The sequence below is a fragment of the Atractosteus spatula genome, chromosome 11, assembly GCF_055471065.1.
Source record: "Atractosteus spatula isolate fAtrSpa1 chromosome 11, fAtrSpa1.hap1, whole genome shotgun sequence".
Taxonomy (NCBI): Eukaryota; Metazoa; Chordata; class Actinopteri; order Semionotiformes; family Lepisosteidae; genus Atractosteus; species Atractosteus spatula.
The window spans coordinates 40,970,119-41,037,468 of record NC_142716.1 but is presented as its reverse complement, the minus strand read 5'-3'; the positions used below and the strand labels follow the sequence as shown (position 1 = coordinate 41,037,468).

Below are 67,350 nucleotides of genomic sequence, written 5' to 3'. Positions count from 1 at the left end.
TTAACGAAAAGGAGTAAAATGAAGTACAATTGCAAATAAAAAAGGACATTAGAAGAGTCAGGAGAGATAGATAGAAAACAATATTGAGAATAGAGGCTAAAAGAACTGCTCTTTTTATTTTATATGTATGATCTAGGTTTGGTATAGTCAGTAGATTAGTGGAATTAAAATTAGATACCAAAACAGGAAGAAGCAAAAGAAATTCAAAAAAATACCTGGCAGATGATACGCAATGTAGAGAAGTTGAAAGTGTACTTACCTGCAGATAGGATAACATAAACTGTAAGACTTCCATCACATATTAGATTAGGAAGAACGAGTTTAAAACACCTATAAAAAGAGTTTGGTGTTTCTTCTGACATTATTGTTCTATTCTAGAAAATGTGGGGAAACAATAAAAAAGTCATATAAAATAACGAAATGTCAAGATTTACAGTATAGTCTAAATTACAGGATTCAAATCAAGGGATGTCAAATTTGTTCAACACCTCATTTAGGATATTTTGTCAAAGACATTGCAGCTCCGAAATCAGTCCAAAAACAATCAATATTGTATATTCACAGAATAATAGCAATGTCCTACTCTGATAGGCTAAAATAAATACATCTTTTTTGACATTGATCACAGAAGATTACAAGGGGACCTGATTAAATAATTCATAACGCTCAAAAGCACTGAAAGGTTTCTGGGAGTCTGGAACAAGCTATCGTGCCCAGTTATTGAAGCTGAAACTCTGAATTCTTTAATGAAACGGATGAATGTGATCATTTGATCAGTTAGGTATAAACAACAACAAAAAAAGTGTTTAACTGGGCATTTTTAGGTGTATACCTTTTATATAATTACGTCTTCAGAAGACAAAAGAAACAATGCCAAATGTGAATGAATGCAAAATTATACACTGTTACAAGATAATGGGTCACAGAAACCACAAACAGTAATGTAATTGTGATGTTAAACTACTTTGGAACACAGAGACTGTAGCGGAAAATATTTGGACAAAATACTGGATTAATGAAAAAAAATCACTAACTAATTTGTGAGAAACATACAAAAAATAATGCAATGTTTCTGGGTTTTCATTTTATGCCTGTGGAAAGTGAATCCATACAGTTAATATTTTCTTAAATATTCATTATAGGTGTACTGTAGTAATTGCTATACATCTCTATAAATTACTATATACATTACAGTTAAATATTAACTATGGTATGTTTTATTTACACATAATTATCTCAGCACAGAATAGTTTTTGAGCCAGAAGTGAGCTCATCTTTATGGTGTTTTAGTGATGACTGTGTGTGTGTCCGATTCCTTTGTTGAGTTCTCCAGTATGTCTGATCCAACTTGGGACTTAAGAGGAAATAATGCAAAAAGGAAATGGAATTACACAATGCAACTAACATGAACTGATTATTCTTAATTTGATAGTACTGACTCTTCTTAATTTTGGGGTAAGATCATAGAGAAATAGGGGTGGATTCTTCTACTGTATAGTACTGGGTTTTCATAAACAACATTTTGATTTATTATATAAAACAATCATTTATTATATAAAATATTTTTTCTGGTTCCACATCTTAATCACTCCAGTGCTGGTTTTATATGTGCAAGTGTGAAGCTCCCTGCTGTTCCCTTGCCTGAAAAGAATACAGATTTGAAATGCAAAGTACAGTACAACACAACCAACATCAAACTTTAGAGCTGTTCCTTCCTCAGACCACACAGTTGAGAAACAATTACGGAGGCATTAAGGATATTTGAACAAAAGACAATTGCCTAAGTCCAGAAATAAGACTACGTAAATAAGATTCTAAAAGAAGCAAGTAGATTTGATCAGGGAAATACAGCATTCTATAGAGAGGTTTATCTTTGTTTCAGTGTTCAAAACCATTTCAGACCAAAACCATTTGAACAACATCATTATTCATCATAGAAATTAACATTCAGTTTACAAATCATTCCCCAGGAAAATGCAATTTAGGTGTGCTCACTTTTTATGCCATGAATTTGAAAATTGAAATAATGATATTTATTAATAAGAATAACAGAATTGTATTTTATACATTTAATTTTTTACTTTTAAAACTAGTTTGATTTATTATATATTATAATTTTACACATTTTATTACATAAAAGATTTATCAAAGAACTCTTAATATAAGTTCTTTTTATACTTAGAATAAAAGTATTGCACTTTCTAATTGTTTGGTGAAGAAGCATATTATATCTATTAAGATTAAGTCTCCGATCAAAGGTGATATGTGAAATTCTATTTAGAATAGGGGATTTTGAAATTTTTTTTTATAGAGTTGTGGGTATCTGGAAGGGGCTTCCCAGGTGGTTGAGGCCCAAACTCTGAGGTACTGCTAGAACCTGTTGGACAACATTTCAGATATACTTGCACGTAGCTTCTAAACTACCTAACAAGCAATATGGCCAGTGCCTGTTTGCAGTCTTCATTATGCGTTTAGAATAATAGAAGGATTCTTTTTAAAACAGGTTGTGGTTAAACCTTAAGGAAACTATCTGAGTAATTCTTACTTTACTTTATGTAGAAGCAGTTAAAGGCAGCCCAACATTGTTTTCAATGTTTAAGGCAAATGTATAGAGAGAATAATGATAGTTCATAGCGTTATGTTGTGCCCTTTGTCTTTCAGAGGGAAACTATAGCCAGATACTCCTTCAATGGCAGAAGAAAGCACAGAAAGAGAGTGACTGAGGGAGCTGCCAGACTTGTACTCTTCCAGAATGATAATTGCAAGCTGTGCAGTGCCCTTCATGTCTGCCAGCTGTACCACAGAAAAGGAAGAGTATTCTTTTACATCAGTTGATTAGTTTTGTGCTCCATTCTCTTTACAACACAGTCTTTAGTAACCATGTGAACTGGAAATAGCACAGCCTGTTGCTCTACAGAATGAAGGTGCATGTTTTTAACCCTTTATATATTTGCATCATATTTTAATAATGCAACATTTAGAACAATAGCCTTTATTACCCAACAATAAATACCACTGGATTTACAAAATGAACACCGGAAAGAAAATACCACACCTTTATTGTTACATATAAAATTTGTGGGGGCAATAAAATACAAAAAACTATCATAAGCTAATATACACTAATCTCAGAAACACCTTTTTTAGTCTCTAACTGTATTGAGAATTTGAAAAAATATGAATAGTGATAAAATGTTTTGTTTCCATTTGAATGCCAGCAATATGTTTATATTTCTATACAATATTATCAATTTCTGGGGGAAGTGTCACTCATTGGCGGCTTGGAATTTGTATAAAGGAGTGTTGTGAGTTTACCTGAGGTGATTTCCCACCGATTGCTGGGGCTAGCCCATGCGTGCTCATTGTAGTTCATGTCCCAAGAATGGTCAAACTATTGTCAGTCTTTCTGTCTGAGAGCTGCACAGTTTTCACAGAAAACTGAGGTACATCAACCTCAAAGTTAGACTGAGAATTGAGAACCTCAAATTGTTAGATGTTTTCTGTCTAACACACATTAACGTTTGCAGTAACCAGTTCCAGACAGGCTAAATATGTTAACCTGCTCTCCAAATTAAATAGCTCTTGAGAACCTCTCCGGTGTATGCAAAGCGCATTTGCATCCGATCAATCTAGCCGATCCGATCAATCTTATTCAGGGTGTGTCTTTTTACCGATTTCCTCTTCATACAGTACATAACTTCTCCCATATATATTTAAACATATACACGTGAATGTATAAAGCAAAATATCTTCTTTTCTGGATGAATGTATTTGCATGATTCTTAAAACCATAATAAAACATCGAGCAGGCTTATTAAGCGTTTGAAATCCAACTGGATAAATTGACGTACATGGTGATCAACACAACTGCAATAAAGGTTAGGTTTTCGGATCAGCTCAGTGAATGGTGATGAGGCAGCGCCATCTAGTGTTCTATTTGAAAAAGGCACCAAGGCAGATCAGTGAAGTTCCTCATTCAGACCGCTAGTACTTCTATCCATCCATTTTCTTAACACTAATACAGGGTTGCATGGGAGCCCAAGCACAGGCAAAATGCAGGATATACCTTGGACAGGACGCCATAGGTTCTTGAAACAGGACAAAATGGAAATACACACAATTTAACATGTATAATATTATTGTGTATTGATGTTAAAGAATTGCTTAATTGTTCTAAAATAGTAAATTTTACTAAAAGGGAACCTATTGGAACAATACATGTTTATATTGAATTTATGGTTAACTATCAGTTGGGCTGTGCTTTTTATTTTTTTCACAATAAAGTACTCAAAATATCTAGAAAGTTAAATTAGAGGTCTATAAAATTGTGTGACTAGATCTGATTCAGGATCTGTTAAAAACAAACCAAAAAATCACCACAATATATGTATGTAAAAGCATATACGTATGTAAAAGCAGGGTACATTCACTCGGGTCCAATAATATTCCTCTTGAACTCTACACTTCTAATCCTTATGGGTTTTTTTTAGACTAGGAAAGGCTACACACAGACTTCTTCATTAAATGAAACACTGCAGTTTGTCAAAAATGAGTAGGATGAATCATAGTCATTAAGCGAACATTTCTCATATTATCCTTTTTTGTGAGGATGTTGAGAAGGAAATAAAAATATTCCTGGGCAAAGAGGTTTTCAATTTGCTTCACAGATTGAAAGCTGATTTATACAGTCGGTGTACCCCACCTACAGTTCTGACTATGTAGGGTATGCTAAAAAAAGCAGGATATGTTCTTTTTTTTTGTTTAGACTTGCTCAAATCTATAAAATAAATAAAACAAAACAAATAAATTGTTGTACTTGTGAGATTTTGAAAGACACAAGGCTTAGGGAGAGTTGTCAGTACTTTCATTCTGCCCATTTGTGCTGCATTTAAAGAAACAATTAGTCCCAACTGATATCCCATACTATTATAATTATGTAAAGAAAAAAATAAAAGAATAACAAAAACAAACTGTATCGTAAATATTGTTATTTCGTAGATTAATGTTTACATAAGGGTGGTACAGTGGTGCAGTGGTTAGCATAGCTGCCTTGCAGGGTGTGTGCTGTGAGTTAATTTCTTGACTTGCATGGAGCATCTGTGTTCTCCTTGTGTTTGTATTGGGCTCCTCTAGAAGGTGTAGAAACTGCTTGAATTTACGTAGGACAAAAGACCATGATATAATTAATTTAGGATACCAGGGTAAAAGCCCCTATACCTCTACTCTACTCTTACAAACAATGCACTTGGATTTTTAATGACCAGGTAGTCAGGAACTTAATCCAGAGGACCTCCTAGAGCAGTGGTTCCCAATCCTAGTCCTGGTGACTGAAACCTGTTGGTTTTTCATTCCATCCCACCTTAATTAGATAATCGAAGCCTTCATTGATCTAAGAAGTTGCTTCAGAGGAATATCTGCATTTTGTTTCTAGTCACAGGACTGGGATTTTATCTCACTTACAAAATAGAAAGGTTAAAACTTCAACATGTTCAGGAATTAGGACCAATCAGTTCCAATTAATCTTATTATTAAGTCAACGGAGGGTTCGATTGTGTCACTGAGGGCTCGGCTGGAACAAAAACCAACAAGTGTGTGGGTCACCAGGACCAGGACTAGGAGCCACTGTACTAGAGTATGGATTCCCCGGTCACCTGGCCAGTATTGGGGCAGTGGAAATTGTGATCTAAAAGGAAGAGTGCCACCTTGTGGTCCTCCAGCACCACTTGCGTCACCCTCCTTTTTCTTGGGAGATCTCCCAGTACTTGTTAGACAGTCTTGTTAGACAACTCACATCTGAAGCAGGCTAAAAGATGGTAAAACAGCTGTGACTGCACACCTAAGACATTTCAGAGAATCAGAAAGGTTGACCACCATCACTTTGCAGGAAAAGATCACAATACAAATACTTAATACATATAAATGCCATTAAAGTAATTTAGTAAATAAAGTGTAAATGTCTGAATTAAATCCAGACCTAGAAGACACACTGAATCATAATATAAAAAACACAAGAACATATATTTGATAAGGAACAACTAATAGGTTTATTCCATGCTGAAAAGAGAAGAAAGAAAACACAATGTTTTGGCCATGGAGCGTTCTTCAGGTGTATATAATATATATAAATATATCAAATATATTTGATATATTTATATAAAATATAAGACAATATAAAAAGATACAAGCAGAAGCATTAATGTTTGCTTTTAGAAAATGAGAGGATCTTTCCCATTCTTTTACCTAATGGTGTGAAGTTGGGGTTAATAGCTCATAATATAAGATAATAAGATCATTTATGATAATACGTTAAATTAGTTATTTATTATGTTGTTATAAATCAGTTTATTTTAAAGTACACAGTAATATCTTTGTGAATTTCTCTGTCTGTACTGTTATTTTAAAAATCGTCTAGAGTTTGGAAAATTCAGTGGCAATTGAGAAGAATTAGGTGAGAATATTAAATTTACAATTGGCTTCTAACAGCAGGTGTCGCAATGAGCTACACGTTTTCAGCTGAAAGGCTCTGATTCATAAAGCAAGGTCTTTTTAATTAAATGGCAAATCAAAAAGTATGTGACAAATATGATTGATTAATACAGCCAATAGTCACAATTATTTAATTTTGTGAGAGATTTGCCATTTATTGAGTTTTCAAATGCATTTAATATATTTGTGAAAAGTAATTGTTAATCAACTTCAAAGCAAAACATTTTTAATATTTCTTGTGAGCATGTTTTCAATTTGAGATCGTGACTAATCATCCTTTATACAAATAAAAAAAACTCAATGAACAAAAATTCTAGAGCATGAAAACTGATGTCATGATACCTTCTGTATAAGATGACCATCAACAACTTTTAAGTTTTTTACTGTCTTTTAGTCTTCTTGTAGTTGCAGTGTTTGTAGTGATTGTAGTGCAAATCACAGAGGAAAAGGGAGTTTATAAAATATTACTGAATTTGCTCTACTGCTATTGTACCGTGTACTTTTTCAGCTTAAAAAAAAGAGTTACATTCACTCTAATTTCTTTATTCAGAATGCATGCAATAATATTTACTTTTCATTTTCAGATTTGAAAGCTAACAGCTGTTAATCACCAAATGTCTAAGTGTATCTGTAGCACTATTGGTGTATGGTTTCAATTGAGGAGTTTTGAAATGACCTCAAAGATGTGGAAAAAATGCCATTTTCCTCAAAACATTCAGTGGTGTAAACATCTGCCTGTGTGTCAAAAGAACCCAGCTCAAGATGAAGGTCTTATACATAGATTGAGGGAAATAAGTATTTTCCATACAAGAAGTCTAACACTGTAATTGCATTGGAAAGCTTTTACTGTCCATTTAGGAATTTTATTGTGCTTCTAGTGAACTGCTAATGCTATTGCAGAGAAATACCACATCATCCCAATGGGACTTTGAAACATTTGCAAATATTGTTTACTGAGAAATGCCTCATTTCACTTAACCCTTGCACAACACAAAAAAAAACATTGGGTACTGAAAGGAAAAAAAAACTTTAATTCTTAAATTGTAAATGATCACTCACTAATGATCCTCTATGTTCAGCAGCAAAGAGACTCCTTAGTGTTACTGGAAAGAGCTTAAATAAGAATACAAAGTCACCTTTTGGATCAAACAGTTGGTTTTGGAATACACTTTCCAAGTAATGGGGAAAAGGCCACATGGGATCAATCTTTATCATTCTGTTATCTGGCGTGCGAGTGAACCTCTTTTCTGGTCCCAGAGAAACGTTTAGAGTTCTGCCTTCCATTCTATCAGAACTCTAAATAACATCAATGTATCAATTATTTACTTGTATTAATAAGCACTATTTTCACATCTTTAGTCATTGAGAAAAGTGAGCTCCCAATAAAAGTATTATTAAAATTTTCTGTCAAGGACAAATGAACATGAAGCATGTCATTTTTAGTGGTGGTAGAATTTAGTTCTTTGTAACTTTATTTTTAATTGGTGATCATATTTCTAAAAGAAACAACAAATACAGTACGACACTTTTAAGCACTGTGAAAAGAAGATATTGTTTAAAATGTGGTAGTTCACACTTCTTTATACTAAAATAAGTTCCTGATACTCTCTAGGCAGTGCAGGTGTACTGTTTTAACCTTAACTTTAACTTGCAAAACTAAAGATAGATCAGATACATTTAGATGTGATTTGCATTTACCTGTTTTACAAAAGGGCTTTCACCCATTTCTCAGTGTTGGAATGTGAATTTAAAAACTATAGTTCAGTCTGTTTTGGGAGCTGGTTCTTTATTATTTTACACAGAGGAATTCAGATGTACTGTATACAATATTCTTGACTGTCATTCTCAATAGATGAAGATGAATCTAGTGGAGCTGCCATAGACTGACTACAGCACTATATATATGAAACTTCCAATTTGATGAAGCTGAAGGAAATATGTGGAAATAATTGAATAGAAATTCCACCTAAAAGATACAGTACCCAGAGCTGAAAAAATAACTATTGATTGCAATGAGTAAGAGGAGAACCCAAAGGCAGGGTATACAGAACTATATGTGATTGATTTTAACTTCAAATAATATAGTTTTGATTATATAACTGATTTACAAAAATGTTTTTTCTTTGTTTCTGTAAAACATAATATCAGTCATTACTAATGAACACATAACGGTATTCATTAATTAAAACAATGTTTTGTGGGGGTCAGTTCAAGTACTTTTGCAAAGGAAGTCTACATGAGTAAATACGACTGTTTACACAATTTTTGACGCTCAATAGCATCGCTGTGATCACGCCAATTAAAAAAACTTTTTGGAAAGATTCAAATCTTATGAACACTTTTGGGATAGTGGTTAGCACTGCTGTCTTTCCTCCAGGATCCAGAGTTTGATTCCAGCATTGCTTATTAGTCAGTGTAGTGGTATGAAAATGATTAGTTCCAGCAGTATTGGATGTTTCTAAATTGCTCTGCATGTTGCTGGCTTTTCCTTTGTGTGCGTTTCCTTTTACCTCACAAAGACATGCTAAACAGGTTTCATTTATGCTTGAATTTCTTTTGTTTCTGTGTGGTTCTGTGATTAGGAGAGAGTTGTGTGGCATTCTGGATGGATTACTTTCGACACATACAGTATGACATTTTTTTAGGAGGGCTGAATCTACATTCTGTGATATTTTGAGCATTTGAAAGCCCTAAGGCATTTGAAGAAGGGGTGTGCCTGAAAATCATTACACTAGTTTCCATTGCTCATTTCCCAGAATTCCTTTTCCTTTTATCAGAAACCATACAGCACTTTTCTGTTTCCTCTTTGCCTTACAAAATGACTCTAACATTTCCATTAGCGTACTGTATATAAAAAATGCACCTTCTGCAAAGTGCTTACTTGTGGTCTTGCAGAAGAAAACAAGATGGCAAAGGCCTTATCTGGGAATTGAGAGTAATTACATAAATAGTGCGGTAAAGTACACATACAGCTGGTGCATTTTTAATGCAATTGGATGACATTTCCTTTCAATATCCTGTCATATACAGAGTAAATTCAATAATACTGCAATATAGAGCAGTTTTGACTCAATGTCAGTTATTTCCATCTATCCATTTTCTATCTGCTTTATCCAATACAAGGTCTTGGGGGACCCAAGCCTATCCCAGCAAGCAACGGGTTCAAGTCTATTGCAGGGCTCACACAGAAGCAAACAGACACTTACACTAGGGCCAGTTTTCCCAGAAGCCAATTAACCTACAGTATGTCCTTCGATTGTGGGGAAACTGGAGCACCTGGAGGAAAACCATGTAAACATTGAGAGATCACAAATACTCCACACAGATAGTAGCCCAGGAATTGGGCCCAAGGCCAAAGTGCTGTAAGGCAGCAATGCTAACCATCAATAGCTTATGTATTTTTATGTATTATTTATTTTCTCAGCAGATACCCTTACCAAGGCAACTTACTATATATATATAAAATACTTATGTGTAAGTATGAGGGTCAATAGTGAATGTACAGTAAGGTAAAAATAAAAGCTAGCATGAGCTCAAATACCAGCACTAGTGCTGCAAAAAAAAATAAATTAGTAAGAACTAAAATATAATATAGATACTTTGGATACAGTGCAGTAATGTAAACACTCTGTTGGTATGTATTTATTTATACAGAGAATAAGTGTAATCAGCAAATTATATGAACAGTTTGAGAATGAAAAATATGAGTACAATATAGTGTAAGAGCCATTGAAGAATATAGTCGAGCTTTGAGGGATTAGTACTTTAAGATGACCTTTGGAAGACATGTTTTTAGATATAATAGAACAATGAACACACACGCAGAGCAAAAACACAATGGACCTTGTGAAACTCTTCCCCTCCTTTTCAGCTGGTTGACTGCAGCAGCATATTTAAGAGAAAGAAAACAGGTGTGGGTACTGGAAGCTCTAGAAAAACTTCTGCTGGAAATACAAGTAAAACAGGAAAATTATTACACAACCTAAAACACCCATACTTACAAAATCTCTTAATTACTTTTTAAATCCTGGGGGATAACATCACAGAGCAGGAAAACAGTGTCATAAAACCAGAACTAACAGTGTCTTGTTTGATGGCATTATGTTGTTTCATTAATAATGATTCAGTTACTGTATGTCCAATTAACGTTGCTTACAAAGTATCTACAGACATACAATGAAGACTTAATAAGTATCAGATCCAAACCAGATTTGACAGGATACTCTTCTGTAAAGATCTGGTTCTTTCTCTCACTGTTCCCTCAGAAGGACATTAAATCTGAAGCAAAAAGTGCAATGATAAAAATCTGATAAAGGCAAGACTGTAAAACTCCTTATAACCTTCAGAAACCATTACAGATTAGTAATTGATTTACCATCATAATCTTAGAATCTGGTTTACTGACAGACAACTCAACTTAATTGTACAATTAATGATAATTGTTAATTAATTAAAACACATCTTACAATCTTACATCAAGAATTTTTGTGCTAAAAATGATTTCTTCCTGCTCTCCTAAACATTCAAATGTAATAGCTCTTTGGTAGTAACAATTGAACTATTCTAGGTTTAATAATGATTAAAACTATTTTAGATAATAATTATGAAGTCTGATTCCACCATTCAGTCACACTATAAAAACATTTTGTGGGCTTTTGAAGTGTTTTCATGGGCTGTTTATATGCTGCATGTTTAGGTGTAACTAATTTACATATGACCTTCTGTGAAGTCAAGCAGTATTTCAATACCTGGTGCAGTTTGCCATTGTCTGCCATGTGACATAAAAAAGGATCATATTGTGTTGTTCTGACCAGGCTCTCTAGATTTTTTTAATTCATTGTAGCAGATGGTTGTACTGTGAGCAAGGAAATGAGCCTTTAAATTAATTTAAAAATAAAATTTGCTAGAATGTGAGCAAGCACCATCATTTCCTGATGATCTCATGCCAGTTCAAGTAGTCATTAATCTTTAACTGGCTTATTCTGTTTATATTGTCAAAAAGGCATACAAAGACTATTATTCTTTTAAAAATAGCTGTTTTTAAAACATCCAGGGATCAACAGATCTCAATTCACCTCCTTGTTAATATTAAAATTAGAGGGTTTATCACCAACTTCAAAAGCAACTTAAATTTTACAGAGCTAATACATGGGATCCACATTTTATTCATGTAGTGCAAATTATTTCTGTGTTTTACATTTATGGAGAAACCCATTCATGGAGAAGATTTGATTTGAAGATCAATAAACAGAAAAGAAGATAAATTAAATCCCGGTCTTTATGATCAGTATCAGTTAAATATCCATTTTATTTTATTGATAACATGATAAAATTCTGTCCGCTGTGCTGTATTACATTTATTTGTTTCTAACCAGCAAAATTATGTACATGAATAGTACTGCACTTTCATATTTCAAAATTCAAAGAAATCCATGAATGATTTATCTATTACGTGAAAATAATATATAGTGAAAATTATTTGTCTTGTAATTTTTGGCCTTTTGCATGTCATTTTGTGACTTTGTGCTATCCTGCTCAGGAAATAGCATTTCATTATTGTCTACATCAGCTATTGGTATCGGGATCAGTTTTTCCATTACGACTTTAATACTATTTTTTCTTGTCAATACGCCAAAGTTAATTTCAGCCTGAAGTGAGCACATTTCAGTGGCATTCCTCCTTCTCTCAACCTCTCCTTCCAAGGAAATGGAACATCAAGTAGCACTTGCTCTGATGGTGTATCTCTTGTCATTATTTTACTGTCACATTTAAAACCTAATGCAAAAGAAAGATGTTTAATTTTTTAAATATTCAGATGCAGACTAAATAATGCAGCAAGACTCCGAGATATTGAAATGGTCTGTTATTATAATGCCAGTGAAAGAAAAATTTGCACTTTTTTTTATTTTAAAAACTATGTACTGTTACAAACTATTCCAATTAAAATAGTTCTAAACTCCAAGGTGGATTTTTCAAGTTGTCACTTGTTATGAATTTTCCAAAGTGTGTTATGTAACTCGTTTCAGGGCTACATTTTTTTACTCCATATGAATTTATCCAAAAAGCTGCAATAGTAAAAGAAAAAATCATGATCAATACTCACTTTTTAACTTGTTCTGTAATAACTGCTTTTTATTATATTTTCTTATTATTCCAAAGACTCTTATGATTCTAATTTGTACTGATATTTACACTGCCTTGCTCACATCTTTGCAAATTTCTCATGTTAGATCCTTTATGACCTGTAATGTAAATTAGGGTTGTTCCCCTTCAGTCTTGTTTGTTTTTTCTGTATAGCAGGTGTGGTGTTTTCACTCAGATCTATATAGTTTGTCACTCCCTTTCCAGGAAATCAGCAACAGCAAAGCTGTGTCTTTGCTATTGCTGTGTCTCGCTGTCTTGCTGAATGTGAGATTACGATTTGCATTAGAGTGAAACTACTTCAGAGCAAAGAGCTATTCTAAAACATAGGAAGACAAAGTGACAGAAAGAAGAAGACAGGTTCTTAACAGACAAGTAGAACTTTGTCTCCCCATGTTTGTTGCCAGCCACACAAAGAGGTTTTCTATTCTATTACTTTAATATATAGTACTAATGGGCTACTCTGAGGTGATAAAAGGTATGTATGTTAGACTGTGACTTTGACGTTAACAGGAAAATTAAATCCGTGTGGCAGACAAAGCTTTATACTGTATCCCAGAATCCAGTTAATGAAAGACGTCTATATTTGGGCTCCCATTTCCATGATTACTACCCAACTACATTAGTAATGACACTCAGACATTTTAAAAAAACAACTGAGAACATAAAGGAGCTCAAAATGGAGCATATTTATATGAGGTGTCAATGAGCAGTAGATTTTTACTCGTTAAAAGTCTGGATTAAGTCCCAGTCTTAATTCAATTTAAACTACAATTTAATACTGTTTTTCAAGCAAAAATAATTTCACAAGTCTAAATCAAACTTTAGGCAATCAATAGTCTTTTGACACAACATGTACCAGGACTGGAGGAATATTAGGAGGCAATAAACAAAAAGCTCAAATCTTATATACTGCATACTGTATATAAAATATAAATGTAGTTTATATATAGAAATAAAAAAGAAAACCGTAAGACCACAATTTACCTGTTTAACTGTAGTATCCTTCAAAAGCCTTACACTCTCCCATTGAAAATAATAAAAAATAGAACACACAAATAAAAACTAAACAATGGTACTCTAGTTAAGATTTAATGCACTGAATTTGCTTCAAAAATGGCAATTAGCTCTGGTTTCCTACTACAGGCTAAAGACATGCTGGTGGTTGGCTACTGGGAAAATTGGCCCTCATGTGAGAATGTGTGTGTGCCCTGCAGTGGATTAGCGTCCCATCCAGTGTGTACCCTGCCTTGCACCTTTTGACAATTATTCTTTCATAAATAACTCAGAGAAAGGTAAATGCCCTCTAAAAACTAATTCCATAGACATTGAGAATTAGATCAGGTGAACAGCTTGTCTCTAGGAATTGGCTAATAATGAAAGTAGAAACTTCATCTTGTCACAGCCTCTTCCAATAAGACTGGAGAACTATACAGATCTGATAGAGCCACTGAAATCCCTGTGCTCAATCATTTGTTGTTTCTCAGCCTGCAGCCGCACAGTAAGTCTGGAGATGCACCATTTACTCTCATGCCTAAGGCAAGCGGCCTTCACAGAGCACAGCTGATCCATATACCAATGGAAGTGTAGGAGATTTTTCTGCTTTTACAGTGTTGAGAAACACTAGTGATTACAATGACTAAAAGACAGGAACATTAATATCATTAAAGGTAAAATTCAAGTTATATGTATGTATTAAACCTGTGGTCTAAAGAGCACAGTTTTTCAACTAAAGTAAAATCCTCAGCCCAATTGAGAGTAAAGGAATATACAAGGGAAGGAATAATGCATTATATAATTCTCTTAAGACGATTAATAAGAGTTTGATTGCAAACTTGTATATTACGGTATATAAACTAGTGTATCACTGTTATGCTTTAACACAGTGTTCTTTTCTTTTCAAGCAGAAAACTTCCAAAAAAACGGAACACTCACAGAAACTAAGAAATTACATTAATGCATAAGATTTAACCTACTTCTGAGAGGCTGCAATTATTGTAATTCTTAGGCTAACCCCATTGTTGTTGACATATTTGGAATAAGCATAGAGGGATGGCCAAAATTCCTAACACAAAGTAAAAGCTGATTCATTATGAACAACATACTTACTCATATTGTAGTCCTTGGAAGGAATAAGGATTTTTAGAGAAAATACTTGTGCAGTAGGATTGGTAACATCAGATAATGGTTTGACAAATCCTGTTTAGCAAGTATCTGTTACTCTGGCAAAACGTTTTCAAAACCATTGCATTTAGAGTGGAAAGATAAATACAGTATATCTTAGTAGCAAATAGAGATGCAAATGTTTAAAAATACACGTTTTACTAGGCTGCAAACAGAAATAAGATCTATCAGTTTAGATTAATCTTTATTGCATCGTTTTGTTTTCTCTACAACTTGCTGTATGTCCTTACTGATAGCAGGAAAAGAAATTATTTAACTTTTGAAACACAAGAAAAAGGTAATACCAGAGTAATCTTATTAAATATTCTTGTTTTAGATTAGTTTTTTCCACACATATTTTTACATCTTTCTGATTGATAAATGTACCAGGAAGGGCTTTGATTAATGCAGCCATTGAATAAAATACTTTCAGAACACATGCTGATTCATAGAATGCCAACTGCTAACACTTATGTATTTTGACTCCTAATAAATATTGAGTAGAATAACATTCAGTAGAGAATTTAATTAAAACAATGAATAGTTATTTGGATACATTTTAGCTTCGAAGTTAAGAATATCCTTTTATTTTATGTTTAATGTTTAACTTCCCTCTCAGCATCTGAGCAGCCTCAAATTCACCACCTCTAATGTATCTCAAACTGGCAAATAAGGCTTGACTGCCTCCAGGCTTTGACAGACTGTGAATTCTTCATTTTAAATTATCAAAAAAATAAAAATAAAAATGTTTTCAAGCTCTAGATGAAAGAAGCTTCCTGTCACGCCACAAATATCCTTTTTTTCTGACAATAAAATTCAGTTTATCAACCAAAGAAACCTAATTCTCTCAGTGTAATATCCAAACAACGCTTAAGAACTATTAGTAAAAATAATTTATTAACTTTTATGGTAAGCGTTCTTAATTTCTTTTGAGTACTGTTGTATTAACATCTGCAGCTAACAGGAGTACTTTTAACATTCAGAGGTTCAGAAAACTAACACCATTTATTAAGAGGATTTTACAGTAAGATATTTCTAATATTTCAAAGTACCGTATTTTTCATGGTGTAAGATTAAACAAATTAACGTGAAGCATCTTCCTCTCTAATAAACACACACATTTGTAATTCTATATTTGTAGAGACTTCTTATTTACCATTCCACTCTAATGCCTATACTGTATATATGTGGTGACAAAAGACCTAAAACAAATATTTTTTGGCACTTTTTACATTTAAAAGAAAATGATTAGTTGTAAATAAAAACTGTTTACATTGTGGGAATACTCACACATCGCTTGTTTGTCAGGAGACACAATCTGTGACATTTTTTCAACAATTCTCTCCACAATTACTATAATACACCCATCAACCAAAACACACACACACATATTTGTGAATAACATAAGTGAGTGGTAAAGCTGTGTCACAGCTGTAACCCCCTGGTAAGACTGTCACCAGGTCCCAGAAAGTAAAGACCGTATAAAACACAGCTGGTATGTGTCTTCAGGATCTCTGTTTTGTATTGTTGACAGTTTATTTTCCAGTACTGCATACATGTTCAAAATGAAGCAAAAAAGAATGTTTGTTCTTCATTGAAAGTTAGGTGATATCAGCAACCTAAGAAAAAAGACAACATTTTTATGTACTCAGGATTTAGTGCACGATAATTGTGTTAAATAAATTGTATAATCAATAGGTATTATATTTAAAAATTGTTATGGCTTTTTTAGCATTAACTAATCTCATACTATCTGAAGGTATTGCTGAGATTTTGTTTTTAATGTCAGAGGAGCTTTAGTGTAATGCTTGAACTGGTGCATTTATGCAACTGTACGAAGAAAAATTGCATCTCGTTTTCCGTACTGACGTAAATTTGTTTTACTGGCATATGGAATTGCTGACTAAAAAGCTTAGCTTGTTCAAAGCATTATGTGACTAATATAAAGTATGTGTGAACTCAAATGAGGAAAGACACAAGCTCCTATTGTAGAAACAATTGACAATGACATAATTCAACTTGATTATCATTATTAATAACAGTAGATGTAAAATGTACTTTCACAAATATGATGTGCTAAACAAAAACAAACCTTTTTTAAAAAGGATTTCATATTTCTGTGTCCAAAGGAGGCTTTGTGCATTTATCCAGTGAGAGCTCTTCTATTTCCATCAGTGTAGTATAATCCAGAAAGATTATACATGCAGTGTACCAGCTACACTGTTCAAGCTTCATCGGTTTATTGGCATGGCAGAAAAGTCATTTTACAGTATCCCCAACTCTTCATAAGAGACCGTAAGATTCCCCAAGTACCAAAATATCCAGAAAACCAGGCTGAGAAAAATGATGATTGGTCCTGACAAAACAAAACAGTCCCAAAAGCTGAATGGGGCAAAAATCCCAAGCAAAAATATAATGAGCCCGATTACATCAAACAGGACAGCCAAGAAAAAGAAAACAAAACATCGCCCAAGTTGTTTACAGGCCTCCATGTCAAACGGGGCTTCCAGTGGTGTTGAAGGGAGAACTACAGAAGTGCTGAAGCCAAGTGACAGACACCTGCACTTTTAAAGACACTGGCACATGCTTATCAAAGCACAGAGCAGTTCCTCATGTCTAACATTCCAAACAGTTTTGGAATAACACAGACAGCAACAGCAAAGAAGCATGAGAAAGGAGAGCAGATCCCAAACTGTTCTCATTTACAGAACAAAATATTTATTTCACTTTATTTAACAATTGCAAGAAAGGTTGCACAATGGACTTTCTGTAAAAATCCAACTAATTTCTAGGAACATTTCTGAAAGTTGATGTTACATGGTCCAAAAAATGATGAGTTGATTTAATTTGTGTAAATTTAACTCGCATTGATTTTGCTAATTCTTCTTTTCAGAAGAAAAAAAATGAAATGACAAATATTTAAGAAAGAACTGGCGTGTAGCTAATTATTTAATAATTTCAAGTGTCTCAAAGAGAAATGGATAAGTAACCTTTTTGAAGACAAAGGTGTGGCAATTGCCTGCAATAAAAAATGCTCTGAATGAAGTTCAAAAGTTAAGTAAGACTGGTACAATGGCACGTACAGAATAATTTGCTTCTTCTGACTACCTATTTTAACTTTTTTTTTTAATCCCAGCAGAATGTAACACCCTTGATTTAAAAGGACACTCTCATTATAAAGAGGTGTACATTTTGGTATCAAAGATTAAAATGTCATGACTGTATATGTGATCCTTAGCAGGATGTTGATAATGGATGTATTGAGTGCATGTGCCTATGTGCTTTTCCACCTTTTCCTTACTGTACTTCTGTGGGCAATATTGTTCAATATGTTTTTTCTTATGTATTTGTCATGTTAAAAGCCCTGTAGAAATAACGTGTGGTTTACCAACAACATACAGTATATCTTACACTGTATTTGTAAGAATGCAATATTTCATGTATTGAGCTAAACTTGTGAATATAATAAGCATACTTAGTCAGGAATCTGTATGTGCTAAGCATGATCTAGCACTTTTTTCAGTTAAGATAAGATCACTTTATTAGCCATATACAATTTCTTGCATTAGGAATTCATCTTTTCGCATACCCCAGCTTGCTCTCCATGAGACACAGACAGGGAGAGAAACTTGGGGTTAAAGCACAGGGTCAGCCATTGTACAGCAGCCCTGGAGCAGTTGGGGTTAAGGGCCTTGCTCAGGGGCCCAATGGAGTAGGATTCCTCTGCTGGCCATGGGATTTGAACCGGCAACCTTCCAGCCACAGGTGCAGATCCTTAGCCACAGAGCCACCGCTCCACCCTTTGAAAGACATTTACAGTAAAACTGAAAAAATATTATCACAATCACTAATCATAACAAAAAGGAAAAATAAAGCAGACCTCAGCACTTCACACTCCTCCGAGGTTCCTAAAACATGCAAGACAAACAGTATCAGCAGTGTTCAAATAATTCTTTATCAACATAGCATTAACTCATTTTAGGAAATTGTTAGAACACTAAAAATTGAAGCTAATAGTGTAAACTAAAATTACTTTTTTATTAATGTGAAGAAAACTGACAAGGTAGTTGTTTTATTTTCAGCTATACTGAGCTCCTGAGTATGATAACTAGATTTGCTCTTGATTATAAAGTAGATCTCCCAACAGTGATTCAGGTCTGCTGGTTGCTTGCCTGAGACATTTTTTCTGGGCTATGAATGGAATAATACAAAACTTGAAAAGCAAGCTCAGCAGCTATGAAGATCTCAGGTTATTACCAGTTTAATGCTGCAGATCTCTACTTCTTGATTTGTGTACACTTTCCACTACTTGAGCAGCTCTCATCCATGTTAGCTTTGTATTTGGCCAGAATATTTTGCCAAGTAATTTTATAGTACTACTTATGGACTTTATTTTTGCTGGTGAAGTGGTAACAGTGAACAGGGTTGCAGTTAGTACAGTATACTGTCTTCATACGTACCTACTGGTCCCAGAGTTAAATAAATTGAGTTTAAAATGGTATTAATTACTTAATATATGAGGTTTTACTTTTAGAATCTCTACAGTAGTAGTTGTTGTTCATGAATAAATCTCTCTGGCCCTTAGAAATGAGAAACTTGAATACTTACCAGCTGCCATATCACCGAGCAACTCACAGCTGGCAGCCCACTGAAGCTAAGCTAAGTGGTGTGAGCCTGGTCTGTAGCTGGGTGGGGACCTCCTGGGAAAGCTAAGGTTGCTGCTGGAAGAGGTGTTAGTGTTACCAGTAGAGGTTGCTCACCCTGCGGTCTGTGTGGGTCCTAATGCCCCTGTACAGTGACGGGGACACTACACTGTAAAAAGGTACCATCCTTCGGATGAAACTAAAAACGAGGTCCTGAATCTCTGTGGTCATTAAAAACCCCAGGTTGTTTCCCGAAAAGAGTAGGGGTGTTATCCCGGCGTCGTGGCCAAATTTCCCATTGGCCCTTACCAATTAAAACCTCCTAACAATCCCCATCTATAACTTGGCTTCATCAATCTGTTCTCCTCCCCACTGATAGCTGATGTGTGGTTGCAGCCAGAAGAGCTGCATGTGCAAAGACATACACACTATAAGAAAAATTAATTACAAATTTACAAAGCAAGAGTGGATACAAGTAAAGGACCTCTAAAACTATTCTGGTTTTGAAAAGCAGAGCATTGCTGCTAAGTATCTCAAACGTTCTGATTGAGAACTTTCTCTTACCATGGCAGTTAATAGCCAACAGACTTTTCTTAAATCTTTCTTCTCTTCATGAGCACAGGTTTCAGAACCACAGAAAAAGCCAAATAAGCATCTGAGAGAAGTCTGAAGCATCGGTATGGGTCTGTATTTGCAACATCCCTTGTTTAAATTAAGATGGAGCAGAGACAATTTGAACTCGAATGATGTATGGTCTTAACTCACATGGATGAGAGCAAGGATGAAGCTCATACCACTCATGAGTGATGAACCACAGAACTGCTGCAAAGACAATATGATGGAGGAAGTGAGGTCAGATCACAATGCAAGTAGATGGATTGGAATCATGATACACCAAGGTAAGAGGTGGTTTCCCCAGGAGACCGTGACAATCCTATGAGGGATCGCGGCTCTCCCGTGACCATCCCTTTTCCTGCCAAACAGGTAGACCTGTGGAGCTGAGGACTTGGGCTGCTTGCCTCTTAGACCATCCCTTTTCCTGCTAAACAGGTACACAATCATCCCATTAACAAATTGGTATTTATTCCCTATAACCACTCTGGAAGTGTATCAACATTGAGCTCTCAGCAGTGGATCAGCTCCACGTGCGGCAGTCTGACCACAAACAGTGATCCTGATACTTCGCATATGAGTGCCTGCTTTTCCTCCAGGTCCTGATGAAGACTTAGCTTCCCACACCTCAGAAGAGCTCTTCCAGGCACTCCAAGTAGCTTTTCTCAGCTGGCCTATTCAAAGCTACCTTTCCTTCTCCAGGACTCCATCTTTGCTCCCCTTGCTGCGCCTTCAGCTACCCTTGGCAAGCTCTGGCTGATCCTCCACTTTAATGCACTGAAAACACCCAAAAACCCATTAGCTTGGGTTCTGGCCACTATTCCTCCACAGCTGCCAGCAATACACAGCTGCAGTGCAGCCTTAAGTCTATGGATTCAGCCTATACTCCTCTGCCACTGTCTGCAGTGCCTTACTGCTTTCTGACAACTTATACAGATAAACAGAAGTGGGCACAGTTAGATTGTTCCCTCCTTTCAAACTTTTATTTAAATCTCAAGTTACAAAATCTTTGTCTTTGCTTCCATACATATACCGTTTAAAATTCCATACCAAACCACTTAGTTCTGATATACACATTCGATGATGTAGTGCACGAAGTAGCTTTCTAGTCGCATTAAACCATCTTCAAGGATGATTTAAATTGAGAAAAAAAATCACATATGCCTCATAAAGTTTACATTCAATTCTTCAATTGTCTAAAACAAATTGCTGTAATCATAATATTCAAGCTAGCTAATTTTCAAGTTTGCCATGGTTTACTTACAACTCAACCAAATGAATGACAAATTATTGTTTGAGTTGCACTATAATGGAAAGAAAACAGACTCTTTGGTCTCTTCATTATCTGAGAGCAAAGAAGCAAGAAAATGGGATAATACAGAATTTAAATCTGGCCTCACTTTTCTTACTAATGCAACATTTGAAAAACCTTAATGTGGTTGAATTACACACCTTGGGATTATTAAAAACTCCAATTTATATTATTACATCACTAGCAATCAACGAAAACCCAAAACAGGAATCAAACCTGAACCATTATCAAACCATGTGACAGTCATTATCACTAGCCCATTATGGTTAAAATTGAGCCAGAATCCATCCATTGCTGTAAAATGTTTACATTTTTTTGACAAAATGACATTATTCATGTTTCTTTAATGTTTCAACCTGCTAATACAAACACAAGCATATTGTGAACTAGTTTCCCAGTACATTATAAATGGCTAATATTTGACCCCTTCATCATGATCTCAGAAAGAAAATGCAGTCAGTGTTTGTAATTGGGATTTGGTAAAATGGAGCTAGAAACCCAAGTTAAAGTACAGACCATTTGTGCTAGATTAAAAACACAGATTGTTTTGAAAACTTTATTTCATAAATCTATTTCTGAATACAGAGATAACATAAGAAAATAAAAATAAAATATAGTTTGTTAAATCGCTATTTACAAGCAAACAATACCAAAGACTAGAATTTACTGTATGTTATTCTATCCCTTTAGACTTCTTCCATAATCAATCAAGGTTTTCTTCCCTGAGCTTTGTGTGAAATGGCTTTTCAGTCATTTGTACAGGTGCATCCTGGCTGTTTTTAGGTCTTCGGTCAAACTGATCATGTGATCCAAGCCTTTTATTCACAAAATAGTCCTGTGCTTTCTTTGAAACCCCAGGTCAAAGAAGAGCATCAATGAGACCAAACAGTCTGAAGACACCTATAAAGCAAAGAAGGAAAATACATCATTGGCCTAACATATTCCCTCCTAAATGAATAATATTTTGACATACACAACACTGATTCATTTCAAGATAGAGTATATGAAGATCCCAATCCATATAATGTTAGTCTTTAACATAATGCAAATCAGAGCTCGGGGGGGAAAGGTAGTTTTGGAAAACATATTTTAACTAATTGTACAACTAATTGTAGATTTTACTTCATTTTTTCATCACGCATATATTTAATGTATCCATCTCACACACTGATTAACAATTTGTTTTTTCTAAATAGTGAAGACTTAAGCTACGAACTTGTTTTTCTCATCTTGCACATGAATGTTTCTTATTTGTTAATAGGTTCATGTTGTTTTGCATGTTTTTTACCTGCCTGCAAAGCAAATTTCCCATCTGGTACATTAAAGGAAGTAAATAGTCAGTGACGTTATCAGCCTTTGAAGGAGATATTCTATGGAACCAATTCACCTGCAGTGCAAGGAAGAAAAATAGGTGTGGCACCTGCAAATAGCAAACAAGGAAACGAGGCCGAAATGTCCACTTCAGAGAAATTAAAGCAAGACATTTAATCCAGCCACTTTTTCTTAACCTTCCAGCCAGCTGTCAAAAGATCAGCTTTGTTAAACTTAACAAATGAACATCTAGAATGCAACACCATGGGAAGAGCTTTCCTGATTGCCAACTGCTTTAGAGTGCAGCTGAAAAGAAATAACTCAAGACTTAAATTATTAAAGCTGCAGATTTTCACAGGCAAAGCTAATATGACACCTTGTTGAAGAAACTTTACATAAATACCTACCCATAGGATTCAAGCATCCCAACACTTTCTTCTTTTAAAAATGGCTTAATCGGATTCTTGTATCATGAGGCAAATAGCACACAAACTAGCAAGTGCTCAACTCACTGTTTACCTATGTCCCTATGTTAGCCATGATAAACAAATACTAAATGAAGCTCATATCTAACAAAAGAAATGGTAACTATGCACTTTCAGGTCTGATTTCAGGTATTCTTTGCAAATATTTATGTAAAACAGCAATGGGTAGGCCAATTTACTTATTACAGGGGTAGTAAAAGAGCTGTAAATATAAACAGAAGTACTACAATAAACTGTTGGGTTTAAAGGGGGACAAATCCTTTAATGTTAAAATTGTCAAATAACTTCACACCAGTGTGGTTTATGAACAAATTGCCCGAATGTAAAAAAAAAACTTTTAAAGTCATTAATAATGTCCAATAACCGTATAATAGACAATACCATGTTCAGTAGAATAAAACAGGTTTTTTGCTTGAAAGCGTTGTTTTCTCTCTTTTATTATTAATAATAGTAGTACTAATAAACACCAGATTTGCACCTACAGAATTAGGTAAAGTGCACCATTAGGGTTCCATACAAGTTATAATGGACACTACTCCTGTACTTATTAAATCAAAAAGTGGTGGATAAGCAGAAGCAAGTTAGATCTATTATGTTCGATAGCTTGTTGCGTTTCATATCTGTTTCTCTCAAACATGAACTAATAAACAGTTTAAATAATGGTGTATGAAAAGCCAATAAAACATCTAATGGCTGTTTTCATAAGGCCCTGGCAAACTCAAATAAGTACAATTTTGTATGTAGTGCTGGCATGTCTTTATCACCCAATATGTCCACCTGACAGGACTTGTTCAAATATTTGGGTACATTTGCAAGCATAATCGCTTTCTTTTTTAGGGCCATGTGAAATATTTAATGAGAAAGCCTTCTCATTCTTGCACCAACAGCCCCAGCAGGTGCCCTGTATTATGTATTGACCACAAATGCTGGTCCTGTTTTGACGAGGTAATGTATGTACCCCAAAGACCAATTAGAAACCAACAGTATGAATGTCATGACAATTTAAACATTAAAGTAAGACAGGTTACATTATTTTAAAATTATTTGTTAGTTTTTTTACTTCACGTTTGAAAAACCTACAGGGTTACTTTTACACCCTGCCAATGTTCTGAAGTGCTGAATCTTTCTACTACCCACCATTAATTAACTGAAAGGTGCCTGTTTTCCCACATAAAAACAGGAATTAGTGCAAGTATTACACTCACGGTACAGGCCGTTGGTACAGCATTTATTTGGAAAGAACCTATTTCTATACTATATCACATCTTAAAATATACGGTGCACTATACGGAATAAGCAGGGGGAACATGTGACCAGTCCACAAAAGGAAGATAACGTAATTGGAGCATATATTTAAAAGTTTGACTATTCACAATTTCATAGTGTAAACACCCCAAACAGGTTTGGCGAGTTACAGTCTGAATGTATTGTTACAGGAGAAAGCTCACGTGAAAAACGGGAAGCGCTAGTTCCCCAGTGGTTTTGCGCAAATGACCACCATGAATTCTCTATTGAAAAATGCCCTTTAAGCAGCCTCCCTAATGCCTGCTTAAATGTAACTTTTAATATTAACAACGTTTTCCATAGAAACAAGTGGCTATGTTAACACAGCTGAGTAAAGGGTTGTAAAAAACCTTAAAACTTACTTCATTTTGCGTCAAAGAAGCATCTCCACTTTCCCTCCTGCTATGTTCTGCAAGAGCGCTTCCGACTTTTTCAAAATGTCCAGTTCCACTGTTTTTTCTTCGCTCAGGATAATGTCTGAAGTTTTATCTAAGCCTCTGTTGTCATATCCACTGCCATCGGAGTTCTCCCACGTAATTTTTGAAGGCGAATGAGCATGCAGCGATCCGTTCCCCACGTCCTTCCCTCCGATACACTTCTTCTCTCCGGCTTCCAAAGTCTTCAGACCGCCTTGGGAAAGTCTTTCGGAGAACTTTCTCGCCCACTGTGCAAAACTGTTCTTTTTACTCGGAATACTCTTCTCTAGTTCCTCTATCGAAACCTCTATGTTTCCAGTGTACCACAAAATCCACCAGATTAGACTAAGAAAAATGACGATTGCACCAGTATAAATGAGAAAGTCCCCGAAAAACATACCACGAAGCTGCACATTGGCGAAAATTCCGATTAATAAAAGGGTAATGCCGATAACATCAAAAACAATACCGAGAATAAATAACGGAATACACTTCCCAATACACTTCGGAGCCATTCTGTCAAATAAAGAATTTGAGATAACGGCTGAAAAGAGGAGTTTGCCTTGTTCAGTGCATTCTTTTACGTTCACCTGGTGATCATACCTGTCCCAAGAACCACCTTCCAATGACGTCAATGTAAATTACAATATTTAAACAGCCTATCCCTGGACACTTGCTTCAGGTAATAACCTCAAAACACCTGTATTTCCTTCTGAATAAGAAAGTAGTAGTAAGGTGGATAATACCCAGTTTTCTGATCACAGTCTAGTTGTTGGTACAAACCCCTGTATGAAATTAGATTGTGCATATTACGTTACAGTTTTTGAGTGTAATGATTGTTTATTTGTAAAACGTGGAACAATTTTGTTGCAAGGTATATTAATATTAATATTAATTATAATATATTTTACACAGTATATATGCATACAAACAAATTTCTATATATTTCTTAAATGTCTTTTAGTGCTAGAGCTTTTACAATACATAGACATGAAGCTGTGAGGATATATTTTCATTATTCTCTCTCTGGAGGAAGGCATTTCCAAGCAATATCTGAGATGTTCAAGTCTGACCACTTGTTCATATAATTTGTTTCCTGTGCCCATTCTTTTTATCCACCAATATTCTGAGAAACCTTCACAGTTTTAATACATTAAACAAACCGCTTTGGTATACATTTCACTATACATAGTTGTATTCATGATTTTAAACTCCTTGGTAAAGGACATTGGAGATCAAATAAAATAGGACACCAGCCATACTTACAGTGTTGTCTGGCCTTTTTTTTAGTCCTTTTCAATTATCTATGTTCCCTTTATTTTCTGTCATGTCCTTTTTTTTCTTTCAGGCAACATAACCTTTTCACTAAATGCACTCTAAACATATTCTGAATATGAGTAATATCAAATTGTTAAACTTTTTAAAAGAGTTCAAATTCAAATGGCTTGTTTTGATTTGAGGTGGCCTAAAAAGCTACAGTTTTGTTTAAAAGAAGCTGACAGAAGGTGGAACACCAAGGCATGGTCAACCAGAACAGTAGCAGAACATTAGTGTGGCAAGGACATAGCATTTAAAGCCATAGCTGTTTAGTTAGTGAGAAACCCAGAGCGCAAGTGAAGAGCCTAGTGCTACTCAAACATGGAGAGAACTTTCTATTTTCACACAGAGACTGCGGAGGCCCCAACCCCAGAACTGTGAAGCAGCAGTGTTCACTGCCATGCTCCCTTGCTGTCCAGGCCACAAATGAAGGTTCATTCAGCCTATCGAGCTCCAATGGCTTGATTTCTCTTCAGTCCCATAGCAAGTATTGGTCATATTGGGAATTAACATGGTGGTGGACAATTTAGAGTTGTCAGTCCAATTTAACTTGTATGTTATTGGGACATGGTAGAAAACTGGAGCACCTGGTGAAAACCAACTCAGTTTTCTTTCATCAGAGAAATCCTTTCCCATTGCAGAGTCACAAATGTTGTGAAGAAGACAAAAACGACAGGATGCAATTTGATTCAATTTGATGTCCTAGGACACTGCAGCTTCATATTATAATTTCCTTCACAAAACATATCTAATCTAGTTATTTCTCATTTAAATAAATTGACCATAACAATCAATGGTTGCTCTCCATCTTTTATACAATGTGTTTATTTGCATCACATTTTGACACATACCGTATGTTGTTAGAATTACCAAGTAATTGTAAATGCCATGTTAAAAGAATCACCCCAAATGATTTCATGTATGAAACAGACAAACAAGGTAGGAGTTGTGTGGAACTGCAAAAATAAAAGTTAGAAATGTCTATTAATTTTCATGATGATTATATTGAATAAAAGCTCTCAGCACAGGTTTGTAAACACCAATTTAGAAAAACATGGAATGAACAAGGTAATCTATTTTTTAATTTCACCTTCTCTACCAATGGTAGAAACAAGTTCCACAAGCCTGATGTTTTAATTTTAGTCCTTTGTAAATGCTTACAAAGTTGATTTGTATGTTGATTCATGCCCATTTGGTTCGCGTTGATTCATGCCCATTTGGAATGTAATCTGTCACTGTAAAACGTAAACATTAAGAATCAAAGGACCATTTAGAAGGTCAAACGGAGATTTCCAGTACAGGTTTTGTAGTTTCTATTTCTACATTGCTAGGAATTACATCTGTCCTACAGTATTGTCCCAAAACACCCATGATAGAACTCATAGTGATATTTTTCTTCTGGAGCACATCTTAGAATTTTCTGGAAAATCAACTAATCCCCACACTGTAATATAAAATTCTACACTATGTCACATTGATCAAAAAATCATTCAAAAATATTCATCATTATAAATCTTCATTGGTGTTATGGTACATGACCAAACAATTCAGATAATGTCCATTTGTAATTCCAGATAGAATGTGGATAATATTATACATACTTTCAACTGGAGAGCTGTGCCAGTTTGAGTTGGCTGCAAATGAACAAGTAAAGGTTTTATTCCAAACTAAAAAAGAGAATATTTCAGCTGTTGAGCCTTCTTCAGGTGTGAGCTTGGTTTCAGGTGTGAAAGCATTGAATGAAACTTTCCTTGTTCTTTAGACACACACTGACTCATTGTAGTGACAAGTGATTAGAGTAACAGTTTTCTGAAAAGTATGGATAGTACAACTGCTGTGGTTTTTCTCAGTTCTTTATAATACTCCATGCTTTATTCCTAGATAATGTAACAGCAAAATATTTGAATGGAGCATTTGGACATTTTGCACTTTATTAATAGGCTGATATGTGAGGGTAGGGGAATAACTAATCCTTCACAAAAGAAGGATTACAGAAATGTGCTCAGAGGACATGAAAGTTTTTTTTGTTGTGATTCTCCTTCTCATATCAACTGGAGTCCAGCACAAACTGAATTAAAAGCAATCCATGAGCTATTTCTGCAGGAGCCTGATTTGATTCAGTTGGTTGAAACTTGAGAATTAGGCCGGTAACAATAGGCATACTTCTATAACTCTACTTTTCACAGAGCAGTACAGTTATAATTCAGGAACAGGAAGTATATTACACTCATGGAAAGATTAGATAACAATAGACTGATGTATTTCAATGAAAAAACACAATCTGCTGAATCATCGTTAAGTAGAAAACATACAAAATACCTTGTCAAATAGAGGTTTAATACATTAAACCTACAGATTTTAATTTACAAATTAAGAATTTAAACTTCAGATATTTGTGTACTTCCAACGAGGCAATACCTTTTGAACTAATATAATGTCTTGAAAAATAAACTTAAAGTTTCCTGTCCAACCATGTGGATTTAGGGTAATACACAGAGACACTCAATAACAATAACGTGAGATAAAGGTACAAAAACAATCTTGTGCAGTTACTTCCATCTTACTGTACATCCTTAGTATTTCTGCCCAGTTTCATCTTAGAAACAAAATTATTTTTTTTACGTTTTCTGTCCTAATTTACGATGTCACTGATTTGTGACATTAAGAAAGAATCTTAAGCAGCACAGAGAAAGTTGAGCAGCAGTGTACTGTTTTTAATTAATGATTTTAAAAATGCCATTGATATCAAACGTTGGTTTCACCTTCTGTGATAAGGAAAAAGTAATCAAGGTGGAGATGCAACATTTGGATAACAAGTAAATGCTGAGCACACAACATCATGTCCTTGGGAAGCCATTGTCAGTAACATTTCATTTAATCCTTTGTTCTGTCAACCAAGTGCTTACAGTACATCTTGATATTTTTTAGCAACACAGGATAAAATATTGATCTTCATACTGTAGATGTGTTCTTCCTGTGAATGTACTACATACTGACATTTCAATCTGTGCACAAGTCTTTTGAACACTGCAATTGCAGCTTTGAAATTCTGGATTAACACACCACCATTTGCAGTAGATTTGTCCTCCAGAAAAGTACCAGTACTTGAGACTGCAATGGTTTCTTTAAAGAATACTGTAGTATTTTAAAAGACAAGCTCATCAGTATGGTTCTTATTTATGCAGTTGCCATTTTCAGCTTTCTATGTTGTGGGAAGGTGGAGGGTTAGTTTCAAAGGTAATGGATTAATAACTATTTTAGGTCCTAAATATTGTAAGTATAACACTTTTTTGTAGCTCTTGGAATGGAATGGGTTTGTTGTCTGTAGCTTCTTATTTCATGAACTCAGCTTTCAAGAGATTTCCTAATCCTTCTTCCCAGGTTTGAGAAATCTCCATTCGAATATCTATGGAACATTACCTTCCACTCCCAAATGCAAGGTAAGCATAACAGACATCTCATAAGTGGAAGAATGGAGGTTTATAATAACTGAAAAGCCTTTTTACTGATGATTGTTTTCTCTTCTCCCTAATAATGGGAACCCATACCAGTCCAAAAACCAGAATCATAAGCCCAATGGACAGGAAAGCTGGTCCGAGGAATTCTGTGGCATTTCTGTATTTGTCTGCAAAATACATTGAACTCAGGATAATTCCAGATAATAAAATGGCCCCGCCTGCGGACATAACGATGATGGGTTTTTGATAGGTTTCCCAGGCACTGCGGGACTCATTGGTCCAGAGGGATTCACTTCTTGACAGGCTGAATATTGTGCTCTCTGTCTGGAAGGTCAGCAAATCATTAGATTCTGAACGGGACCTCTGCCCCAAGGCAACATTTTCTGTGCTCATCTCCATAGCCCGGCTTCCCTTTTCACAATGCAGATAATTCTCCTGCAACAACAATACAGCAGTCAGCCAGATTAACAAGATTCTGCAGTTGAACATGGTGATGTGTAAGAGGAGGCTTTCTTCCATGATAAGGCTGATTCATGTCCTGGCTTGGCCAAGTTGTTAGTTTACAATAATAAACAACAGATGCTACGACAGATCAAATTAGAAGGTATAATTGATCACTGATAGTCAGTGACATTGATAGTCATTGTGTATTGTTATCTATTAAATAGATTAAATTGTTCTAGGAGGTTTTTCAGATTTTTCAAATTATAATTGTGAAATCATTTTGTTTGTATATACATTACTGTATATTCACTGGCCACAAGCTCTGACAGCTGGCATTAGCCAAAGTGCTTCTGAATAAAATATAAAAGCACATTTTAGAAAAAGATAACCCTTTTTACACAGGTCACACCAGAGATATCAAACAGACGTACAGTAATAGTGGTGGGAAAGAATAAATATTTGAACAGCCCATGAAATATTAAAATATTTCTCTACAGCACTCTACATTTAGTGCAAATGGTTCTTTATAGCTAATACTGAAAGATTTAATAATGAATTTAATCTTAAAGATGTAGATGTGATGTAGACATTTTCTCTGAATGATTGCACATTTCAGTTATGTTTTATAAGGAAAGATCATGCAATATTTTCAGGAACTGATTGACTATATGCTGCACAGACTATTATTATTCATATCAGATAACAAAGAGACAAGCAGTGATGCAGGAGAGAAGGAAAATGTTGACTAATGAAAGCTGGTCCAAAGGCATTGTGCTGTGCTTAATGACATAGAGGATCTATACACCTCCCACTCAGGTGTAAGCAGTTGCACTTATTAGAGGAGCTGATCTTCACAGTCCAGACCTTGCCCAGAGTGACTTACTATCTGTTTTGGGAATTCATTGATTTGCCTTTGTGGTACAAAGATAAAAGCCTGAGGTCTTCGTACAGACCTGGCTGGGGAGGCCAATTAAAACGTTTTTTTTCCTAGAAAAAATAACTTATTTTGTGGCAGGAACAAAAAGTACATTTTTCCATGAACATATAAATGCACTCTTATATTATTGGTGACCTGTAACTGCTAAATACTTAGAAGGAACAGGCTCTATGTCTTAAACCTTTCTCAAGTGACATTTATTAGGGTATGTTTATTTCTTTTTGTAGTAGTAAAATATTTTAGAGCTCCACCATATGCATGGATACTGTTTACAATAGAAATTATAGTTCTTGCTTAGTTTTTTGTGCTTAACTTAAACATTTAGACAAAATAATCATTATATACAAACATCTTTATAAAGAGTTTTAGCATAAAAATCGAAAGTTTAAAGGAAATATAGTATAAATGAACAATAAGAACCCATATGCTTCTTACATTCCACATTCCTGTCTCATGCAGTTATTGTCTAGATTTGTTTATTTATTTTTCTGGGTGTATGAAGGACTTTGACTCAATTCATTAAGTTAATCCATCCACTCATACCTGTGTATTGTAACGAAGCCCATAAAAATAACCTCCATTCCAACAATATAATCCTGAAAAAAATTAGTCCTGTTGTTTTATTGCTGCATCAAGTGAAATACAGAAAATTGAGAAAACATCCTTTATTTTTGTGTCCTTCAACTTAGAGCCATTATTTTAAGTATTTAAGTATTTATAATTTAATTTCTATATAAAACATGCAGAATATTTGAAACTGGAAAAGTCTTTATGTTTTGCATAATAGAAAGAAGAAATATCAAAATATTTTGAAAGAAGCAATCTTTAAATCACTAAATATGTTAATTGAAACAAAATCTACTGTCTTTTAAATGAGGGTTTGGATTGTATATCAACTCACACTACTACTGTATCTTAGAAGCATTGGTTGCTAGAAATCTAGCAGAACAGAATAAAAACTGTTGTTTTGTTTCTGATATTAATCCTTTGTAGGGTGTACACAACATGGGCCTGACATTTTTTCTAATGTTATGCAGGAGCTTTAAGCAGGAGAAAAAGGAAACTAAATCTGTGATCAGCAGTTCTAGAATTTAGGTTTTAAGACCACGCCTTGTGAAGGATGATATTACTTAACAAAAGAGAGTATGCAAGAAGACTATATGTTATTGATAAAGCCTTTGTAACTCTGGAGACCAGGATCACCTTTGAACATTCAAAAAATTATTTAAGACATTATCGCCGAATTTGACTGTTTTCAGTTTTGAGGCATTTACATATTTCCAACAAATAGATTAAAGTATCCATACCACAATTAAAAAGTTTTTTAACAAATGGTACCAGGATATGTGACATAGATTAACAAATGAATTGTAAGAACAATAACATTAGTTTTCTACAGTCATTCCTGATTTAAATAATTCTATACTTCATGAATTCATTTGATCCTATAACTGGATTATATAATATCTGACACTTACATGTATTGTTTTGTTGAAACTTCCTGTGCTTGTTTTCCAGAACTGTTGCAGTTATTCCTTCATCTGTCAGATAATAACTTCCTTGCTCTGCCTTGAGAGAATCCCATGTGTTGCCTTAGGGAAACAATCACATTTCATGGTCTGTAGAATAACAGTGCCCCTGCTATTTTGCACACTTCCTCCCTAAAGCCTCTTGCCTCTTCAGCTAATGATCAAGTCAGTGTCAAGCATTTGCAAACTCAAATGGGCTTCTCAAGTCATTTGTCAATAGCAATAACACCCCTCTTCAGTCCGTGTCTCCTCCTCCCACCTCCATTTGGTTGTTGTGCTGCAGATTATATGACCATCTTGAAAGATGCAGCTTGAGTGCCCCTCAGTCCCTGAACACTTTCACTGGTTACTGTAAACTCTCCCACCTGTTAAGGACTACTTATCACATCTGAAGGTGAACCCTTTAGTCCTGGTGTGATGGTAAAAGCAGAGTTAAAGCTTGGTAAAGCATAGGAAAAAGCAGTAAGTCATATGAAGCCATGGCAAAGCAATGTAAATGATAAAAGCACATAAAATCTACAAATTTAAAGGATTTTATTCAGTTTCTCCAAAGACTGCAAAGTGAGCTGTGTAATTTGTTATTTAACTCTCCTGATTATTACATGCATGCAATTTACCTGTCAATATCCATCTTTATTGAAGGTTATTCATATTCAAGAGGTAATAAAGTGTAATTTTCATAATTGAAAAGTCACACAGTAGCACAAGGTATGGACCGGCAAAATACAAAAGGTTATACAGTAAAAAGAACAATATATAGCAGTCACAGTAAATACAGAAAACAATAATAAAATCTACTATATAAGGCAGTCTGAACACACATACATTAACATACCACATATGTATGAAAAAATACTGTATGTACTCTATATTCAGTACAAGAAACAAATTTCAGGTTTACATTAAAAAACGCTTATGTGTGTGTAAGTTTCCTGTGAGTATTTAAGCACCCAAGTGTTTTTAAGAGCAAGCAAGCTGCTGTAAATTAGGGGGATGAAAATATTAGCTTTGGAGGTTTCACAATGATTGATAACAGAACCACCAGAATTATAACCCCGCTTTGCATATACAAAGTTGAAGTGATCAGCTATGAAAAGCTGTTTTACCTTGACATTGTTTCTTGACCATTGAAACTGGAATGTATATGTATTTTACACTGAACACATAGCAATTTGCTTGGTCATTAGGATATACTGTATCAAAACTCTAAATGATGTTCCAAGTAAGATCCATACACTTTTATCTTTCAGAGAAAGCAGTGCCAACTAAATTGATAATAAAACACATTTTATCTATTTCACAAGCTATATTGTTTCATCTCAAATTACATAACATGTTCAGAACTTTTGACTTCCTTGACAGATAATATTTGTGCAGTTTAGAATAACTTTCTCTATATACCCATTATTGCTATATTTTTTAATCAACAGAAAAAAACAATGAACAATGTTTAGATATTGCAATATGGTAGCAAATGACTTCAAACTTGATTTAAGGATTGTTACTAATGATTTTACGAACAGTGGTTAACATTGGTACCTTGCAATGCTGGGACCTGGATTCATTTGGAGTTTACAGTATATGTTCTTCCTGTGTTTTCATGGGTTTCCTCTGAATGCTTCAGTTTCCTCTCATAGTCCAAAAAAAATGCTGGTAGGTTAATTGGCTTCTAGGAAATTGGGCTCTGGAGTGGGTGTGTGCAAGTTTGTGTATGTGTGTGCCTTGCGATGGACTGGTGTCCCATCCAGGGTGTATCCTGCCATGTGCCTGTTTATTTCAGGGATAGACTCCAGCATCCCCATGACCCTGCATTGCAAGAAGCATTAGAAAATAGATGGATGGATTGCATGAACAGCTCCTGTATTATGTTTCAATAACGTTATATAGTTGTAAACAAAATCAAACAAAATCGCTCGATTAAATTCAATAGGAAATTTCAATTTCTTTGCAAACAATTTTGCATTCTTTTTGTTATACCTTTTTCCAGACAACCAATTGAATTGATACAAGACAAATTAGATGTTCCAATATTTGGCAGAAACCCAGTGTAGGAGTAGCGAAACTGTCTTATTGTTAGTCATTCAAGCAGCTCAGGATTGGCTCTTGTTTCTTTATGATAAAACCAGTGTCAGTAGATAGAAAACAAGGCTAGAAAAGTAATGTTAAAGAATATTGAAAGCCTTATTTTCTTTGATTTGTCAGATTTTATTAAACTACTAAATAGATCAAAAACCTCTGTGAATGTTTTCTCATGGACAGTAGCAGTAATGCAGTAAAATTGCACCACCATTCCCCCTTAACCATTATGATGAAGAAAAGAAGTGTACAACATTAAACTACCATTATGTAATGACACTTATTAGAAATTGCAGTGAAGAAAATGAAAAACCTCAATTTCAATAGGTTATAAAATAACTTCTATTTTACATTACTTTGATTTTCACATAGAACAATTTTGTTCATCAGCACCCCCTCCCATCACCATCTCTTCACACAATATGGAAAAGAAAACCTCCCATAATGTAACACTAATCAACAATTCAGCAGATTGGTACAACTGGTCGTTTGAAAGACATTACAGGTCGTATTATGGTAAGAGTCTGTAGGTTTGAAGATTTTGGTTATTACTGACACCATCTGGTGTGTGAAAGGTACAGGAAAGTATATTAATTTAATTGCCATTCCCTGGAAAAAATGTAAAAAATTGTAGAATCCCCTTCAGGACATTTTATGGCATAAGAGGTGCTAAAGTATTTTGTCCCATACAAAATGCAATACGTTTAAAATTGCTGCCTAAGGCAATTATAAACCTTGTGTAACATAAAATATTAACATTATAAAAAGCACATAATTACATAACTAATGCCATTCAAACTTCAGACTGTTTTTATTATTTAGTACAGTTAAAAAACAACCATATAGCTGTGTCTTTGAATTGAAAAATTAATCACCTGTCTACATTTTTTGTTTATTAAAGGTTAATGCTATTTTATTGAGTGTCAAATGGAATCAAATTCAATTTGTTCAATTTTACAACTAAAATATCCCTTTTGTATGTAGTGTGCAAGATGCAATAAAAAAATTCATGCACTTGTTTTTTAGGCACACAGCCATGACTTATTAAAAATAATGTGATGAGCAAGTCCAGCTGTGAAATATAGGGAAGACTTCATAGCAGTGATCAATAAAACAAACACAGTGAGACAGCTGAAAGAAAAAGGGTCATTTTGCTTAAGTTTGCAAATCAGCAAAATTGTTAGGAGAGAATCAGGCAAGCTCTGATGGTAGGGAAGACATCACATACTGTATAAGTGCACAAGGAGTACTGAAAATATGGATGGCCTTTGGCTATTGAAAGTGTTTATGGGGCATACTGAAATGCAATTTAAAACAGACGGGTGTGGATGTGATAGTTACACAAAACCAGTGTGACAAAGGCAAGATTATTTCGCAAAAGCTAGGGTGACAGCTTAGAAAATGAGAAAGTAAACAGGAAAGGTCACCCCTGCAAAGGTGACAAAAGCAAATAACACATGGTGTCTCACATTTCAGAAACATACTGCTTAGTCACATCCAGCTATTAAAATCCTATGGGTGGACAAACAGATTCACATGGTATGGTTAACTGATACACCTCGCAGCATTCATTCTTCAAAGCTGTTTCAAGGGTTAGAGAACTAATATGAACTAAAACAGTTTGGTGAAATCTTAATTAAAGCGGAGAAGAGGGGTATTGGAATGCGTCCTTTAATGAAGAAGTGAGTCTGGGAGCTGCTGGAAAAGTGAAGATGGGGTGGAGGGAGGGATTTGAAAACGAAACAAAAAAGCAAGTAAGCAAGAAGTGTGATATTTCTACGTGAGTAAGCGTGACTGCGTGAAATCAGGGTTTGACTTCCTCCTGACCTTTTGTTTAAAACTCCATAGGTGAGGCACAGCTGTTTACAGTGCCCAGATGCAAACGAATTTCATTGCACTGATGTCGAAGGAAACAGCAGAGCTATTCAGCATGGACAAAATCATGTGCCAATGAGCCAATGAACTGATAATAATTATTAAATAACTACTATTTTTTTAAGGATAGATCTTTTATACTGCGTATGTATTGCTTGTGTATACAGACATCTACTGGCATAAATATGATACAGCAATATAATAAAATCCAAGCAATGTCAATTGCTGCATATAAAGAAACAATTTCATACACACTGGCTTTGTAGTATAGAACAAAATAATAGGCCTCATCTGAACTAAATTGTAATCCTTACTGTTGTAATTTCCTCAAGTAAAAAAAAAACTACTACAGATGAGCCACTTTTCTCCTTCACATCACATAATCTCATGCATCCCTCCTGAATCCCATCTCCTCTTGTGCAGCTGCCCCTTGGTCACTCCTCACTCGGCATGGGGGTCCCAGCCTCCTCATCCTTTGGCTAAGAGGTTGGCCAAACACTCAATGAACATTTTCAATACACTTAATTATTGGGTGTTGTTATTTGTTGTGAAATAGAATAAGGATACTATTTAGCTCACCATACTTGTTGGTTTATGAGGAGCCTAATATTCTAAAGCATCAAACTATGTTTTTGAATGATCCCATCTTTAACAATGGGTAGTATGCTTCAGAAAACCATAACACTTAAACTAAAGATGTTACTCCTATTTTCTGTCCCAAAAGGACCTCATTTTCATTTAGACTCCTATACCTTTATCTGTGTCATTTTTTACCCCAAAGTAATCCAGCGGGCTGACATCAATACTTTTTCCTGTTTTGAAGACTTGCGTGAAATCCCATCACAATCCTGTGTTTTTAAAACAGAAGAAAATCAGATCCTTTATTCTGTCCATGATATTTCTTTGAGACCGGGATAATCCTTTGTAGGAAGTAATGTTCTCTTCCAAAAGGGGTGACTAAAAATAACCACAATATTGTAAACAAGGTCTTACTGATACAACATATTTCTTTATATTTCTTTGCAGTCTACAATGCTGATGCAGCTACCCACTTGAACTTATACTGTACGTCCTTATACTTCCCTTAATTTCAGTTCTACACTTTTCACAAAATGTTCATACTGTGTACTTATTCTCTTTCCCACAAATCCCTAAACAGATTAGAGACAAATCACTGCATAAATATGTAAATCCTTTTCATGAGTTGCTTCTTAAATTCCTGTACCACCCGGATATTTACAATGTGAAGTTTTGGAACCTGCAAAGTAATGTTTTAGAACTGAACACAATTAATTTAATTTACCACTGTCAGACCAGCACCAAATAGTATTTATTATTTTTGAATTGTGTTTTTTTACAGCAAAAATTATACCAAAATCAAGACCATTCCAAAAACTTTGGTGGAGCAGTGATTCTAACAGAGATCCTTATAATCATGCTACCTAAGTCCCAACCTCTTCTCTTACCAGACGTCTGTTTTATACACATTATCCAACTTTTAATTTGTGTTCATGAATTACCTAGATCTCCTGCAGCTTGTCAAAGGCCCTTTTTAAATCCAAATATACTGTACTTATATATATTGCAACTGTTGTATATTCAAAGAAATCTGAGCCGTTCGTTAAGCAGAATATACCTTTTGCTAACTGTACTCCAGAAACTTTTTGCAATTCAGTTAATCTAATTTATTTCTCAGAAAAATCTCCAAACCCCTAAATACATTAAAAGTAGACTTAGTAAGAAGAATTATTTGATTCTTCCTGCCAGAACAGGTAATATCTACTGAACAAACATATAACATATATTATGTATAAAATATATAACAAGTATCTACTGAACAGATGTAAACATTTCAGGTGTTCAGCACTTAGGAACTGGTTCATGCAGAAGACTAAGGTGTTAAGGTGACAGTGAAAAAGTAAACTGTTCACAGCCTGTCTAATGCCCAAGGTATGGTGAGCCGGACATTTCCTCTGGACTGTGATGCCCTAGCTCTTGGGTCTGTAACACCTACAGTGTCTGCCCCTGTGCCCTGGGGCACAGCGCTAGTGGTAACATCCAGATGTTTTCGGTATTACTGTGGTATAAATAATATTGTGAAAAGCCTTTTTACAGTAATATATAATGTTGCACTGTAAACCACATGGGGGCAGCATATCCTCAGGGCTGCACATTGTATCAGACAAATTGATTAGCAATGTTTATGGATTAAAACCTATGGAATATTTTGCTGAAAAAACATATTATATATTTGATTGTTTTGACTCAGCTTGCATGTATTTAAAGGAAATTCTATAAATGATTACATTTTATGTTCTAAAAGTATAACACTTTATAAAACAGATACAATAGAGAATATTTTTAGTGTGACATGTTTTCTAGAACAAGAGCATGGAAGATAGTTACAATTGAAAGGATCCATTCCCTCTTCTTGTCCATTCACGTATTTGTAGGTAGATGTACATGTTAAGTTGGCTAAGTGTTTGAAAGGGATGGAAGGGATAGCAATGTTGTAGGATTGTTTATCTTTGCTTTCTGGGCCTCTGACCTGATGAATTCTGTTTCTGTTAGCTTTAGAAGGAGCTTTCTTTTTTACTGGTATGTTTTATATATTGCATCCACACCCTGTAAGGTGTACTGAAAGGGAATTTCAATTAAACCATTTTTCTCCCATAGGATTTTAAATGCATACTTAACTACATCAAAACCATACATACCTAAGTGGGATAACTTGTATTTTCAGAGGAGTATGGCAGCTAAAATATTTGATCTTTCATTGATAGTTTGAATAAAGCTAAAAAACTAATATAATATCACATATATTGAGGGTGAACATTGCTGTTCTTTAATTCCTCATGATTTCACTGGTGACATTGAAACCTGCTGAAAGTCAGTGATCTGAGTCTCCGTAACACTGGCAATTGGATCCAAGAAAAGAGATCAGTCTGAAAATAATAAACCATTGTGCAATCTAAACACTTTTTATACAACTTATAATAATTGAAGTACTTGATCTTAAATCTAATTATCAACCCCCTAAAATTGGATTTTTCTGGGAATATATGTCTATGTGTCTATCAGATTTAAAAAAAACATAATTAGTTATCTTCAAACGTTCTTAAAACATAAAATAATTCACTTTTATCTTCGATGTCTTATACTTAGTTTTTGTGCTTACAGTCTGAACTTTTGTCATTATAGGCTGTGGACATTAGGTCCTGTGAGGTGCATGTTTATACTGTGCTAAGGAGTAAGTGAGCATACTTATATTTTCTCCATAAACTATTTCAGATCAGTATACTGTTTGCACAGGATTTAACACAATTTAACACAATTTCCCCCCAAAACCTCATTTTTTTCATTAAAAGCCAATATGTTTTGCTTTCTTGAGCTGCTTTGTTTTTTTTTTTTCAATAAAGATATTTGAGTAAGTAGGTTATCCCCTCAAGGGGATACTTTATAATCCACTCCAATAAAGAAACTTTGAAAAATGCATCTGTGCTTTCCGGCACAGTGGCTTTACTCTACCTTGCTGGGAAATAACTAACTTACAAAGGGAAAATGCAAGACAAAAGAGAATAGAATGAAGAAAACTGAAAAACATTGCAATTAAAGCTTTGAAAGAGGAGTAAATACTTTTAAAATTCTTAGAACATGGTTTTGTAATACCTAATAAGACATATTTACATGTGTAGTTAGTGCCTGAGTTTGACTTCTACAACAGCTCCTGCCAGTCTGAGTGCAAAGCATGTCAAAACATCCATCCATTTTTAAATGGCTTTTTTCAAATACAGGATTGCAGAGGAGCTGGAACCTATCCCAGCCTTCAATGGGCGCAAGGCAGGATATACCTTGGATGGGATGCCAGGCCCCCACAGGCATGTTAAAACAGATAGGACAAAAAGACATACCAGTTTTGTGCTGCAGGGGGTGTGAATGCTCTTCTGTGTTGTGGATCTTGGGTGCTTGGTTTTGTGATTATCAACGTAGTTAAAAAATGGGGTCAGATAGCATGTTCTACAGTGGTACCATGACTCAGTTTGACACCTGTCAGTCACTGATATTTCTGTGGAGTGCAACAGGGCACAAGGTGCATAATAAGAGTATCACTGAATGAGACACGGTTTTTCTGGGCGTAAGTGTCAGCTTTCATGTTTTTCTGTGGGTGCCTTCCACAGTATTGGGCAGAGTGAGTGAGTGTATATGATCCCAACTTCCCTCTATGGGAAGGATAGAGGGATGTATAAATAAACTAAAGGCTGGAGGAGTCAGAGGTCCAGATGACCAATATGGGTATAAATTGTAATACTTGCATTGTGCTGCAATTATGTAATAATTAAGTTGGATTATTACACTTAATCCATGGGATCTAAGGATTCTGTACATTTTTTTTGCAGCTTGAGCTTAAGCCATTCCTATGTCTTTGAGTTATGAAGTCTCCCACAGGAGTTTATAATTACAGTATGTTCTTTCAGACTATGTAGATTGGACACTATAATACACTATATTTTTTATTTACTTTTATTGTACTTTTATTGCCTTTTCCTTTATTCATGATGTACAGCATCTTTGGGTTTGTAAAGGTGCTTTTTAAATAAAAGTTATTATTATAAGGTATGCCTGTAATGGTGGATTGAATCTGGGGGAAAGACTGCATAGGCTGTAATGTCACTGATAGTGTTTCATATTTGTGTGATTGCAGATGTTTTAAAGTGGGGCATAAAGGTTAAAATGGCTAGCTTTTGCATGTACACCCTGCAATGGGTAAAAAGACACAATTTATCTTATTATTGTAGTCTTCTTTCTGTTGTGAAGTTCATGTCTTTCAATTCTCTCACAATAACCACTAACACATTGTTCAGCTAAATAAAGGGGTACCTGCTTAAGACTTTATGGACAAAGTGTCACATCTTGAATGGGCATGTTAGGAATGGTCATTCTGAAATGTAGGAACACTGTGACGTTCTGACGAAGTATTGGATGAAAAACAGATTTCTTTTTTGAATGACATAAAATTGGTTTTACATATTATTGGGGTTATTTGGCATTAGAAATAAGTGTTTGAAAGGAAGGCTCCAGTATGCTTAAAGGAAAGGTGGAAAGATCTCCAGGAAAGGTTATGCTGTATTTTGTCACTTTGTTCTCATCAATAAACAAAATAAGAATACAGTTTGTGAATATAATTTGTATGTGTGTTTCTGTGTTCAGTTTGGAGCAAAAACATTTAATGCTTAATCTGGTCAACATGTGATTGAATTTATATAAATCTAAAAACTATATAAATGTATAGGCTACTTGCCATACACTTATCATTTAAGATTTTAAGGAGATGTTGTTAGGATGGTTGAAGAAGTTTACTATTGAAGAAGTTGTCCCTGAAAAAAATAAATTAGTTGTGTACTGTTGTGTGTTGTAGAAAGGGTATTGTTGGTTACTCAGTTTTATAAAATAAATACACATTTGATATAATCTTTATAGTCACTTTGCCTTTTCATTGATCATTGTATCATTGAATATTTAGATGGACATGTGATTGTGTGCCTAAAGACTTTGTGCTGGTTATGGACTGTGGAGCCACTGTACCTCTCATGTTAAGGTGTATAGAGACAGAATTTGCTATGCTTTAGGTTTTGTGGTGACCCCACACTTTCATCTGCCAGGCATTCCACAGAGAAATACTCTTCAGTATACTCTTCTCTGTGGTCTCAGAGTCATTATGAAACTAATTTTCTCAGAGCATTTTAAACTGGGAATAGGTAGCATTTCTTTACATCTTGGGAATGTAAAGGTGAAAACTACCCAACCACGTTGTTGAAGTCAATGTCTTCCTTCAAGAAGAGATGATCAGAGCAATTAGCTCCATTCAAGTAAAATACATTGGATTGAATGGCCTCCTCTTGTTTGCAACTTTTTATATTCCTCTGTTCTAAAAAGTTCACAAAATGTCTCACATTTGTATCTGACTTTCTCATATATATAAATCTATTCAGATGGCAATTTCACATTTTAAAGAAATGTGCAGTCAGTGCTCGAGCAAAAGCAGAAGAATATATCAGAGAGATGTCAGATTTGCTTGCCTTTTAACATTCAGCCACACCTTTTGGCATCAGACACATAACTTTTACCAAAGTCAATTATATAGCTAGCAATGTTGTCTGCATCAGGTATTAGCCCTTAGATCTCCCTGAGTTTTACGCTCTGACTGTTAATTTACTAAAGGCCCTATTCTGAGTGGAAATCAAAGACTGAACTAATCTGAAGGGACTAGTGCAGAAGAGTGGCAAGATAGGGGTGAGCATTCTTATTAAAAGCTGCCAGACTCACAGATATGGCCTGGTTTAGGAGGACAGATTGTTAATTGCTCATAGTAATGGCTCCCTTATGTCTTGTCAGGAGTCCCGCATGTCAATCAATGGGAAGTCTCATTACATCAGGAACTGTTTTCTATCTGTCAGAGTGAAAAGCTGTTTTGGATGTCTTCTTGAAGTGTCCGCCAATCTCAGATTCAAAAAATGCATTAACAGCACAAAACAGTCGGTGAAATCGAGATCAAAGCTACATGATAGAAATGCGATAATTTTTCCAGTGCTATGAAACTCTCATCTTAAAGTCAGTAATCCACAGAAATCCACACAAAAAGTTAAAACTTTGGTATATAGGGTATTTACTTAGTCTACAGAATACATTGGTATGCATTCTGCAAGCTAAGGGTCAGTTTTCTTTATGCCAGTCAGTATTAGTTGGATATTTTGAAGAAAATACAGCTCAATTGAAAAATGATGACTTACTGCCTGGTTCTGCATATAAATAAAGTGGTTCCTCTGTTGTAAGTCTGCAATGTCCTTTTTCTTAACACACTCTCTCAAACAAAATGCATATGCCATATTAGAAGGAGATAAGGACAGGAATTTCTGGGGCGTTCAGAATTGGAGAGTGCATTGGCATAAACTACCTACTGCAAGGGATTAGTCAAGTGGACAGTTGAGCCAGTTTTAATTGGAACTTAAAGCTGACATGTATATTTAGAATATAAAGAAGTCCAAAGGCACTCCAATGGTTTGTTGCATCAACCATTACATATATTCACAAGGAGTCTCTGCATGTACTACAGATTGAGACAAGGCAAAATTCTAATATAAAGATTTAGGATGTCTTTAGACCAGTGGAAATATGTAATATGACATATGTATTTTGCTACACACTGTGGTCCTTGTTGGACTTAATTATTCTTCAGGGGTTTTAAGAGCTGTGATACAATCATGCTTGGAGACAGAACTATTCAGAAATGCCATCACTGAAGGGTTGAAATGTATTTTCAAAAATGGGAAAATTTAGACACATTGATCATTCTTTATGTTCCTTCTATAAATACAGAGCGATTCATACCAAAATAAGGCAGCAATTTCGTGACATGCATCACAACTTCTTTTGTGGACATTTTGTTTACTAGTTTTAAATTTTGAAAAACGGAACAAAAATCAAAGAAACATAACACAGAAACAGTTCCCTTCACTGCACACTCCTTCTCACCCCCCAGCAAACTCTATAAAAGTTTCCATTTATGGACTCTAGCATACCACAGACTTCAAAGGAGCTTCATATATATCTATGAACGATGCACAAAAAACATGAATCTTGAGAAGTCCCTTTCAATCATTTTGAATGGGTTCACAAACAATACACTTTGTTGTCTTCAGTTATAATCTGAAAGTTATTCTTAATACAGTGGCTTTGTACATTAAATGTTGTCACACTCTTTGGTCTAAGCATAAAGAAGGGAATACCATTGAACCTTAAAGAATATAATTGCAAACCATGAAGCTTTACCATCTGTTTAGTAACAAAACACAAAAAAATAATTAATTTGAGACCATAGTTCAACTACAAAGATTAAATTAACTAAACATTTATGGGAGTAGCTCAAGAGGAATGGTACAAACACAGTTTGGCAATAAACTTACCCCTTGAGCTAAGCTACTGTATCTTGTTGTGTCTTTAATAAATATTGGGCAGCGAGAAAGGAAAGCTATGTCTACGTCAGAGGTTTTCTTGCACAGCACATGTTGACAAGTTGTTGAAGTGATAACCTACAAGACATAAAACATCCTCTGGGATATCTTGGATGAATGTCAATGGAACGGATTACAGAGTGACAGTGTTGCAGACACTGTGTTTGGACATAGCATTTGAGCGCAACTCAAGAACAAAAACAGAAAATCCTCAGCAGCTTGGTAAATCAGAGAAAAAGGTCACATCCTAATGGAAGGAAAACAGAAGAGGACAAAAGAGTGTTTGCTGTAAAGTGCACTATTAAACATGGCAAATACGGAGATGTAAAACAGACACTAAGAAATAGTATTATATATATCAGGTGGGTAGCTGCGTCAGCATGCGTAGGCTGCAAAGGAACAAGTAATAGGTTTATTCCATGCTGAAAAAAGAAGAAAGAGAACACAAAGTTTCGCCCGTGGAGCCTTCTCCACGGCCGAAACATTGTGTTCTCTTTCTTCTTTTTTCAGCATGGAATAAACCTATTACTTGTTCCTTTGTATTATATATATGGTTAATTTAAAAGAAGTAAACTGAGGGAGGTGAAGTTCTCATTAAATAAAGTAATGGTTAACTAGTGTGTTTAATAGGACATTTGTTTTAAAAGTGCTATTTACTATTTGATTAAATTTATTGACTCTTATTCCTGAATTAATGTTAATGTTAGGTTTGGCTTTAAACTTTAAAATGTGTGTTTTATATTATTAAGTGCTGCTGTGGAATTTTGTGTTATATGTTATGTATACATATGTGTCTTTCCAAAATAACTGATGAAATGAGAAAGGCAATTACATTCAAAGCATAATTGTTAATGTTTGTAATGCTTTACAATTCCTAGGTGTGATGAAAAGAGTTGTTTAAGTGTTATTTGCATAACACTTTTATAACATACTGAGTTTTATTTGCATTCATATCATTGAGTTTGTTTCTCTTTAGTAATAGTTTTCTTGTGCAATATTTTAAAATAATAATCATGATATAATTTAATTTTGTTATTATTTGCCCTTGCATGACTATTGCCTGGTCTTTTGAACCTACTGTATGTTTTGTTTATAATAAACATTTGATAGACTGGAATTGTATTCTCAGGTGAAGACATTTGGTGACAAATGGTGAACTCAGTTCTGTGTGTGTGAGTTAAGGATCAAAGCTGTCCTTTAATTATGTAGATCTTTTACAATTAATTTTTGTAATTTCAGGAAGATATTTCAATAGGTAGTGCATGTAAAAGGAAAAGAATCTTAAAACTGTCATGCAGAGTATAGGTTTGAAGAGGTCATTTGTGAGAGTGAGACTCACTTTGGTCTCCTACCCAGACTTCCATTTCTCCAACAAAGAATGAGACAGCTGAGATTTACAGGCTTCTATATCTGTCTCTTCTAGCACAGTAATGTGAGATTGTAAAGTCGGGTGCCAATTTACGCCCAATTTAATGGATAGCATTTTTGATTTGGACACTTGTCTAGCAGAAGCTGGGCTGAGTCACAGAGCAGAATTGAGTGCTCCAGAGATTACCAGATCGATGCTGTAAACTCTAGGTCTTGACTATAAAAGCTTTTCTTGGGAGGAGTGGCATCAGGCCACTGATGTGCTTTCACATTCTGCCCATTGTGCAAGCAGCATCAGTTTTGGTGTCACAATTTTATTGTGTCAGGTAACCCAGAAAAAATGTGGCATTTGTTGGCCACTGTATGTACAAACATAATAAATTAGAGTAAACTGCTAAAGCCTAAAAAGTTTGATGTGAAGATATGTTTAGATATTTTCCAGGAATGGGACACTGCGAATCCGTAAAACCCACACTCTAATACAACTGCAGTGAACGTCCTATTATTCGCTTTACAAAACTGTTAATTGGAATCCTGGGAACGTTACTTAAGCTAAACTAGATCTGTAAACTAAATGTGTAATCAAGAAGTAGGACACCACTGTTAAACAAATCTTCTTGCTTAAATAAAACACCTTTTATTTAACATTCATCTTTCCTTGTATTAATTCCAGAACAGATTTCTGCTCTTTTGAAGAAAAAGCGACATATGAATTATAGATAAACGATGAACTGAAGTGTTTCATATATGATAAAAAATGACCCCTATATACTGTGCAAGCCACAAAGACTTTTCTTTGCTTTGAATACACATGGATATTATCTGAGCTTTACACAATTCTTAACCAATAGCATGCAAAAAAAAACTTTTTCTAAAAGTCTATTATAAATCTGTAGTATCACCAAAGAGCTAAATATTTTTCACATCTGAAAAGGAATGTTGACGCAACAGATTTAAATCTATGTAATCATTCCTCTGTTATCCTACAGAAAAATACTCCATGCATGAAGCACTTTTGGGGATCAATGTGCTTCCAGAAGGAATCGTATTTAAAATTAAAAGCTTGGAACCGAGTCTTAACAATATCATAATCTCTCTAAAAGTAAAGATTAAATTACTTTTTGTTTGTTAAAATATCCCTGGCAATTTTATAGCATTTATAGCTGATATTATACAGTGACGGATTAGCAGACACCTTTATCCTTAGCCTCAGGTGGTCAAATCGGGAAGGAAATGAATAACAAAATAGCTAAGATGATATAGAAAATGTGTGGTAAGAGATTCAATAAAATTCACGAGATTGATTATACTCAAATGTCTTGCAGTGTTATATGACAATAAGCTTTATTTGACTTGAACTGAAACAAAAAGAGTGACCTGGCACGGCTGCTGCTTATCTAGCTTCTTACTTCTTCTAATTAATAGCACAGACATGAATTACATAAAGATGTACACAATCAAACGTTGGGATGACTACATTGTAAAGGTCCTAGGTGTATATACTGTATGAGTTAAAATAAACGACAACAAAAAAAACAACCATTCACTCTATAAACGATTCACTCTATAAAGTAAACAGAGCCAAAGATCAATTGTGAGATTGTTTCCATTACAGAACCAAAAGTGTGTCGAATTTATATCTCACTGAAGAAATCATGGTATTGGAGTTCGGATCTAACTTAATAAATGAGAAGAGAAGTCAGTATTCCAATATTTATTATATACATGGAGAGATGCACATTTCTAGCAGATGGTTTTTGGTCTAGAAATTTTAAGATGCAACATCTTTGCCCTCCAGACTCAGTAAGTTCTACTGACACTGACTCACCCTCCAACCTTAATTTCCCTAAGGACCCATGGTCTTAACATGGATGCACTCCACACAGGGATAAAATCAGACACCGTGTTAACCTGTTATCACAGGCGGTTGAGCTCTATGTCTTAGGAGATTATTTTTTGCCTCTAAAATCGTTATAAAAATCATTCAGCTGTATATATATGTGTATGTATGTAGACATACAGTATAAGCAGAACTATATGGATGGATAGATGCACATTAGATAGCTTCTAAGATGAGAAAGTGCTGTCTGTATACTTTCAAACTTGGTAAACCAAGTATAAAAAATGTAGTAGTAATAGTGATGAATAAAATGGTCCAAATGTCTGTACGTCTGTCCTATGCATTGCTCTTAGTGACTGCTGAGTATTTTTCACTTTACTGTATGTGACTATGAGTTTAAATGGTGAAGTATGTCAGATCACACAGGTTGATTTCATTCTGAAAATGAGAAAGGATCAAACGTTTTGACTGCAGAGCCTGCTTGTCATTCATTACGTATCAATCCATCTGTCCTTTTGTTCATTTTCTAACCACTTCCAATTCAGGACATGGGGGAACCAGAGTCTAATCCAGAAAGCAATGGCTACAAGCCATGATACACCCTGGATGGGATGCCAGTCCACTGCAGGACACAAGCACAGACATGCACTCTCTCACATCAGTTTTCCAAGTAGCCAAGTAACCTCCCAGTATGTTTTTGGACTGTAGGAGGGAAGCAGAGCACCCGGAGGAAACAAAGGCTAACACAAACTCCTCGCAGATTGCACCTCAGGCCTGGAATTGAACCCAGAGCCCCAGGGCACATCTACAGTACATTCATTTTTAGTACGTAAATTCAAATGTTGCACAGAAAAAAATGTGCACAAATGGTTATTTACTTAAAGATCTTTCTGCAGGAAAACAATGTTCACAAGAAGAGAAAAAAGAAAATTAATCAAACAAAAAAATAGCAGCCTGTGGTCCTATGGAATGACAGAAACCTCGATTTACTGTCACAGAAGCCTGACCCGTAGTAAAGACCCTATGCGGACAGTATAATCCGGAAGTGGCTGGAGAAGGACCAAAGGGAAAACATGTCAAGGATCAGGGCGGGATGACAGACAGGGGGGCGGTGATGGCAGTGATCCGGTGCTCGGGGGGCGTAGCGATCTAGTCCAGAGGGAAGTCCAAAAGGGGAAACAGGGCACAGTCCAAGGTCCAGGTACCGGGAGATCCATCCAGACGAAAACAGGGTAAAGGGATCCAGGAACATGGAAAATAAAACCATAATGAAGCAAGGCACTCCGAACCCCAGACTCAGATGGTCAGGACGCCTGGGTAAAAGGCCTTGCCCTCAGGCTTCTGCTGAGCCCGGTGGATAGGCGGGCCTTCAGACGTCTTCCAATACTGAGCGCTGAAAAGCAGAGATGCCAAGCTTAAATAATAAAAAAGGTAACAAGATACAGGTGTAGTAACTTAAATTAATGGGAATACAAAAGGGTAGGAGCGCCCTCTAGAGGAGGGAAGACAATCGTGACAGTTCTTTAATCCTGATATGCTATAATAATACTATTAGTACTACTACAAATAATAATTCCTTACACTTAAATAGCCCTTTTCTGGACACTCCACTCAAAGCACTTTACATGTAATGGGGCCTCCCCTCCACCAATACCAATGAGCAGCCCTACCTGGATGATGCAACAGCTGCCATAATGCTGCCAGTACACTCACCACACATCAGCTATCAGTGGGAAGGAGAACAGTGTAATGAAGCCAATTCATAGATGAGGATTATTAGGAGGCCATAATTGGTAAAAGGCAATGGGAAACTTGTCCAGGACACCGGGGTAACAACCCTATTCTTTTCAAGAAATGCCCTGGGATTTTAATGACAGGTGTGAGTTGTGGAGCGATATGGCTGCTGGCTGATTTAATATGAAATGGAGGAACAAACAGATAAGAACAAGAATGTGTAAACATAACAGGTAAGACAGATACAAACAACCAATACATAGATAAGCGTGGTTATAATAATATATATCATATAAAGAACAACTGTTCCAGAATAAGGACAACAGGTGAACAAGGGAAACGGTTTGTGATAGAGATAATATGAGCCCTTTATCGCAATACATTTTCATAATATTACAAGCTTTCAAAATATGAGAGGTGTGGTTCTTAAATTGAAAGTGCTAATTCATAATATATATTCATCTTCGGTGTCATATGGGGCACTACCTCATTTTGTCAGTGATATGCGGTGAGATGTTTTTTCTGAGCTGGGTGGCACAATAATACCTTTTAACAAGTAAAAATTGTTTAAAAGTTGGCACTTTCTGTGTAAATTAAGTTAAAATAGTATCTAAAAATGTTTTTTACAATATAATGCATTACAATACATGCTAGGGACGGATATGCAAATGCAATACAGTGAAATGCTACGTGCTCGACATCATGCAGTCAAGTTTAATTTTCATGTTTCAGGCTAAGTGGAGCATTTAAGTAGCACGTGGTAGTCCCAAAGGTGTGTTAGATCAGTAAATATAATACCCATGTTTGCAAAAACTATACCTTTTCTACAATGAAACATACTGTACAATTTATCACCTTTGTGCTGTCTGATATCTACAGTGGAAGAACATTTCTGTGCATGTTTTAAGACAGACTTCTATTCAATTTTTTATTACCCATTCTGTAACTAGTTTTGCAGTACTTTTAATTATTTTTTTTTGTCATAAAATGTCCACAGCATCATCTTATTAGTTCAAGTACCACAAGTTACAGTTACCTGTGAAATTGAAATACTACATTGTACAAAAGTAATTATTTTATGTAGGTTGCCTTGGAAAAAGGTGTCAAATAAATGCGTCAAGCCATCTTCATGCTGTGTAATTCAATTTCATTTTCCTTTTTTTAATTTTATTTAGGACCTTTTTCCTTTAGAGCTTTGATGTGTCCAGATTGATAACTAACCATATGCTCAAAGCAGTGGCTCCAGCCATATTAGAATAAAGGGCTCACATATACCGGTGCCAAATGTATCTGCTTCTTATTAGTTTTCTAATTTTTTTTTCTGACTGGCACATTATATTTTTGAGAGGTTTTTAATATGGTTGTGCTTTCACATCATATGGTTTAGTGCTGGTGTGTCTAACACCTCCTCATCACCTTTTAATTCAAAGTAAACTTCTTTTACGTTGTCCAGTAATAAGGTGTGTTTCATCTCAATCTGGTTTCATGAGGAGTTTTGAAATCCTAACACAGTAGATCCAGGAGGAACAAAGAAGAACACTTTGCTAGTGGAGCAGTTTGAGGGGATTAGGTTGCTGTACCTTATACAGTTTAAACATGTGAGAAAACATTAATCAATGCTTCTCTTTTCTAGAACTGACATTTAATATGTTTAATTAAATCTAGTTTTTGTTCTGGTCTGATACCTCTTAGTCCAGTGTGGAACTATTACAGTATGTATGTGTAAAGAAATTGAATGTGTTTTTGGTCAAGCTCAATTCATTTATTCTCAGAAACACACAATTTGTACTGGAGGTTGCCAGCAAGAGGGGCAGACAGCTGTCACAGCTGATGACCCAGCTCAGGGTTAAAGTGCGCTGAAATGAAGACAGAGCTGCCCTTTGGCTGAAACCTCCCAAGGTCAGACACATTTAGTTAACGTTATAGATCTCAAGGCTTTCTTTCAAACTCTGAAAACAGGTCAATAAAGCTGAAATTCCTTACTGCCTACCCTTGTCACCCTCTGGTGGAAAAAAAGCTAGTCTCTGATTCCAATCCATCATTCTCAAGGTCAATGCTGCAAATGAGAAGCATCTTGTAGATGGGGTTGTTACCACCAGGTAAATGAAGGGATGTGAGTGAGTAGTGCTCAGCTGTCAGCAGGGTTTTCTCCTAGATGCATCGTCTACTGCTGTGCATTGTGCACACACACATTTAAACTGACAGGAGGCTAAGGCCTGTCATTTTTGTGATGTCATAAATCACCCGAAAGACAAGAAGTTCTGGCAGATGAGGCTGAACCTGATGCATTCTTTCACTAGAACAAGAGTGAACAGTGTGGGTCAGGTCAACATAGCTTCTTAAATATTGCGGACAGGTATTATGTTGACCACCCACATATTCCCCCAGTATGAGCAGCTGACAGTTTCAGCTTTTGATGGCTGTTTATACAGCAACTGTAAAACTAGTCATGACATTAAGATGTGTCTTATTTAGCCAAATACAATAACATAGCATCCTATATATTATATACTGTATACAACTTTACCAATCTCTGTCTAAAGGTTATAACCTTACAACACTTGGTCTATTTCCTTCCTTCTTAGATGGAATAAACATAGGAAGAAATCCAATTTAACAACTGATTAATTCTAAATTTAACACAGGATAAATACAAATCATAACAGTTAATGTAGCTATTAGATAGTAGACCAATTTATAACTGGCACATTTGGCCTGGCCCTGCTTCTTTGGGAAAATAGCTGCACCCCACACAGATCTTTTCTTTCTAAAAGGCAATCAGAGGCTTGCTTGACCCGACTGACGCAAATGCTGCCCTTCTCCATGCCTATCAAAGATACATTTTAAACCTCTTTAGAATCTGGAATCTACAATGAGGAGTGCACAGGAGCACTTTGGCCAATACACATGATTACTCAGACACTCAGAAAATGTACTCCTTTTGTCTGATTTTCTTTGAAGAGGCTTTTTGTTTGGTTGGTTTTATTTTTAAACCCTTATGGAAATGCGTAGGACTATATAAATGTGACTGGTTCAGTAATACATAGTCACCAAAACCATTACAGCTGCTCTAGTTTAGAGTGTAGTCAATAGCTGTTATTTCTAATACTTGGCAGATCATAAGATTAATTATGATATTCTTTCTGAAGGAAAAACTGTGCATGCCCTGTTGTATTATTTCTGCTATGAAACATGTTGTCACATGTTGTTAAAAACAGTAACAAAAGTTACACAAGTTTAGCATGTCCCTTGATAAGTGCAGAAAAAGTAAGGTAAGACAAATTTACCATTCTGAATTTTCATCCCATTATTTTCAAAAGGGAAGATTAGGAAAATATTTCCACCCTGAGAGAGAGTCTGTATTAGCCACTGTATGCCAAGACATTAGCACTGTGTTCTGCATACATCATGTGAAATAGCAAGATTACATATGACATTGCTATTACTTCTAATTAATAGCAGCTGCTGATTAATTGGCAGGTTGCTTGTGTCTAATTTTCTTATAGATTCTACTGATTTTTCCACCTGCAAAAACAAGATCAATGGATGTGCCATCATGATAGAATGTTAAGATTGCTTGCAGGAGATTTCTTTGTGTAGGTTCAATTTGCAGCATTCTTCAGGTGCTCTTTTCTCTTGTAGGCTTTTTGTTTGAAGTGTCATCGATTTTTGCCTCAAAATGTTGTCAATGTATTTCTGCCTTGATGTTATGCAGATTACACAATGTCAGTCTGTTAGTTTTCAAGAGCAGTCAAGGTTATCAGATCTATGGCTCCTCTATCTAGGTGTACTGTTTTTCATATTTCACAACACATTTAAATCGCCTCAAGTGGCAGATAAATAAAAGCCTTACATTCATCTCTGAAGACAATATAAACTCTCAATTTTTCAGTTCATTGACTTATTTGGATGTCACCATGATGAAATCTGCTTTTTAAGTGCTTTGTGGTATGCATAAGTGAAATATTGTATCTCCAAGATAATTAAATGACTGTGAAAACTGTTCATTTTTATAATTATAAAATATACACACATACTTATAATCCCTTTTTATAGTTTTAATGTGAAGTTCTAAGTCAGACATTAACTTCATCCCACTTTCCACCCACACTTTAGGTAAAAAAAATACAAGGAATGAACAACAACAGGATAGATGTAAACTGTTGATTTAGTAAGAACAACCAATAAATATAATGAAATTGTTCCATTCTGCAAACACTTCAATGTATTGCTATGAAGGCAAGTGCGATGTTCACATCTACAAGCAGATTCTATATTTCATATGTACATCTGATTCAACAATAGCAGGAAAATCTTGCTTATAGTTCTTTTCCATAGTGAAATATACTTTGACTAATGCATAGAAGATAACTGTTAGTTATATTACTGTTAGGTAAAACTAAACTGAAAAAAAATGGTAGCTTTCAGTTTTCCACTGGAGAAAAGGTCTTGAATGCGATTAATATACTGACAAGCATTAAAAATACAACAAATTCTAATGCTTACGATACTCATTTGATGCATTTTATTGCCTCTCAATGGTTTAATCCTACATATTAATTTATTAATTCAAATTAACCTTTTATAAAGCACATATTGAACATGTTGTGTATAAATGTAAATATAAATGTCAAATGAGTTATCCTTACTCTATGGAAGATTATAAAATAAGAACTGAAATTTGTTATGCTGAGAAGAAACCAAACTCAACAAATGCAGTAAAAACGGTAGTTATCCAAATAAAACTGATCAAGGCAAAAAGAGGAAATACAGTACATTCACTAAAGAAAAGTAACATATTCATTAAACTGATAAGATGAGGAGAGAAAAAATCTTAAAAAATCTGTGCTTTGAGTTAAAACAAGAAGATGGATGATAAAGTGTGGAATTAGAGAAAAATATTATAGACATGGAAGTTTTTTTTAATTAGTTCTAAGATTAACCATATGGAAAATAGGTAATAGTCTGACAAAAGCTTTTGAAGTGCCTAAAATAAAGCATAGCTTTTCTTCTGCAGATTATTAGTTATAACAGCAAATGGTAATAACATTTAATGTTGATAATATGGTAATAACATGGTAATAACAATAGTATTAACAGCAACTGGTGAAAGACTAAACTTGTACAGCAACAATGGATGTTGCTCAGAAGAATATTTTTATATGAAGTTTGCATTTAAGTGACCAAGCAACATGTTCTTGCTATTATATAGAGAAGAGAGTAGATGTTTTGTATTAACTTATGTTAGATCTGCAACTTGAAATGCAGTTAATACTAAGTCCCTCTGTACTCCGAGAGCAAAGTGTAGAGTTGAGTGCATTGGGAACAGTTGACATTTAATTAATTTAGCCCTGTCTTGCCATTTGGCATTAAAAGTGTTGTGAAAGGAAGGAAGAAGGTCCTTGTTCCTCTGGTCCTTCTTCAAACGTCTACTGAAACACACTAAAAGTGGAAGTACACAGGGCACATTGAACCCACCATGAAAAGAGAAAACATTACTATTAATAACACAGAAATACCCAAATGTTCATTTTAGAATTTGTTGAATCCATGAGTATCAGCATCATGCATCTACTGGATGGAAATTATATCTTAATTAATTATTAATTTTCTTAATTGTCTATTACTCTATTACTTTAATGTCAAATAATGTTTTAAGTGCTAAAACATAATATTCACGTTAAGATACTGTATGTGAAATGTCTTCCATTGAAGACAGATTGGTTTAACCTTCTTCCACTAACAGTATGAGTAAAAAGTACAGAATTTTAGCATTAATAGGTTGAAAACTAATGAATATTGTTTGGTTGTCCTCTGAGTTCTAGCTTTCAGTTTTTTTATTCTTAATCAACAGACATCTTCAGATTGTCAGAAAGTGACCTGCCTTGACTGATTTTTCATTTTAGGATTTTTTAAAAAAGTAATTTGTATTACATAAACATTAGCTGGAGGCAATTTTTGATAGAGGGCAAAGTAATGGACAGATTGTCTTAGAAATGAATACATGGTATTCTATGGATGTGTATAGCACAAGTAAATGGCATTGTTGAGCCTAAAGATATGAAAGTCCACATTTATCAGAATAATCATCAACAGCTCTGGAACTGTTCCTTGCAATTCAAAGATAATTCATTTCTAAGATATCACTTGAGCAATCTGAAAATATATAAATCACCCTTGGAAAAGGTTTGTTACTTTTCCGTATGTGAGAACAGTGTTTGCTTGGCTTTAGCTGAGGTAAGGTGTTTGGGTAGACGTGATAAATGAAGCTTAAAACCACATTCTCCTTTCGATGGTATCATATATAACCTCACTAGATCCCTATTATACTTAGGAGTGCCCTTCAATGGCATTAACTTTGGTTCCCCCATAACACAAGAAAGTTTTATGCTACCTTAGGTATGAAGGAAAAACACTAAAACAGAACACAACAAAAGCAAAAACATAATTTCAGAGATTGTACTTAGGTTGTACTAAAAATGTTACTCTTTCAAAACCTACTGGATGCACTGAAATTTAACCTTCATCACATATAGTAGTTAAGCTTCCTATTAAGTTATTAAGTTATAAATTACTACCTATGTCTACTGTGGGTACAGTAGGTATTTTTCTTAATGTTACAAAACACTGTGGTGTGTTTACCTTTTGTCAAGTTTGTATTCTTGAGTGCATAAGGCATTAATCTTGTCTTTATCTCTCTGTCTGAAATTCCCCTGACTCTTTTTCATGATAGCCAGAGACACATTGTGAAAGCAGAAAACAGAAACTAAAGCAATGCCTGACTGATTCTGTTAACGGGTATGCTAATTACCTTTTGTCACTTCTGTAACATATCACATTAGATGCCTCTAACAAAAATACCTCAGAGTTACTATACATTAAGGTAATAATTTCTGCTTTAATTTCTTCTACCTACACCTTCTTTATTTTACTCTCTCTAATTGAATCAACAGTTGTTAATAAACTTAGATAAGCACTGTAAACTCTGTGCCTGTACTGGGGAACACAGACTTGTCACGAATCCCATTGATGAGGTTTGAGGATCCTATGCAGATGAAGGAACGGGTAGATATCGAATCAGGCGTATAATCCAAAACGTCAGGCGAGTTTGTGGTCGAAAGGCAAAAGGTAGTTAGAAATCCAGAAGATACAGAGACAGGCATACAATCCAAAACAACAGGGGAGGTTCAAGGTCCAAGGGCAAAACGGAAGTTCAGAAGCCGGGAGAAGTATCGCAAGCGAGGTACAAACTAAGGCGAGGTAGAGCTCTCTAGGAGAAGACTCAATACCGAGTAGCGGGAAGCAGGTTAGGATGGTTTAAATAGCACTGCCTGCCGCACGGTTGGGCGTGAGCTGATGGATTAACATGTGCGGCTTGTTATTATCAACACGCTGCTGGCACTGGTTAGCTCTTTTGTGGATTGATCTCTGCTGGCTGGCGGTCGTGACAAGACTGTGAACTATGATACTGGGGATCCACTACAATATAGCTTTCTCCTATGTCTTTTCCTATTTGTCCACTGTCATACTACTCCCCATCTGACATTCTGTGTGTGACAGTACAGTATGTCTTTGGACTGTGGGAGGGAACTGGAGCACCCAGAGGAAACCCATGTAAACATGGAGAACAGACAAACTCCATGCTGATAGGTCCAGAATTGAACCCAGGGCCTCAGCACTGTGAGGCAGCAATGCTAACCACTGTGCCACTCATAGGGGTCCATAATGGTTTGGCACCAAAAGGATAAGTGATGACTCTGTCACAGACTACCCAAGTCCCAGAGAATGCTGTTGCTTGGCCAACCAAGCATACTGTGGCTGAATTAAACTCACCCAAGCCTAACAACATTCAAATAATTGTATGCCAGCATTTTGGGAATCCTTGTAGGCTAATGGCAAAAAGCAGGCTTGAACTGGTGATGTCTAGCTTTATCTCCAACAAAAGGCCTTTAATGGTTGAGTCATTTGGATGCTGTGCTGCCCCAATTTATAATGTAGTTTATTTTGTTCACTGGTCTGTAGGCTACTCTCATGTATTAACAAGTTCTGATCTTCTGTGACTATGGTAGGCTTCCAGTACAAAATCCTCTTCTAAAAACAGGGACCTCATGTTTGATGTTTTCTCCCCAAAACAGTTCCTTCGATTATCAAACTTGTTTTACAAAATTTGACCATGTACCCTTGTCCATTCTCCAGTATTAAAAAAAGCTTTTAGAACTTTACTGACAGATTAAAACTCAACCTGACAAATGTTGTGAAAAAATATACACATATGTAACATTTTTGAACATTTTCTTAGCTTGAGGTAGTTGTAAGCATGGCATGCCAGATGTTATGCCACCAATTAGAGGCATCTGGCCTGGAGCATGAGACCCCCAGTTATAAAACTGCACAATTCTGTCATTAGTTAGACTTTGTAAAGGAGTAAACGACTACCTGACAAACTAAGTTTAGACTACTGTATATCTCAATATATTCCCTATTGGTTAATTTGAGATATTTTCTTTGATAAAGACTTAGGTTTGCAACTATGAGTGATCTTGCCTTTACCTGTCTGAAGTCTCCTGGGTTTGAGACCGCTACAGTCGGTTTGCACATGCTGGATTAATGCAGGTTTGTATAGAGAATTTGCAGTAAAAGGGAAAAAGGCTCTAGGAAAAGACTTTATTTCATGCTTCTTACTGTGTGATAAGCAGTAGCCAGATGGGTTTACTGGTACAAATATCTTTTAACATGCTTTCTCTTTACTTCATGCAAATACAGATCTAAATACCAAATGTGATACAGTATGTGAATTTTACCCATGTGCTCTTTGTAATAAAAGAAATTTAGAACTGTGAGTACTTAAAAGCCTTACAGCCTTGTCTGACAAGGCAACATTGTAGGGAGCTCTCCTTGACGGTTTTGTTAAGTTTGTTTTTCTTTTCCTTGTCTGCCCTCAACTGCCTTTATTCAGTTTTCTGCCTTCTACCTTCTTTAAGTTTGTTTTTTTAAAAGAGTTTTGCTTGTTATCATTACAACAGTAATAAGGGAAACCTGATTATAATGAAGGGTCCACAATTTGTTTTTGAGCACAGACCGTTATATTAATTTTGAAAGTCAGAAAAAGCTGTAGATTTTGCATGTCCTTTGTCTTTTAGCCCTAAGATTCCTCTTTCTATTTTAGCAGGTTGCCATTTTTACTCCATTGAACTTGGAGAATGCTCACCAAATGTTACCATGAAAAGCACAATTTGCTTATGAGCAAGAGATGCTGCTGCAAACAATTTTGACACAACAAAATACTGCATCAGTGTTGCTTGGTGTTTTTATTGAATACCCATTAGGATGATAAACAGACTTCTCATAGATAGTATAATTCTCTTCATTTCCTTCTTACATACCATAAAAGTAGTGGTCATATGAATATTCTTATGCAGTATAGTGGATTACTAAACAAATATTAAAAAAGTATTATTTACCTGGATACAGTACTATCTGTATTTATTTAGGTGTTATGAGCAAATATGTATAATTCAAATCAAAATATACATACTTGAAAACAATTGTTTCTGACACAATATTCAAACACAGAGGCTCTTTAATCTATGCATTTTATTTAAATACTATATATTTTACAGTGTCCTGCCGAGTGCAAATAAACAGTTAATGATGTGTAGAGGACCCGAGGTTAGTTACCAGAGCTAATTGGTCAGATCGGATACCTTTTGCTTAGTAAACAGTTACACATACTTGCTCATGTAAAATTCTAGTGTGCTTGATTCAAGTAATGATTTCTATGAATGGATTAGAAAGCAAACAGTGACAAGTCTTGAAGCTGTACCCCAGATAAGATCCATTTCACATCAGAACTGTATATATGTTTATATATAAAAAGTAATTTTAAAATAATTAACTGGTTGCATGGATACACGAGCCAATTTCTCTTTGCTGCATTAATAATAGGAAGTATAAATTATTCCCTTGGGTGAAGAGTCCTAGACAGTCCACAACAGAATTGATTTTTCTTGAGCTACAGTGTGCTAATAGTAAGAAAAAAGTAGCCAGCATATAAATCATGTCAATGCCCAAGCAGTAGGGAGTCATTAAGTGTTTGCATTGAGTGTATTGAGATAAACTCAATCTCAACATTCTAGAATAAATTCCATGACAGCAGAGCTGATGTCTCATTAATTTAGTGTAATCTGATTTATTTCTCATTAGAAGTCATAACGTTGATTACTGGGAGAGTGCTAAAATTGAAAGTCAAGTTCTTTAGAATAACAAGTGTTCTCATAGGTAACCATCCCAGTTAGACCTTTATACCAGAAGGAAAAACATTTGCAAATTTCAGATGATGAGGTAGGTTTTACGCTTCAGACACTTAAAAACCCTTTTTCCCCATATCTGGGTAAAATATTTGTTTAAATTACTTTCACTTAATCGGTGAGGTTATTATTTTAAAATAGTTTTTGTGTCGAATTAATTTTCTTGCCTAACTGTCTTTCTTTGAAATGCCCTGGGCTCTAAACATCTCACATTTAGGTGAAGATGGAGACCTTGATAATTTAAAATGCAGCAATTAAAAGATCATTTTGAGATTTATGTGCAAAAAAGATATCCATCTCGAGAGCCACCATTCTCAACTGACAGTAATGGTTCTTCAAACATTCTGAATAACATGCATCAAAAATGAATTGGAAAAGTCTGCAAATAGAACTATTTTTTGCTCTTATAGCCATTTTATTCTGAACATGATAAGAACACTCGCTTCTTGCCTTATCCAAAAAAAACTAGTGTTTTAGTGAGTCCCACTTTAATGCACTAGCATAAAATTTAAAACCTAATGCTGACGTTAGTTTGCTATATTTAGTTTTGTATTAATTCTGTAATGTTGGAAGATTTGATATATATATAATAAATCTTGTTATATATATATAATTTGGTTTATATAGGCCAGAAATAAGTTGAATGATTTTTCTGTAACTGAAGAGTAATGTACAGTATTTTGTACATTAATATTTTGGTAATGCCATTACTGCATAACAGTGTATCAAGAGCTGATGAAACACAGTAACCACCATCACAAAATTAACACTTCTACAGTTACAGGTACACAACATATAATGAGTACTGTAGTATAGCCTTCAGATAAACAAATGAATATGTTTGCTGTGTAACATACGAAGTACTTTAATAAGAATTATTTCACAGATGCTTTCCAAGAAATATATATTTTTCTTCAGTTGTGTTGTGTACACAGCAACTCCACTAAAAATAATTCCATCCCTTTACTAAATTATTTAACTTACAGGCCTTATTTTAAAATAAAATTTGTTTTTTTCATTTTCCAGATTCCTTGATGTTTATTTACTCTTTTTACCATTCCTTGAATTGTCAGACCTAAGAGAGGTAATATGTGAGGATTAAAATGAGTTTGCTTCTCTTTCTTCTCTATCTCTTGCCGGTAGGAATCTTCCACAGAGTACCTTGCCCTTAGGTATATGTGACATCTGTCATGTTATAAGTGTATGGCTTGTTTTTAAGGCTGGTCATGGTATTTAAGTTTGTGTGGGAGTAAGAGTTCTATTTTATGCTCTTAAGATCAATTGGAACAATGTTACGCGTTTCTCAGACTCAAACATTTTAGTTTTCAGTCATGTATCCAAGGATTTTAAGAATCAGAATTTGTTTAATCTCAGTTTTCTTTATACACAGATTTATTATATGTATACAGTATATTATGTAAAAATGCATGATACATAGGAAAGATAAAAGTCTTTGGAGTTTAAAAACAAATAAAAAAGGCAATTTCTTATACATACAGTATACACAGTATATTTATGGATGGATGTTTACCCATTATGCCTTCTGGCATGTAGGGGCAGCCTGTTGCTTTCCGTAACATTAGTTTTTTATGGGACAGGGTTGTTAGCCTTGTGCCCAACCTCCAACATGGAGGACCTGGTGCCTGACGTGGGACACAAACCCACTACCCTGAAATTATGAGTCTCGTGCTCTACCAAGAAAGCTAGTCGGGGCACATGTATACTTATAGTAACCTGATAATAAAAACAACTCAGAGGAACATCAAAGTACTTAAAGCAACTTTCCCTTGAAAACACATTCTCAAATCTTCTCAGAAAACTGAAACACAAAAATTTGTATCATGGTCACAGTCAGTTTGCTTCTTTGATTTTAGCAGCATCTTAAATGGGAGACCAGAAGAGAGAGACACTTTATTGAAAAGTACTTTTGGAGCTGCTATGCTTCAACTGGTATCACATATACTTTGTAAAGCAAGAGGTTACAGATCTAAATTCATTTGTAGGCTGAATGTTTACAGAAAAAAGCAATTTTGGGTGGCATTTGTGTCTTGAGATTTCATTGGAATTCTGTTTTTGTATTTTAAAAAGAATAGCCTCTGTCTCTTCTGCTCAGACTGTTTTTTTGTAACCCTCTAGGGATATATAATATATTCTGTACTGAACAAGACCACTGAGAACATGGAAGGAAAAAAAGCAAATAAAAAATGCAACATATTCATATTCTCCCAGGGGACGTTTTTGACCAGCAAATGCTCGTCTGAATCATCTCAGATGCCCTCTCTTCTGCTGTTGGCAACACAGCCAAGCATCATGCTGACAGGATAACTTACAGACAAGCCAGTGAAGATTCACAAAATAATATTTCTGCTTTCTCTGTAGGCTTTCAGACCTGCATGCTGCACATAGCACAACAAAGCCAACCCTTAGGCCTTCCTGAAGTTTCTAGTAGTATCCTAGAATAAGAGGAAAACACGCAAAACCAGGCAAGTGCATGCAATATTGTCCACAATCAAAACACTATTTTAAACTAAAAAAATAAAACAAAATGTAAGGTATATACTACAACAAGATGACAGTAGATAATTGGGTTGTAAGGCCATTTTAACAGTTGTTTTGCACAAGGTAAGGTTGTTGAGTTTTTACTGAGTTCTTATTTACTGAGTCGCTATGCAACGGGTTGCTGTGGATGATCAAAGCTGTGAGCCTGTGTTGATATTTCCAATTTAGATTACTTAGAACAAAGTCGATTGTGATGAATTCACATGCTGATGAAATTGGGATAAAATATGCTAAACTATACAGACAGTCTTGGAGTTATGTAACAGTTGACTTCCACACGTGTGATTTTACATATGATTTTACATACCAGCAGAAATGAGTAAAATTTCAAAGTATATTTTACACTTGTATATACATTAATCCTTAAATAACCTCTAATATTTGCCATGATATTTTTTTATTTTTACAATCTTATTCATTTCATCCATTATTTTCTATTCTGTGAATCATTTTGCCTTCATTCTATTGCAGAATATAAAGTATTCATTATATTATAAAATGTGTTCATGTGAGTAGTACATAGAATAGGATAGGACACAAGCCTACTATCGTCGAAGCATAAAACAAAGGTGTGTGTGGCTCAAGGTTGAAATCTGACTTATGTAAAATATGATTTAGAGAACAGTTTCCTGGAACTGAACTTTTGATTAAGATGTAAACTGAATGTATGTTTTGCAAGCCTTTAGAATTTTAATTTACAGAAATTCTAAGTGACCATCAGATTAAACATGCATGTGGGAAAGCTTAAGGATCTTCAGTGTGTCATTTCAGTTTAAGTCAAATCATTTCAGTGAATGTTCTCTATTCTTTAGTCTTTGTTGACTCTGTAGTCCCACAGGTCTGGTTCTCTCGTGGACCAGAAGTCCATATTGGTCTCGAACAGGGAAGTGCAAACCTGACCGTAGACGACTGGTGTCTACAGTCATCTCTTAACATCCTAAATCAGTTAAATATTTTCTTAGCTGGACCAACTAAACAGTTTCTCCTAGCTCTTGAGTGGCTGCTGCTTTGAAGAGATGTAGAAAGCCTGCACACATACAAATGCGATCCAAGATAAGAGCTGCCTTAAGAACCAGGGTTATGAGCTCTGGTCAGCACAATATGGAGGACATTCTGGTTGTCTTTCCTTGAAAACTTAAACTGTTTAACCAAAAATTTGGTAAAAACAAATTCTCACCATTTAGAGAGATGTTTTTTCCATAAAGTAGTTGATGATGAAATATCTTTTATTTATCTTTTTTATTTTCAGGTAGTCTCAAACAGTCCTCTGCCCCTGCACACAGGTAGAAATGATGAATGTGTACATTGCTCCAATTCATGTCTATTTAATTAGTAAATAACTGAATTCATAGAACTTTTCTCACCAGCAAAGTTCCCCAAGTCCTTTATACATTGGAGGAGATCCACTTCATATGCCTTTGAAGTGCAGTACTCACCAGAGAGATATAAAGCAGCCATTATGCAACAATAGTCCAGCTACACTGCAGATCAGGTGTAGAAATGAGAAATTGTTTAGAAAAGGTTCTGCAATAGCAGCCTGTGGTAAGAATCTGAATACATCTCTCGATAGTAAATTTAGCTGTAAACTTAACATTTCAATAAATATCTGTTTCATGCAGATGTATTGTATTTTACTAATTGAACAATAATTTATTATAATAACTGGTAATTTTTTATGTAAGGACAGAAATGAACCACCTACATCTTTCCAGTAGTATAGCATATAGGGAGAGTGGACTGCAAAAGGAAATGACATTATTAGGGCAGCTGTTCATCTTGTTAAAAACTACAGGGAGTCAGCAAATTGTTTACTGTGTAAAAACAAAGGCGTTTTAAAGGGATTTTAGCAGAATTATTAATAACACTTATGAAAAGACCATTACATGTCTCCAGCCCTATAGCATGCAATTTTCTTCTAATATGCAAGTCTAGCAGGTCAACACATAACCTTTGTGTTTATTTTCACAGTGCCATGATTTACAATTATCTTATGTTCACTGCACAATACTATCATTAATAGCAACAAATCATCATAGGAAAGGTTCACAAAAAACAAATCATTAATAAGCTTTGCAATGTTTCGGAAATTATTTGGAAAATATATTTTCAAGATTAGTCTAACTCTGAAAAAGAGTTTCATTATGAAACATATGAATTCATTCATTTTAGAGGGGTGTAGGGACCGCTTGTTTCCTCAGTTCTCACTTAATATATTCTCATAATAGCCAATTACCACTTTAATATTTCCTCTTGTAACATGAGGAAGGAATATTAAAAGTGAAACAATCACTTGCATCATGTTTTTATTAACTGATTTTTATCGGGAAAGATTACATTTTGAGCCAGTTTTAAAATCTTGTATGTCTGAAGCAAGAACTGTACATTATGTAATGACAAAATTGCTTTTGCTAATCTCAAGTCCAAAAATATCACATTCAACCTTACAATGGAAATTCAATGTTCTTGCAAATATGGACTCATTTTTAATAAATTCCTTAGAAAACTTTCTGTAAGGCACAGTTTTATACCTTAAAGTTAACTCTACAGTATGTTGTGTTTATGCTACAGAGAGCCTTCTTGTACTAATTATATTAGGGTATCAATAAAATCAGAAAGCAGAAGTATGCTAGTGCTTGTGTAAGTGCTTGTGTACAGTGTCTTGAATGAGTGGCCATGTAAATGTTGTATGTCTCAAGAGTGTCTATAAGGAGTTTGTTAAGAAATCAGTAGTAAAGCAGCAGTAGCAGAAATCTTCATCACCCAGGTGATCCAGATTGGAGCTCCCAGATGTGCTTGTGCTCATGGATATCTAAAACACTGAAGTATGAATGGTGTAAGTGCACTAGCACTGAGCTGTGTCTCATTTTTAATTGGTACTTTACACAAGTTTATACAGTGTGTAGCAAAACGTTAACTGGCTCCTTGTGCTTTTAAGCCCTAGCACAATGAAAATATAACATTGGTATGTACAGTATGTCACTAACAAACAAACCAACTCTCAGTGAGAGAAGGAAGGAATGGAGAAAAAAATACTCTTCAAGGCAGAAGACAAGAATGTATTAACAAGCTTCAACAACTTCAATATAAGAAACGTTAAAAATGAAAGGAGGGCACTGAACCTATCTGGTCAGCTTGGTTAGTAGGAGTAATTTGATCTGAGAATCTCCTCTATCCTTTTCTTTAATGATCTGATGGAATTAGCTTTTTGCAAGTTTGTTGTAGACATCCACCACCTATTTTAAAAAAAGTATTTTCTATTCTCATTTTTAAATTACAAACTTGTAGTTTCCATTAGTGACTATAAAAAATGATTTTATTGTTAGTCATGATTTAGACTGTTGGGTTAATTTTTTCAAGACAATTTCCAATTTCTGATTTCGATTACTTAGAACAAAGTTGATTGTGATGAACTTACTGATGAAACTGGCATAAACATGCTAATCTATACAGGCAGTCTTGGAGTTATGTAACAGGATATTGAATACGTCTATCAAATCTCATCTTAATTGCCTCTGTCCATGATTGAAAAGATTAGACTTTTTACATCTCCTTATGACGTCTTTTAGAGAAGGATACCTAGGTTTGATTAGGATTTTAGCTTTGTCATCTTTCCTGTTTTTAAGACTTTAGATTGTATTTGCAACCTATTGTAAGTTCATATCATTATCATTGTATGTTGCCTTTTATTTAAACCTCAGCCAGGTCTATTACTTAAAAAGAACCAGTGGACAGATCGGAGGATGTAAGAAGAAATTAAAAGTGATTGTATCCGAGATTGAAATCAGGAAACATAGATAAATTGGATTTATAGAAGAATTAGTGGGGAATCTAGACCAAGTTACCTAGTCATATTATTGAAACAGATAGCCGAGGATCATTTAAAAATTTAATTTAAAAATTGATCAGATCCTTCAGTTACTAGCAACCTAATTAGAAATATGACACCAATGGTCCCAATTTTTTTGTAACCTTTCATATGTTCAAAAGACTACATGCAGCATTAACAAATGACTAATTTTTGGCGTTATATAGTTGTCTTCATTTAATAGCAAGTCATTTTGCCGCAGGTCAGTGTAGCTTTCAGTTAATTCATTTATTTTTGGGGATGGTAATTGCCCATTTTATTACCTTACCTGACTTTGACTTTGACCTTAGTTGCATTTTTTCAGTCATGTAGTTGAAACCAATGAAGTTAAAAGGTCAGTCATTGTGAAAAACCTAATTGAAAAACGGCAGGTGTTTTGTTATTTGCTCTGGAGGCATTTTGATATGGACACCATTGAGATGCAAGTTTAAGTTAATAGTTTAATGCAACAGAACTCTTAAAGTACAATTGTGACATTTATAAGCCCCTTAGTTGTGGCCCAAATGACGCTGGAGCAGTGAAATTTAAAAAGGGATTCAAAACTCTCCCTTTTCAAAGTAAAATTCTTAACTTTGTTTGTCTTTCTGACAAAGACAATTGGACTTTAAGAGCTTGGCATTTAACTTGCATTACAGTTGTGTGCAAAAGCTCAGCTGAACTTCTCCCTAGTGCTCTTTTAACTTTTTTGACAGCAAGAATGTGATGGATATCACTAGATGGCAGTGTTTATTATCTATGGAGAGGGAGAGTCACAATGTATTGCATATATTAAAGTGTTTTGACCCAGGGGAAGTGAATCTGGTTTATCAGTTTATTGCAGTGTCTCATTGTGGTATGAATATGTAGACAGCTATATTAATTATAAGAAGCAGCAACTGAAACTTTTAACTAACCCAGCTAAAGCTTCCCAGCAATTTTAGTTGTTTGAAACAGCATCTATTGATCTTTTTTTAAAGCAATAAAGATTAGATAAAAAAAAAGCTTTGTAAGCTTCAGAGAGTCCACAGTGGAGGTGAAATTTGATTGCTATTTTAAACTGTTTGAAATACTTTTGAGCTACAATATCATACAGCTTAACTGTATGAGGATACCAAATTTAGAAAGGCTTCAACATAAATATCTTACTAAAAAAAACTAAAGTTTTTCCATTGCAATCAAGCCCCAGATTACTTTCTTATT

At 35.0% G+C, this 67,350-nt stretch overlaps 1 protein-coding gene across 1 annotated transcript; it reads right to left on the bottom strand.

Moving 5' to 3' along the window:
- Positions 1–29,628: 29,628 nt before the first annotated feature.
- pirt (phosphoinositide interacting regulator of transient receptor potential channels) lies at positions 29,629–30,027 on the bottom strand. Its single transcript, XM_088926602.1, has one exon. It carries the CDS (start codon positions 30,025–30,027, stop codon positions 29,629–29,631), a length of 399 nt encoding a protein of 132 aa, XP_088782728.1.
- Positions 30,028–67,350: the final 37,323 nt, after the last annotated feature.

Coding starts and splice junctions, on each gene's coding strand:
- pirt (XM_088926602.1), bottom strand. CDS start 30,027: ATGGAGATGAGCACAGAAAATGTTGCCTTGGGGCAGAGGTCCCGTTCA.